At 41.7% G+C, this 72,089-nt stretch overlaps 1 protein-coding gene, 1 long non-coding RNA gene, 2 other non-coding genes and 1 pseudogene across 4 annotated transcripts in view; 2 read left to right on the forward strand and 3 right to left on the reverse strand.

Annotated features, from left to right (window-relative positions):
• Nucleotides 1-6,385: 6,385 nt before the first annotated feature.
• On the reverse strand, nt 6,386-6,547 carry LOC116279365 (U1 spliceosomal RNA). Its single transcript, XR_004188723.2, has one exon. It is a non-coding gene; the product is annotated as a U1 spliceosomal RNA (small nuclear RNA).
• Nucleotides 6,548-11,132: 4,585 nt separating this feature from the next.
• LOC140691827 (nuclear RNA export factor 3-like) lies at nt 11,133-30,877 on the forward strand. Its single transcript, XM_072955974.1, is given in 22 exon segments — nt 11,133-11,290; nt 11,387-11,528; nt 13,766-13,922; nt 14,143-14,296; nt 14,906-14,989; nt 15,095-15,199; nt 15,311-15,391; nt 15,498-15,567; nt 15,710-15,798; nt 15,916-16,023; nt 16,191-16,300; nt 17,997-18,033; nt 18,396-18,464; nt 18,550-18,605; nt 18,746-18,853; nt 18,975-19,033; nt 19,143-19,258; nt 19,352-19,394; nt 19,968-20,040; nt 20,580-20,637; nt 20,640-20,764; nt 30,646-30,877. Coding segments are annotated over 21 exon segments (1,728 nt in total). The 5' UTR covers nt 11,133-11,290; nt 11,387-11,524; the 3' UTR covers nt 30,668-30,877.
• A 17,427-nt stretch (nt 30,878-48,304) lies between these two features.
• LOC140692074 (U1 spliceosomal RNA) lies at nt 48,305-48,466 on the reverse strand. The gene has a single exon (XR_012067655.1). It is a non-coding gene; the product is annotated as a U1 spliceosomal RNA (small nuclear RNA).
• Nucleotides 48,467-53,048: 4,582 nt separating this feature from the next.
• LOC140692042 (nuclear RNA export factor 3-like) lies at nt 53,049-70,047 on the forward strand (annotated as a pseudogene).
• The window catches only part of LOC140692044 (uncharacterized), a 6,904-nt gene continuing 2,216 nt past the window's right edge, over nt 67,402-72,089 (reverse strand). Inside the window, exons 3-4 of the long non-coding RNA XR_012067622.1 lie at nt 68,728-68,866; nt 67,402-67,612 (exon numbers count right to left, since the gene is read on the reverse strand). This is a non-coding gene — a long non-coding RNA (uncharacterized lncRNA). The remainder of the gene's footprint in view (nt 67,613-68,727; nt 68,867-72,089) is intronic.

Raw genomic sequence — 72,089 nt, forward strand, 5'->3', positions numbered from 1 at the left:
CTTCTAGTGATCAGTCTGTTCAAGTGATCTATTTCTTCTTGCTTCAGTTTTGGTGGACTGTATGTTTATAGAAACTTGTCTATTTCTTCTAAGTTGTCCAATGTGTTGCATATAGTTGTTCATAGTAATCTCTTTTGTTTTTTTGAATATCTGTGGTGTTTGGTTGCAATTTCTCCTTTTTCTTTTCTTATTTTGTTTTATTTGTGTTCTCTCTCTTTTCTTCTTGGTGAGCCTGGCTAGAGGTTTGTCAATTTTGTTTACTCTTTCAAAAAACCAGCTGTTGGTTTGATTGTTTTTTCCTACTGTTTTTTAAATATCTATTTTATTTATCTCCTCCCTGATCTTTATTATTTCTTTCCTTCTGAAGACTTTAGGTTTTGTTTGTTCTTCTTTTTCTAATTCTTTTAGGTGTTAGGCTGGATTGTTTTTTTTTTTTTTTTGAGGTTGTTCTTGTTTTTTTGAGGAAGGCCTGTATTGCTGTGAACTTCCCTTTTAAGACTGCTTTTGCTGCATCCAGTAGATTTTGTGTGGTTGTGTTTTCATTGTTGTTTGTCTTAAGGTATTTTTTAATTTCTTCTTTGACTTCATCATTGACCCATTGGTTTTTTAGTAGCATGTTGTTTAGTCTCCAGCAGTTACTTTTTTTCTCGAGTTTTATTTTTCATATAGTTGTTTTCTAGTTTCATTCCATTGTGGTCAGAAAAGATGCTTGAAATAATTTCTATACTCTTTCATTTGTTGAGGCTTCTTTTGTGTCTGAGAATCTGGACACAAAAGTCTATCTTAGAGAATGTTCCATGCACATTTGAAAAGAATATACATTTTGTTTTGGGGGATCTAATGTCCTACAAATATCAACAAAGTCCTATTGTTCTATTGCATCATTTAGTATCTCTGTTGCCTTATTGATGTTCTGTCTGGAAGATCTGTCCAGTGATGTTAGTTGGGTGTTAAAGTCTCTTACTATTATTGTGTTCCCATCGATTTCTCCCTTTATGTCTGTTAGTATTTTTTTTATATATTTATGTGCTCCTATATTGGGTGCATATATGCTAATGAGTGTAATATTGTCTTCTTGTATTACTCCTTTGATCATTATGTAGTGTCCTTCTTTATTTTTTATAGCCTTTGTTTTAAAGTCTATTTTGTCTGATATGAATATTGCTACTCCTGCTTTCTTGTCATTTCCATTTGCATGAAATATTTTTTCCATCCTCTTACTTACAATCTATGTGTGTCCTAAAGTGGGTCTCTAATAGGCAGCATATTGTAGGCTCTTGTTTTATTACCCAATCTGTCACTCTGTCTTTTGATTGGAGCATTTAGTCCATTGACATTTATGGTAATTATTGATAGATGTGTGTTTATTGCCATGTCAAACTTTGTTTTCCAGTTGATTTGGTATTTCTTCTTTGTTCCTTTAGTTTTCTTTTTGTGATTTGATTTTTTCTTTTTGTATTAGCTTGGTTTCTTTTTTTGTGTGTATGTGACTCTATTGTATGCTTTTGATTTGTGGTTACCTTGTTTTTCAAGTATGTTAACTCATTACTCTATCTGTTTGCTTTAGACTGGTAGTCATATAGACTCAAACACACCCTAAGAAAAACAAAAAGAAAAAAAATCTTCATTTTCTTCCTCCCCACTCCCACATTTTATGATTCTGATTTCCTCTTTTATATCTTCATGTTTATTCTCTTGCTGTTCATTATAGTTATCACAGTTCCAATTGTGGTTTTCTATTTTCTATGGATTCCTCCTTCTTTTCTATTTAGAGAAGACCTTTGAATATTTCTTTTACAACAGGTTTAGTACTGCTGAATTCTTCTAGCTTTTGTTGACTGTGATTCTTTATTTCTCCTTCTATTCTAAAATATAATCTTGCTGGGTAGAGTATCCTAGGTTGCAGATTTCTCTCATTCAGGGCTTTGAATATATCTTGCCACTCCCCTCTGGCCAGCAGTGTTTGTGTAGAGAAATCAGCTGAAAGCCTTATGGAGATTCCCTTGTAACTAACTCTTTGTTTTTCTCTTGCTGCCTTTAGAATCTTTTCTTCATCTTTAACTTTGGCCAATATGTCTTGGTATAGATCTATTTGGGTTCATCTTGTTTGGGATCTTCTATGCTTCCTGTACTTGGATATCAGCCATTGAGTCTTCTGATTTTAATTGGCTCCTCTTTATAGTTTCTATTTCCTTTTATAGTATTCTGCATTTCTATTGATAGTCTCTCTTATTTCCTTTAGTGTTGTTATCACCTCCTTTTTGAAGTCAGGATCTAGTAGACTGTCAGGGTCTATTTTATTGTTCATTCTTTCAGGGGACTTCTCTTGTTCTTTTAATTGAGAGTGGTTCCTCTGCTTCCTCATTTTATTTATATTTCTCTGATTCTATAAATTTAGGAGTAACAGTTATCTACTGTGGCCTTGAAGGGCTGTTTTTCAAGAAAAATTTTAAAATGGGAGCTTTCCTGCATAGTCTGTGTTCATCTAATAATTTTGTCATGAAGGCTGTTTTTAGTATAGATGGTTGGCACGTTTTTCTTCCATGTGTGTTGGCTATTATCCCCTTGATTGGATGTGTGGTTGGTGTTGTGACCAGAGCTTGCCCTGGTTGTAGAGTAGGGCTTCCTCTTTGCTCTGTGGTTGTCACAGCCCTGACAGGTTCTGGATCTGTTTCCCCGTTATTGGAATAGAGGCTTCCAGACCCATTTCTGAACTGCAGTGTGCAGTAGGTGGGATTGGAGTGCTTCCACTGGAAGAGGTGCCACTGAGTGTTCCTCCACAGGAGATATCCACCAGTGAGTGCCCTCTGTGGTGTTGTTTGTCACTTGTTATGCAGGCTTACAAAGTGCACTTTGTTGATGCTGCCCTTATCCATGCCTCAACTGTGAGAATATTGGTGACCTGCTCTGGTGTCCCCCAGATTCTGTGCCTGCAGAGCCATCAGAGCAGATCTGCTGATGTCAAACACTAGGACCTGTTGCAGTGAGGATGCAGTCACACACCTGGATTTATCATGCACCACAAAGTCAGCCAAGTTCCCAGCCCTGTGTCCATGTACAGTATGCAGGCTTGCTGTTAACACTAAACCTGCCCCTTCACATGCCAGAACACTACTTATTTGTCTCAGATGCAGAGGTCCACAAAGGCACCAGTGGAACAAACCTGTCACTTCTGCCTGGGGCTAGGATCAAGTCTCAGTCCCACTTGCCAAGCTGCAGAACCCATCAATATGGATTCAGGTTTCAGCCCTACCTCTGCCCAGGAGCTGTGCACCAGCGATTGTGCCCCTCCAGAGCAAGCCAAGAAGATGGCTGCATCTGAATCCCACCTCTCTTCTAGCGAGAATGTGTGCCAACAATAGTGCCAAGCAATGCCCTCTGGGCTAGTGGAGACAGCTGCTATGGCCAGACTGCATTGCACCTCTCCTCCCACATGCACCAACAGTGGTGCTCTCTATGGAGAGACCTAGCCTGATCTTCACTCTCCCAGCTTCAGCCTGTACCACACTCCAGCCACCTGAGGCTGCCTCTAGGCAATCAGTCCCAGTACTCTCCATCCTCTCCTTGGGTTCGTCCACTGAAACCTGAGCTCCAGCAGCCAGTCCCAGCCTGACACTGCTGGCTTGTGTCTTGGACTAGGGATCACAGGGACTCTCTGTGCTGGTTTCTTTTAGTTCTGTCTGCCAAGTGGATTCTGCTTTCTCCTCTGAGCATCTGAAGCTCCCTTTCTGTCCCGGCTAACTTTCTCCACTGGAAAGGGGGCTTCCCAGGGTAAGGGTGCTTCTCCTTCTTTGCCACTCCCTCCCCAGGGACAGGTCCTGCACTGATCTTTAAAAAAAAAAATTATTTCTTTCTTTCTTTCTTTCTTTCTTTCTTTCTTTCTTTCTTTCTTTCTTTCTTTCTTTCTTTCTTTATAATTGAAGTACAGTCAGTTACAATGTGTCAATTTCTGGTGTACAGCACAATATTCCAGTCATGCATATATTTGTTTACATATTTTTTCCATTAGAGTTTATTACAAGGTATTGAACATAGTTCCCTGTGCTACACAGAAGAAACTTTATAGAATCTATTTTTATATACAGTGGCTAACATTTGTAAGTCTTAAACTCCAGAATTTATCCCTTCCCACCCCTTTCCCCAGCAGCCATAAGACTGTTTACTAAGTCTGCGAGTCTGTTTCTGTTTTGTAGATAAGTCCATTGTGTCCTTTTTTTTTAGATTCCACATATGACTGATACCATGTGATATTTTTCTTTTTCTTTCTGGCTTACTTCACTTAGAATGACATTCTCCAGGTCTATCCATATTGTTGCAAATGGCATTATTTTATTCTTTTTTATGGCAGAGTAGTATTCCATTGTGTAGATATACCACAACTTCTTCATCCAGTCATCTGTTGATGAATATTTAGGTTGCTTCCATGTCTTGGCTATTCTACCCATTTTTGTGAGAATTCTTATATTTTCAAAGTAAGAGATACTCTGCCAAAGTTCAGTAGGTATTCTGTATGAATTGTTCTGTATGTAGATGTAGTTTTTGGTGTATTCACGGGAGAGAGTGAGTTAGTCATTCTTCAAGTTCATTATCTTTGCAGTCTTAGAACAACCTTATTGTTGATATGAGAAAAGTTTTAGTGGTCTGGATAGAAGATGAAACTAGCCACAACATTCCCTTCAGCCAAAAGGTTAATCCAGAGCATGGCTCTAATTCTCTTCAATTCTGTGAAGGCTAAGAGAGGTGAGGATGCTGCAGAAGAAAAGTTTTAAGCTAGAATAGGTTGGTACGTGGGGTTGAAGGAAAGAAGCTGTCTCCATAACATCAAAGTGCAAGGTGAAGCAGAAAGTGGTTATGTAGAAGCTGTCACAAGCTATGCAGAAAATCTAGCTAAGATCATTAGCAAAGGTGGCTACACTAAATAACAGATTTTTCAACGTAAACATAACAGCCTTATATTGGAAGAAGATGCTATCTAGGACTTTCATAGTCAGAGAGGAGAAGTCAACGCTTGGCTTCAAAGCTTCAAAGAACAGGCTGACTGACTCTTGTTCAGGGCTAATGCTGCTTGTAGCTTTAAGTTGAAGCCAATACTGATTTACCATTCTGAAAATCCTAGTGTCTTTAAGAATTATGCTAAATCTACTCTATGCATACTCCATAAATGGAGCAACAAAGACTAAATGACAGCACATCTGTTTACAACATGGCTTACTGAATGTTTTATGCCCACTGTTGAGACATATTGCTCAGGAAAAAAAATCCCTTTCAAAGTACTACTGCTCATTGATAATGCACCCGGTCACCCAAGAGCTCTGATAGAAATGTATAGCAAGATTAATGTTTTCATTATATAGAATAGCTAAACAGGATTATACTGTATAGCACAGGGAAATATACACAAGATCTTGTGGTAGCTCATAGTGAAAAAGAATGTGAAAATGAATATATGTATGTCCATGTATAACTGAAAAATTGTGCTCTACACTGGAAATTGACACAACATTGTAAACTGACTATAACTCAGTAAAAAAATGTTAAAAAATGTTTTCATGCCTGCTAACATTACATCCATTCTGCAGCCCATAGATCAAGGAGTAATTTCAACATTCAAGTGTTGTTATTTAAGAAATACATTTTATAAGGCTTTAACTGTCATAGGTAGTGATTCCTCTGATGGATCTGGGCAAAGAAATTAAAAACCTTCTGGGAAGGATTTACCATTCTAGATGCCATTAAGAACATTCTTGATTCATTGGAAGAGGTTAAAATGTCAACACTAACAGGAGTTTGAAAGAAGTTGATTCCAACTTTCATGGGTGACTTTGAGAGGTTCAGGACTTCAGTGGAGGAAGTAACTGCAAGAGAACTAGAATTAGAGGTGGAGCCTGAAGATGTGACTGAATTCCTGCAATCTCATGATAAAACTAATGGATGAGGAATTGCTTCTTATGGATGAGCAAAGAAAGTTGTTTCTTGAGACAGAATCTCTTCCTGGGGAAGATGCTATGAAGATTGTTGAAATGACAATCAAGGATTTAGAATATTACACAAACTTACTTGATAAAATAGTGGCAGGTTTTGACAAGATAGACCTCAATTTTGAATGAACTTCTACTGTGGGTAAAATGTTATCAAACAACATCACATGCTATGAAGGAATCATTTGTGAAAGGAAGAGTTGGTCGATGCAACAAATGTCATTGTTATCTTATTTTAAGAAATTGTCACAGCCAGCCCAACCTTCAGCAACCACCACACTAATCAGTCAGCAGCCATAAAAATTGACACAAGAACCAGCAAAAAGATTATGGTTCACTGAAGTTTCAGAAAATTGTTAGCAATTTTTAGCAATAAAGTATTTTTAATCAAGGTTTGTACATTTTTTTATGGGAAAGCTCAAACACAGTCCCCCACTACCACAAATTATGCAGTTGTTTCTCACACTTGGGGAAATCGCAGGGGTCAGCACATCCAGAGTGCAATGGATGAGCCTTGCCCTGCGAAAACCACCTTCATGATCATGCTATCTCCCCTGCCAGGTAAGTATGGGGTTTGTACATTTTTAAGACATAATGCTATTACACACTTAATAGACTATGGCATAGTGTAAACATAACTTTTATTTGCACTGAGAAACCAAAAAATTCATGTGACTCACGTTATTATAATATTTGCTATATTGCACTGGTCTGCAACGAAACTTACAATATTTCCAAGGTATACCTGTACCCATAATTAAGGCAAAGCTGAGTGAATCAGGAGGAAAAGTAACAGTTTCAGGTTCAGAAGACATGGGTTCCAGTCTGGAATTAGCCAAGGAGTAGGAGCATGACATGGGGCAGCGTGTGACCTTAAGGTCCCAAGCCTCAAGTTCACCATTCAGGAAGTGAGGATTCTCTTCCCCATAGGGTCCTTGTCAGGACTTATTGAAATCACAAGGCAGGGAAGTACACACAAATGCTTTAGTCCCAGCCAGGCCTGAAATTTGAGGCTCAGTTTCCTCATCTGTAAAGAATGAATCACAATGTGGAGCGGAGTTATAGCAAAAGGATTAAATGTTATATGATTAAAAGACAACCCAGTGTCATATTATGCACATGATTAATGAGAATATTAAAATGATGATATCTTATCAGGGATTAGTGGAACATTTTGCTTCCTTCGGTATTTTACTTTTTTTTTTTTTTTTACTGTTTTCCAAATGAAATATATCTAAGAGTATCCACAAAGCAAATTATTTAGAAATGTCCAAACCTGCAATTCTACCTCTGGAAGGTTCATTTGGTCTTTGCCATGCAGAACTATGTCTGCTAAAAATCAGAGTGTTACTGTACTACTCTCCTAGGTTCTTTTAGAGGAGGGAGCATCAATCTGCAGCCTCTACAGCTTCTCTGAAGTACACACTCCATCTGCTGTCTGTGGAAAAACTCTGCAGTTTCATTGCTGAACTGACTCGTGTCCCCAGTGCCCTGCTCAAAGGTGGAAGAGAGAATTTTAGATGAATATTCAGATAAGATATTTGAAAACTTCAGTGTCTTCAGTCCATTGTGCGATGCTACAGCCTATGAAAAATTTTGAGCTCACAGTCTTTGGCCCCCTTTCCCATGAAAAGTGTATCTGGAGATGGTAAAGGTGGTGGAGTCACTAGATGCCCAGTGGTAGTCAAACCAGTAGCGTATGCCTGAGATTTCTCACATGAAGTGAAGTTTCAGCTGAGATCTGAGGCTAAGTCAGCAGAAGAGGAGAGGGTGGACACTAGCCAGATGTAACAGGAAGGAAATACCCTGTACCTGGGTCATCCTTTTAGAGAATCCAGAGTGGAAATCCCTTACCCAGCAGTTTGTCCTGCTGGGAAAAGCTTTGTGAAAGTTATTGGGACAATTGTAGAATGGACCTGAACCCCTTCTGCCCTTGTTACTCTCACCTCAGGCCTATAATATCCTCCAGCCCTCTAAAAGGAGTCTAATATTATTACTATGATTTCTGTCTGTGAAACCATAGACAAGAAGAAAATCCCTAGCTAAAGCAATTTGGGCTTGATTTTATTTTACATGTTCTTTCATCGCTCATAGTGCAAAGAAACTTTTAATAGATTTTTCTTTCCTTTTCCCAACTAACATTTCTCATAGGAGGAAATTCAGAAATTGGAGGTCTGGGACATCTGGTGAGCAAAGCTCGAATGGGAGCCTGGATGTTGCTCAGCAGGAAGTGTTTGAAGGAGGAAGTGAGCAAGATGCCCATCAGATGGAAATTTCTGAAAATTTTTGTGGCAAATGAAGCATTAAGGGTGAGATAGAGCCCAAGTACATTCAATCTAGTGGCAAGAACTTTTCCTTAGTGCCCTGCTTCTATTATGACAGTAAAATTGTATGTGTGTGATTAAGAGACAAGAGTAATGTGAAAAAAATATAGATTTAGATATATAGAGTTAAGCCACATACACAGATACCATTTTTGTAATGAAATTCCCAACTAGGTATATACTATAATGTAAAAATTGACATAATTTATTTTTCTGATTTCAAATTAATATATTTCTTTCTAAAATGAAAGAAGTGCAAGAATGTGCATATGTTATAGAAAATATTTTTCTGTGTAATTTTTTGTTACATAGCAAGATGTGCATCCTTGATAATGAGTTTATATTCCCCAGTTATATTTTTCTGTGCACAGTACTATGTAAGTAGGTTTATATGAACATATGTATTCTTCCAGATTTTGCTCACAGTATGTATATACTATATTCCATTTGTTATATATGTATATTTATGTATATATGCAAGTATAAATATATGTACACTCATACATACATGCATGTATAATTGTTTTTGTATTTGTTTAATCTTTATATGTTTGTGATTCATAGTTCTTATTTAAATGATTTCAACAGACTTAAAACAATGCTCTTTACTAATCAGATTTATTTGTATAATATTAAACATTTGCTTATAAAATATGTTCCAAATGTTTTCCCAATAATTCACATTCCTTTACATGTGACATTTATGTTTGAGATAGACAAAGGTTTTTTTCTAACTTCCCTTCAATTTCTCTTATTATGTTTGTAATAGAGTTAAAAGCTTTTCTTGGGTCACATATCTAGTTTTGGTTCCCCCAGTGTCAATGCCATGCTAACAGGGTACTCAAACAACCCTCTCCCCAATGTCTTGGTCTTAACGTTTATGGTGGAGATGAAATCCACTGTCTTAAGCCTGGAGGCCTAGATATAAGGCCGTAGGGATTGAACTGTCCTGGGGGCGGTTAATGTGGGTCTCAGTTGAAGCAGAGGAAATTAACCTCCATGGAGGGACAGAAATGATCACTTACAGAATTAATTTAGGCCAGAGGCACTTTATATGGTATTTCTTGTAAGCAAACACATATTCAAATATTTTCCACATTACTCACAAATGTAGAATTTGGTCTAAAGCCCTTTTCTATTGTGCCCTGAAGCCATCAAGGCTTTGAATCTTGAATTCCAGGTGGACTAGTATTTGATGCAATCTTATATATTACTCATTTTTTGTCATAACTGTATTATTTTTAAATTAAAAATCCATGAAAACTAAAGCAATTTCTGTACTGTGCAAAGAAAAAAATTAAAAGGTTGAAAATCTGGGGGACAATATTTCAAACAATGTTGCAGATTTTGTGCTCATGTACAAGAACAAGAGATATTTTTGTTAATCAGTAGAGAAAGGGGCAAAAGATAACCACAAATAGTTCACCTAAAAAGCAAAATGCTTCTTCAATAAAGATCTGAAAGATGCCAAACCATAAACTGAAGAAGTCATAATAAGTAAAAAAAAAAATCAGTCTACAGAAAATTACTTATATAATTGGAAATTTTAAAAAGAATATATCTAGAACTGCATACCTACAAAAATTCCTTAAGGTATTATACACATTACCTAAAGAGAAACACATCTGGAAAATGTGCACCTGTCCTTTTACATTGGATTTCTTGGATACATGTGAGTCACGGTGAGGTGATCATATAACTGCAAGGTGCAGAATAATTTCACTTTGTAAGTGTACATTTTAATGTTTAATATTTTGTGATTAGGATAATTTGTTGAGAAGTACACTTGAAAATGTCTAATACCCCACTGACAAAAAAGTTCACGTATATTTACCGTGTTATCAAAATGTTCACATGATATTCTTTATAAAAAGTCAAAAATGTCAACTTTTGACTTGACAGTATATCTATGTATTTATGTGCATTTCTGTCTTACATTTCCCTTACCTCTGATGTTCACGCCCTCATTTGCAGATATTTCTTCACCTCTTTCAGACATCGGACTTCCTCTCTCTGAGCATAAAGATCTAGGAAGGGAAGGTGAGCAAAGAGTGGAAGATTCCAGAAAGTAGTGGAAAATTCCAGAACGTTCTGGCTCATGAACTGGAGCTCAGTTTCCTCCCTCCTCCTTTCCTTGGAAAGCCCTCTAATCTAAGACTTTCAGAGCTACAGTTCTGCCTCTAACCACTAGGGGATATCTGCCAACATTGACCACATTTTATTGTTTAAAAGAAAGGCTATGATTTGTAGTTTCTACTGTCACCACAGTGAACCACCAAACTCTGTTCGCTATTTCCTTTATATTGGAATGAATTGGAGTTAATTCCAGCCATTTGAATCTTTTCAGAACATTTGGTTATTTTGCACAAACTTAAGAAAATCCCCCATATTGCATGAAGAATTTAGTAAAGCTATGCTTGGAGAATTCACCCTCATTCCATGAAGCTCAATTCCAGTCTCTGTTCCTCTAGGTAGCATCTGAATGACCCTAAACAAGCTCTAACACCTCATTAATTCTCATCAGCCTTGAAAACTGGTGATTCTTTTTTTTAAACACTTTTTGAGCTATAGTCACTTTACAATGTTGTGTCAAATTCCAGTGTAGAGCACAATTTTTCAGTTATACATGAACATACATATATTCATTGTAACATTTTGTTTTCGCTGTGAGCTCCCACGAAAACTGGTGATTCTGATAGCCAAACCCCTCATGAGAAATACATGAAAGAATAGATGTAATGTAGCAAATTCAGAGTCTATCCTACAGCTGGCACTCAAAGTTCTCTGGGTTTGTGGAATGAAGGAACACGATGTAATGTAGCTGATGCAGAGTTGGTATAAAGAGATCCCTCTGTTTGTAGTCACAAGTTCCAAGATCTCCTAAGCCTCCTGGCTCTAATTTGCCTTCTCTGCAAGCGTAGTTCATTTGGAAAGAGTTCTGTGAGTGTTGGGCTGATAGCAAACTCAGGGGGTACTAATTACAGGAAGGTAAGTCTCCCCTGGTCCCCAGGGGCTCTCTTTTCTATTCCCTTGGGAAAGGGAATTCTTCTAAGGACTGTATCTTGCTTGTGTGGTTCTGACAAGGTGGTTAGGGGCCTGCTCTCACCATCCTCGGAAGCCCTCCTTGATATTCTCGAAACCTCCAGCTCCAGACCCCAAGGATTCTCTTCACAAGCAACCTGTGAGGACAGTGGTGACAGGTCACTGCCTTCAGGCCACGCCATGGGTGAGTTGGTCAGCATGATGTCTTGTCCTGATCCCCACAGGGCACGAGGGGTTCTGGGTTCCCTCCCCGACCCAAACCCGCAAGACACCCACCTACCCACCTCCCTTTAGAGAAGGGGTGGAGAGGGCCCAGACTGACTACTTTTCACTCCCTTGAGGAAATGGGCCAAGTGGGCTCTGACACATTTATGCTGGTTCTGCAAACCCACCCCCCAACCCTGCCCATTCCTGCCATGGAAGTGGTCACGGGTGAGGTGAATTTTTGTCCCTGGTTAAGAACAGGCCTGAGTTATGTGATCTTCTCTGGCCTAGTGTGTGGAGAGTGGGGAGGGTCACCTAGGTGAGGGGTGGAGTTGGTGTAAACTAACAGTTTTGGGATTTGTACTAGAGGTGGGGGAGGAGCAGGAAACCCACCGTTACATTGACTCTTACAGTAACTAGTCAGGATAAATTGTATTAGTCCACAGAGGCTTCCTAAGGCTTGGTTTATTGCCCGGCATACAATCTATTCTCGAATGTTTGATGAATAGTTGTTATTGTGCATTGTTCTATGTCAAATACACTTGTTAATTTATTTAAGTCACATTTAAAAATGTCCCTCTGAGTTTCTGTCTGCCATTTTATGTGTCACTCAGTGAGCTGTCTTAAAATTTCCCACTGTGACTGTGGATTTGTCCATTCTCGATTTATTTCTGTCAGTTTTTGCTTTGCCTATTTTGGCTCTGTTTTAAGATATGCATAAAAATTTACAATTTTGTATTAATATCTTCCTATTGCATTGATCTTTTATCATAAGGAAACCTCTCTTTCTCATAATTTTTTTTTCTTTTAAGTGTACCTTTTCTTTCACTAATATGGTTATAGCAGCTTTCTGTAGGTTAGTGTGGAAAAGATAGACATTTTGTGATTTTTTTAATTTTCAAATTTTCTAGATGATTTAATTTTGCATGTGTCTCTTATTTTAAGCAGCATTTGATGGAAGGTTTCTTGTCCATCTGATAATATCTTTCTATTTGGAATACTTAGTCTGAAACTTTCAAAGTAAAAATAGGTGTAATTTGATTTACATATACTATATTACTGTATGTTAATTTTTACCTCTCCTAATTCCTTTTCCTTTCCTTTCTTTTGAAATGATTAGTATTTTGTAACTATTAAATTCTTACTTCATGTGGATAGATATTTAAACATTCTTTGCAATTCTGGTAGTGTTTACCCTTCAGATTTCAATGTACCTTTGTTTTTTCTCCATCTACTGTAAATTAGTTATTTAAAACTACTCAAACTTTTAAGGGACCTTGAAACACTTTGATTCCATATACTCTCTCCAAATTTATTGTCATGCATTTTAATTCTATACATATATATTTAAACTCCCAGAAGAAATTGCTTTCACTGTGTTATATAGTCAATACACATTTAAATTTGCCTATGTATTCATAAATATCATTAGTCTTTCTTTCCTGTATCTGTGTGCCTACACCTGGGATCCTGTTTCTTCTGCTCAAAGAAGAACCTGTAATAATTTTTCAGTTTGAGTCCTCTGGTCACAAATATTCCTAGTGTTTGTTACATGATGATGAAATGAATGTCTTCTCTTTAGGAATGTTTTTCCTTGAAGCATATTTCTTCTCCTACTGATATCGTTATGCTGACTTGCTATCTTGTTACTTTCAGAAATTTCTCAAAAGGTCTCTTCTAATACTTCTTCTCTACTGTTCCCTGTCCTTTCTGGGACTCACATTAACCACGTGTTAAGTATGTTCACTACATCTCCTTTGATTCTCTTTCCCTCACCTTTGGTATTCTCCAGTTATGTCTCTTCAGGCTTCATTCTGGATCTTTTTGTCAGACTTACCTTTCATTTCTCTAATTCTTCCGTTAGGCAGGTGAATCACCTCTGACCCTTGAGCCGTCACAGCACAGACTTCAGAGTAGATTCTACTGCCCCCTCCAAGCAGAGGAGAGATTTGAGAGTTAAAAATGAACAACCACTTGTCCCAGGTCACCCAGGTCTGAACAGGGCAGAGCAGGGACTAACATCACAGATTAAACTCTAGATCCAAACCCTTTCTTCTGTGCTTGTTCTCTTCTTGACCATGAATGCTCCCCACCTCTCATCTCCCGAGAAGTGGAACTTCTATTTAATTATAAAAATCAGTGATATTTCTTCATTAAGCATGATATTCCCGAAGGACTCTTATATTGGGACCATCGATATGTTGTTCTCAATTTCAGAGCCCACTGACCAAGGGAACCCTTTACAAAGAAGAGTAAGATGCTGGGATACACACCGAAGGAGATGCAACGAGTGGCTTGAACCAGTCACTTCCCAGCAGCGGCAGGATAAAGATTCAGTAACAAGTGATGCTCACATGAGCACTCAAGGAAGATAGTAAGTGACCAGTCAGAATGGCTGATGTGGACCAACCAAGGAAAAATAAAACCCTGTAGTTAAATATGTCATTCTTCTCTCCAACCTGGAAGAGTGAGGAATGACAGGATCAGGTTCATGATCAAGTAAACTTTATTGTAGCTCTGGTATCATTGGGGAAAATGTTTACAAGACTTTCTGAGCATATATGGACCCCTTTCTTGTCTCCACTTCCCCACAGTGCTCCCTATGCCATTCCACCCTCTCATCAGAGAGGCAATTTTCAGGAAGGAGACCAAGCTCATGTTAACATGGAGACAGAGCAGAAGCCTCCAGAGAGAAGAATGGAGAGAAGCAGGCGGGCTGAGACCATGGGAAGCTGGTTCAAGATCACAGTGAGTGTCCTGACTAAATGGACCTAATACGTAGAAGAAGGTGAACAGAGGGAGTTGTGTTGGAATCGGGTAGAGATGGTATGAACTTTTCTGGGGCAGAGGAGTTGGTTATGTGTCTTGTTATTATTAGAAGTTAACATCCTAGACCATCTAAGAGAAGATTCAGAGAAGCAATATGAAGGGAACAGACTGACTGCAGGGAGCATGGGAGAGGTTGTCTAAAAGCAAAGGAGGAAACTACTGTCAAGATGGAGCAACTTCATACCACAAAGCTCAGTTTGGCTCAGGCTGAGTGTGGGAGGAGGCTGCGTCTCTGGGGTCCTTGTCAGAGGGGCAGGCCAGGTCTGCCTTAGGTAGGGTCTCTTGGAACTTTACAAAAAGAAGTACGTGTTAAGCATATTAAGTTGATTATTTCAAGAAAAGTGTTTGAGGGGAAGAAACGATATTTAGAAAATCCACATGTGGTACAATAACAAATATCGACCTAGCGTAAAAAATTATTTAAAGCTTGAAAAAAAAAAGTCTGAAAGGAAGACCTGGTTGGGTCTTATCTTAAACTTATATTCTATTGTATCAATTTCCTCTCCCATTTTTCTCTTTGCCCCCCAGATTCCATTTGGCATAAAATATGAGGAGAAGTGGCTGCTGAATTTGATTCAGAAGTACTGCAGTGTCCCCTTCACTCCAGTTGAAGTAAGAGAGGACGTCGAGGCCAATGAGAGGAAACGGGGTAGATGGATGGTCCAGATGAGAAATGACTCTGGTCTCATATTGTCTTTCTCTTGTCACTCCCCGTAGTTTCATTATAAGCAAATGCAGGCCCAGTTCTTTGTTGAGAATGCCAACGTTGCCTTTGCTCTGAAGAATGTCAGTGGCAAGATTTGCACTGAGAACAATGAAAGGGTATGTGTCAAGGGCACCTGGGAGCAAGAGGGCAGGGCAGGGGCATGGTCTTGCTTGATCCCAAGGCTCAGATTTCTGGTGCTTACCCAGCCCCTCTTATGCTCCCTGCAGATATCTGTCTTTGTTGACCCCTGTGATGCACCGTATTCTATGCAGAAGGAGCTGCAGTCAGAAAAGGTGGAGCAGATAAAGGTAATGCAGACTCAACACAAGTTCTGCCCCACAGCCAGATCCACCTATTGCTCCCCGATCAACACCTCAGACTCAGAGCCACTGAACCCCGTCTTTAACTCTGCAGCTGACCATGAACAAACTGTTTGATGCCTCCCAGGCATTTCTTAACAGCCAGAGACTCTGCTTTGGATCTGGTATGGCTATAGCAGTAATCCCAGGGCAGGTGAGGGCAGAGGGGTCTGCCTGAGAAAGACCTTCGGGATCGTAACTCTGGGAGGGGTTGGTGCAGGCAGGACCCTCTCAGCTTTCTGTTTCCCTCCTGTTGGCTTCCTGGAGGCTTGATGACCTGTAATGTTGAAATGCCACGGAATCCGAGATATCGCATGCCTGCCCCTCTGCAGATCCGTGGAGAGAACATGCCCAAGGTGAGGACTTAGGCCCAATGTTGGGACTGATGGTGAGGGTGGGACAGATTAGGCAGAAGAGGCAGATTGGCCTCAAACATCCCCTGTTGGGGTCCTCACTCTCTTTCTCCATCATAGATTTTGTCCTTGGATTTGAGCAACAAGAGACTCTGCCAGCTGGGTGGCCTGTCTGATGCTACACAGAATGCTTCTGACATCAAGAATTTGAACGTCTCCAGTAGTGAGGTGAGGTGTGGTACCCAGATCCCTCTTTGAAGAGGAGATGGGAGGGCTCATGGGAAGGTGACAGAGGAAGGGAAGTGAATTTGTTGGAAAAGGAAGGGACGACTGGGGGTGCAGTACCATCCTGGCTCTCTTTCTCTGGTTCATGTGGTTCCTCCACATAATAATAGGTAAAGTCTTCAGGGGAGTTGGACAAGGGCCAGAGATTGGAACCAGAACTTATTTGCACAGACAGAAACACCCTGTGCACCACCTTTCCTGATAAGTCAACCAACATAAGGTCAGTTGTACCGTCTGTCATTTCTTGGGAGCCTGAGCTATCCCTGACAGTGCCTGTTTGCAAGAGGCAGCAGTCCTGATCCTGTGGGAGGGCCACAGGTTCTATGCTCTCCTCTCTGTGTCCTTCATCTGTGCTTAGAGATCTCTTTCCCTTCTTCTGATCTGCTCACTTGTTCTGATCTGAGGTATGTTTCCCACTTCTCTGTACCCAGCGTTCTCTAATATGCCACCCAAGAATGTCGTAGGGGAAGCAGGACCCCCTCTCCTCACCAGGACCATGAGTCAGCAGCCTTGAGCCAGATGCTGGTGCCCTGGACTGAGAAGAGTTCTCCAGCCTAGATCCACATGCTGAGACAGGCCTTCCTCTTTCATGCTTAGAGAGGGCTTTCCTCCCCTGTTCTGAGAGAGGCTCTTCTTCCCTTGAACCAAATGGGTCTCCCTACTTGTCCAAGGCTGACTTGATCGTTTTCCTGCCCCATATTGAGTGTAAGGACATGGTGGCTCCTGTCATGACATCCATTACTTTGGACTAATGCCAGGAGCTGGGCCCTTCTTGGGGGAAAAGGCAGGATTCCTGAGTTAAGGGGCCAGAAGTTGGCCGCAGACAGTGAGCAGAGGGCTTCCCGAGGGGAAGTGAAAGGCAGAGGGCAGAGGTGGTGGAGGAGACAGAAGGACAGGCCTCTCAGGGACACTTGCCCTTCCATCCCAACACACGTCACATCATCCTGCATGGTCCTTCAGAGGAGCCCTGAGTAGCCTGACATGGATATGAATCCTCAGATAAAGAACTAATAAGATAGGTGCAGGGACCGCCATGAGAGAAGACGGTGCTCGTGAGAGGGGGGCATAGACCCTCACTCAGCCCCATACTGAGCTGGGAGCTGACCCTTTACTCTTCTGGGGAAGGTCTGCCCCTGTGGCTGCTGTTTCCAACGCCCAGCTCAGACTGAGCTCACACAGGTGACAGAGACTCAACCAGCATCCAGCAGGCCCCAGGCCCAACGTGTGCATGGTTACCATCCTTACCTCGGGTCCCTGGGACATTTGGGGGCAGGTGAAGGAAAGGGCTGCAGCAGGGGAGCCGGTTCCCCTTTCTTCTCTCTTCTTCCCTGATCCCCCACCCCAAACCATGGGAGAGGTTCTTTCCCTTCCCTTCACTTTGCTTTCTCTCCCTTGTCTCTGTGCCCCTATGTCTCTGTCTTCTCTTCTTCATCCTTCACTTCTTTTTTGTCTTAATCCCCCTCCATTTCCCTCCCTGCCTCACTAACCTCCTTGGCCCAGCATCCTGGGCCATCCCTGGTGGGTGTCCTTGTGTTGGCAGGATGCAGGACCCCCAGGAAGGATGAAGAGCCCCTAGCTCCAACCTCATTCCCTCTTCCCTCCAAAGCCTACAGTGGGGACCTGCAGGAAGGGAGGGAAGGGAAGGAAGCCTGCTTCCTTGTTGCTTCTTGTGGCACCTGGAGAAGGGAGTCAGGGCAGTCTAGGTGGGAGGTACCCAGGAGGGAAGGAGTGGAAGGAGAGGGATGGAGGGAGGCAGGCAGGTAGGGAACACTCTTCTGGTGCATCCATCAGTCCATGTGGAAGGTGCCCAGGGCCGGGGAGTGTAGGTGGACACACTGGACTGTGTCTGGTGTAAGTGTACTTGCTCCCACGAGAAGAGACCGCTTTGTAGTTTCACTGACTTTTCATCTTGGCAGCTCCATCCTGGAATTGTTCCCCAAGTTATTACGCTTGGTAAGTGTATTCCTCAATCACTGACTCCTCTAACTGACACTGACACCGCCCACAAACTACTCTGAACCCTTTAGGTCTTGCCTGAGTTCGATTTTTGAATGTGGCCCTTAAACGTTCTGGGGGCAGAGGGAGGGTACAGCCTCTGTGGGAAGCTCACAACAGCTCTGGGTCTTCTTCGACCACGTCTGCCACAGCCTTCAGGGACCTCGTGGTGATGACCCGAAGTGTAGTCCTGCCCTCAGATTTTCCAGGGCCCTTCCACAGTTGACCTCTGACCCTCACCCTCCTGGGCCCGTCCTTTTCCTTGACCATCCAGAAGTGCCTCTTGGTCTGCACCACTGACTTCCTCTTCCCTCCCGCAGGATGACCAGGAGACACCCCCACCAGCTAAGTTAGGTGTGGACACCCGTAAGAGCTTACCAGCCTGCAAGGTGAGCACGGAGAATCAAGCAGGGCTTTGGGAGGTGCGTGAGGAGAGGGTATCAGCCCTGGTGCTGAGGACTGTTTTGATTCCAGGGAAGCTTCTTTGGATCTGATCAGCTGAAGAGTCTGATCCTGCAATTCCTGCAGCAGTGAGTACTGCTGGCAACCTGAGGAAGGGGAGGGCTGGGACAGCTGAGGCCACCCAAGCTCAGCTCTGCTCACGGGAGTTTCCAAGTCTCATTTGAGGTCCGGACCACAGAGACAGACTGTGCTCATGGCTCCCCGACAGGTATTACTTGATCCACGACTCTGGAGACCGACAGGATCTCCTGGGTGCTTATCACGACGAGGCCTGCTTCTCCCTGACCATTCCCTTCAACCCCGAGGACCCAGCCCCGTGAGTATCACAGCTCACACTCTGCTCCTGGGCCGTGTGGCTCCCCAGCAGACGCAGGGCAGCTCCTGCAAACTCCCACACTGGGGCCGCCCACCTCCCCCTGCTTCTCTTTTTCTCCCAGGAGCAGCTTGTGGGAGTACGTCAAGGACAGTAGGAATATGAAGAAGCTCAAGGACCCCTGTGAGTGTGTGATGAGGAGGCGGGGCGGGAAAGGGGGCGGGAAGGGGTCAGTCCTAGGGCCCAGGGCGTGGCAGCCCCTGACCTTCCCTCGCTTCTCCTCCCCCCACAGACCTGCGGGTCCAGCTGCTGAAACACACAAAACGTGACATTGTGCGCTCCCTCTGCCTGTTGCCCAAAACTCAGCATGACCTCAGCTCCTTCGTGGTGGACATGTGGCTCCACACGGTGAGCATCTGCTTCCATCTTGGGCAGGACCAGTTGCTGCAGGTGGGTAGGAGGTTTAGGTGGTGACTGAGCGCCTGGGCTCTTCCTTTTCAGGACACAATGCTCTGCTTCTCTGTCCACGGGGTGTTCAAGGAAGGTGAGTGTGTGTAGACCCCCCGTCCCCAGATGCCCCACTGCTCCGTCCCCCTGGCCGGGCTCCCTCTCAGCACCCTCCCAGCCACCCCGATCCCTCCCCTTCTCTTCCCGGCCCCTCTGTGTTCTCCAGCCCTCGCTCTTCCCACAAAGGACCCAGGTCTGACCTGCGTTCATGCCTGTCTGCCCCGCACACCCTGGGCGTTAGGGACACAGGCTGTGGAGTTTGATGGCTCTCATCCCAGAGCCTTCCTATGAGATCCGGGGACCATTACTTAACCTCTCAGTTTCCTCATTTGCAGAATGAGGTATTAGCATCCATGTCTTGGGCAGCAGTGACAAATGCATCAATGAACTGGTGAAGTGGTTGTCACGGGCCCGCGCACAGTAGAGGTCCTGCCACCGGCAGCAGGTTGCTCCTATAGCTGCCCTCCACATTCCCGACACCCTGGCGCCCAGTGAGCACCTGTCCCCTCAGCATGAGTTTCCAGTCAGACTCTGTCTGCAGACCCCTGTGTGAGCGTGTAAAGCAGGTGGGGCTCTCGGGGTTACTGAAGTTTGTTGTTTGTCGTTGAAGTGGAAGGAAGGTCTCAGGGTTCTGTTCGTGCCTTCACCCGGACCTTCATCGCTATCCCTGCCAGCCATTCCAGGTGAGTGCTGTGTGGTGGGTGGGAACCCCTGTCCCAGCCTGGGCTCAGGGGTGTGGGAATGTGATGGTGCCCACCTTAGGTTTTCTCAATACTGTGGAAAGCCAGCAGGTAGATCCAAGGAGCAGTCTAGCCTAGTGGTTAAGAAGGGCATGGGCTCTGGAACTGGAATGTGGCTTCTCTCCCTGGTCCCAACACTCATTGGCTGTGTGGCCTTGGTCAAGTCACGTGGCCTCTGTGCGACTCGGTGTCTTCCTATGACAGTAGATTTCAGATTGTCCACTCCTTGGGCTGTTGTAAAGGGTAAACGTGAAACTGTCCCTGAGTTGCAGGTAAACGTCCTAATGTCATGAAGACGGTGGATAATCTCCCCAAAGGTGGGCTTGTGGGAGGGGCATAGGTACCAGCCAAGGAACCTGGGGGACACACACAGGAGGAGGGTGGAAGGAATCTGGTTGCTGAGTGGCAGTGGGAGCAGGATGGTTGTTGGGGGTGTGGGGTGGTCCATCTGTCCAGCTGTTGAGGGCCCATTTTTCCTCCAGTCTGTGCATCGTGAACGACGAGCTGTTTGTGAGGGATGCCTCCCCCAGTGAGCCTCAGAATCTTCATTCTCTATCCCAATTCCTGCTACCTCTGCCAGCTTCACACTCATCTTCTCCCCAGAGCAGCGGGAAATGGTGTGCACGTTCTCCACCTACTGTGGGATGAACCTCCAGTGGTCTCAGAAGTGAGTGCTGGGTTTGCATGGGGATAGGAGGGAGCTGGGAAGAGCAAAGGAATGATTAATGGGAAGTTGAATACAATTCATTTTCCTCGTTTATTTCAGTCATTTTACTCTGATCATTTCGATCTCTGTACATATTAAGCCACCTAGTTGTTTTGAGCTGGCAGGTGTTACTTTTATGAATTTCATGGACCCTGACCCTTTATTAACAGACAGCTGGGTGTTCCTGATACACTGTGTATGAGGTTCATTCCACTCTATATATCACAGTAAACGTGGAGGGGGGAATCATCATCAATCACCCAAAGATAACCCTTGAATGTTTTCATCTTTATTATATTCTGGAACTTTGCTTATGCAGGTGTTTACATATTTATGCATGTATTTATATTTGTATATTTATCTACAGAAAACTAGCTCTCATAATGAGAGAGAGACAGTGAGAGACAGAGAGAGAGAGAGAGGGAGAGAGAGAAAGAAAGAGAGAGAGAAGGAAACAGACAGAGGCAAAGAGAAAGAGGCTTGTGGCTGAATGGGGAAGAGGGGTCCAATTAGGGACTTTTAACTCTTCAGTGCCTTTAAAGTTGAGCAAGTGTACAAGCTAATGTGAAGGGGCCATCTCATCTCATTTTTAACTCCCTGAATTTGCCTATACATTCCTTTCTCTTTTTACCTTCTTATTTCTACTAGAGAGTTAATGAGACACCTCTAATGGAATTATATACATTTAAAATCAAATATATATTTGGTTATTAGTGATTAAGAAAATGGACAATTAAGTGTCCAAAAATGCTAGTAATTCTTGGATTTTTGCCTCTCACGGAGGCAGCAGATGGCTGAAGTCCTGCTGTGACATGGCTGGATGATGCATGATCTGAGGACCCGTGCACTGGTGACTGTGGGTCGGATCCAGAATTTCCCTATAAATATATTAACATACCAAACAGTCCAGGAGCAGCAGTTAGGCAAACACCACGCTTTGCTGCCCTGGTGCCATCTCTCACTGAGCTCACCAGGTGAGTCAAAGGCAAGCCTGTCTTCCCAGCATGGGGAACTGGATTAGGATCTGCTCAGAGGCACATTGTTGGGCAGCTCTTATGAGCTTCTGAGCCTCCCAAGAACCTAGAGATCCTTCTGACTCCAAAACTTTGAACTCAAGGCATATCAGAGAGATATTTGTTTCCTTCATAAAGATATCTGTCCTCTCATTAGGAGAAACAGTGAGGAGTGACTTTTCACATTGCCTGTCTTAGTCCTGAGGCTCAGGCAGCTTCTATTTCTGTGTCCCAACATTTAGAAGGCAATGAAATCCCACCACATGCCATATACTTTGGCCAGGCTTTCTCAGTCACCCCTCAGGACTCTCTGTGATGAAGGTTTTGTGAGTCCCATGTCACAGATGCCCAAGTCAATCTGACAGAGCCTCAGTCACCTCTCTGGATGAGTGGCAGGATGGGATGAGGTTCTATCCCTCGCCCTCTCTGGAGGACACAGAGCAGCCTTCCTTTTAGAAGATGGGCTTCCAGGGCTGGAAAAGTGGTCATTTGCTCTCCTCTGATATCGAGGCCTCTCAGGTACGCACTCAGAAAGCCCCTCTTGATGATTAAGATCATAGTGCACGTACATGGGCACGTCCATTCATTCCCTTGGAAAAGCATTCACTGTGTTCAGTTTCATGGGGAGATGAAATAGAATCACAACGGAGCTGACAACGTGTGTGTGTGTGTGTGTGAGACAGACTTTGTATAGGAAATTTATAAAGTCATTACTTATAGAAGTACAATATGTCAGGTAAAAATGTGGAGATGACATACCTCGGAGAGGCAGGCATTTTTTCCTTTACCTCAGAGTCCCCCTTCTCCTGTGTGCAGGAGAACTTTTGGGGATTGGGGAAGATACAGTGTCATTGTAGGAGGAAAGCCCTTCAGGGTCATGTCTGGAAGGTTCCACAGAGGGACCTTTTCCGATACCCAGAGCAAAGATCAGGGAGGTGAGCCTAAATGAAGGGGCAACTCTGGCTGCCTTCAGCGAAAAGGAAGCTGATAAGGGCATAGTCGTTCAGCCCTGGACTTCCTGAGCCGTCCCAGGTCCTTGCTGTCTGCAGCCGAGTGCTCTTGGTAAGAACCTTCCCTGGATCATGACAGGATCAGCACAGGGCCTGGCACCCAGAGAGAGCCCAGTGCTTGTCTGCTTACTTCACCTCTATTCTCTTCCTGTATTTCTTCACCCTCAGGTGGGTTCATCCCTAACTTTGTGCTAATCACCACTCCTACCATTCACATTTTGACTGAGTGGTAGGATTAATAATAATAATACTAATAAAGCCAAAACCCCCACAATAACAGTAATAAAAGATACCAACAATTATAGCACACACATGGATAAGTTACTTGCTCAAGATCGGTCAACCAGCAAGTAATAGTTCTAGCATCAAATCCTGGTCTTCTGACCCAAAAGGCCCTGCTCCTAACCTCTGCTTCTATATTGACTGTACTTCTGTGTTAAGACAGACAGAGGCCAGCACAAGGGAAGGGACTCAGCCCAGGTCCTTTGCTCAGTTGATGGGTCTGGAACTGGATACAGGTTTGATGACTCCCATGTTCTGTCTAGCTGACCTGTTCCTATTCTTTGCTCTTCTGTACTAATTCTTCTCCCTGGGTCTCAATAAAAAATTACTTCTGGTCAAACTAGAATGAAAAAAAGGAGACAGGAAAGCATGTGGTAAAAAGAAATGACGAGATGGAATCAAAGTTCACTTCCTGCTGCTGCATTTCCAGATGCCGTTTCAAATTTTCTATTTTATAGACCAAAAGAGGCAAGGTGGGCTGGGAGTAATATATCCCAAAGTCCTAGATATTCCGCATGCCAGATATTCTTTGAGGTTTTTTCCTTTTCTTCTTACAACAAATCTAGAAGTAGGTACCCTTAGTCTCATTTACAGAGGCCAATCTCAGACTCACAGAGTAAGTAAATTTTCCAGGGTCAAATGTCTACCCTTTGCCCTCTACACAGGCCAATCAGCAGCTCCCATTTGGATGACACACTTCTAGGGTTTAAAGACTGATAGTGGAAAACTTGCCTGATGTGGAATGTGGGCTGTGTCATGCTCCCCACTGGGCATGAAGATGATGTTGGGGATGAAACCCTGCCCCATGGGCCAAGAGGCCTGGGTGTGGGGGCCACACAGATGGACTGACTCCTGAGATGCTGAACTAGAACCAGGAAGCAGCTCAAGCTGTTGCCCTTTGGAAAGAGAACCTGAATGGTGGGATATTGACATGTACACAACTACTATATGAAAAGGCTTTTACGTTTTATCTCCTTTAATCCTAAACTTTATTCAAGACCAGTATGTATTTATCAATGACCAGAAACAGATTTTTTTGCATTTTTTAAATTGAAGTATAGTTGATTTACAATACTGTGTTAATTTCAGGTGTACAGAAAAGTGATTCAGATATATATATATATATATATATAACTGAGTCCCTTCCCCTGTGCTGGCCTCTGTCCTAACACAGAAGTACAGTCATATAGAAGCAGAGGTTAGGGAGAGGGCCTTTTGGGTCAGAATGTGTATATATATATATATATATATATATATATATATATATATATATATATACACATACATATATACATATACATATATACATATATATATATATATATATATATACACATTTGTATTATTTTCCGCTATAGGTTATTACAAGATATTGAATATAATTCCCTGTGCTATATAGTAAATCCTTGTTGTTTATCTATTTTATGTGAAACAGATCAAGACAATTTATTTGACAGTTTTCTGTGTGTGTGTGTTTGTGTATGTTTCTTTGTCTCAAACTTTTTCACATCAGTTATTCATAAGCTAACTCACACCAGTCATTCCTAAACGAACTCATGCAGCTTTCTACTGAGTTCACTTAGGGGCTGGATTTCCAGTCCCAGGACTTGAAGATTCTGCACGAATTCAGAAGGATTACTGCCAGTGTGTGAAGTCTAGACATCTTGGCCCATAGCTGGAATCCATTCAGCTACCTTGCTCCCCACCAACACCACAGCCCTTTCTATCCTCCACGCTTTGCCAAGGCCCCAGTTCACTTTCACACCTGCAGTTCTGACAATGGTCACCAGGTGGCAACGCTCTCCATTTTCTACAGATTTTTCTTTCTGCCCGCACCGCTACCCACCCCCCCCGCCCCAAAAAGACATCATTTTTATGAACAGAAGCAAAAAGTTTCCTCAAAGGTCTTAACTTTCCTTGAAAAATTCAGATGTGTATAAAAAGACTAAAAGGACATCTGTGTGGTTTCCATCCAGCTTCTCCTTAACTTATTCATGTGTCTTGTGTATGTACTGTGTGCCAGGCACTGTCAGTCCAATTCCTTATCTGCATCCCAACCTCCCCTCTCTTCACCTCCAGACCTGCATAACTGGAAGTGCCCACAGGAAGCAAGATGGATGTTAGTGCCCACTCCATGGGGTATGAACTCAGACTCTATTCCAAGCAAGGTCAGTCCAAGCCTGACGCTGGATCATGGCATCCAGCATCAAAACAGGAGATGATGCAGCTGAGTGGGAGAGGTTGTAGCTTGGGAAACTGTGGCACCTTTAACTCACACCCCCACCCTCTTACACAGGACTAACAGCCTATTACCTTCTCCTGACAGACCTCACTCACAGAGAGCAAAGGACCAGGCAAACAGTGTTGGTTTCAGTCTTGCTTCTTCTCATGGGCTTGAGCTAGAGGTTTTGCTTTCTCTTTGGTCCTTTGCTCTATCGGAGTGGTGCATTTCGGATTTGGTTCTGTATCTGTTTTATCTCTAAGAGGGTGGTTCTATCCATTCAGTCACCTGACAGGTCCATTTGAGGTGACATGGGGTTTTTGCTTCCTGTAAGAACTTCTCTACTTGTTAGGGGAGCCTGGGTCAATAACCAGAGGAGGCAGAAAAGAGGTATTGAGCTATCAAGACAAACACAAGACCAAGACTCTGGTCCAAACATCTGATTCTCTTCACTTAGTGAAATGGTTTTCAGATTTCTTACATGCTACTCACCTCTTCTCTGGTTTCCTTTTACACCTGACACTCTAATATAATTCCTTTCTCTCCTGTCCACAAATGTGCACCCACGGTAAATTCCTCTATTAATTAGTAGTAGAGAAATTTTTCTAAATATGACTTCAAATCCAGAAACAATCTGATTTCATTAAAAACTGCATGGCAAAAAAAACCCATAAGCAAGGTAAAATTAAAAATTACAAATTGGGAAGCATACAACTTATGTCACAGACAAAGGTTATATACCTTGTAGTAGAAAGATTATGAAAAAGGAAAAACAAATTAGAACATTCTGAAGGAGAAAGGACACTAGATACAAAGATACATTTCACTGAAAAATGTTCCTTAAACATATAAAAAACCCTGCTAAACCTAACATTTGATAAGAGATGCAAAGAAAAAAAACCTGAGATGCCTCTTACCATTTACATAATCTGTGAGGAAACAGACAGTCACCTTGCTGGTGGTAATGTAACATGGTACAACTCCTAGCCAGGGGATTTGATATTGTTTTATAAAATAACCGGGATACTTACTGTTGGAACCAACAATATCTCTTCCAAGAATCTATCCCAAAGAGACAATGTGGAGACAAAAAGTCATAAACAGAAAGCCATTCCTGCCAGAACAATTCATATAGCAGAAGACAAGAGACAAAGACACATCCACCAATAGGGGGCTTGTTGAATAAGCTATGGTCCATCTGCATCTGAGAGGAAAATGTAGCTATGAAAAGCAATGAAGACTCCCTCTCTGTACTGCTATGGTGTCATCTCCAGGGTATATTGTTCAGTGAAAAAAGGCAGGTGCAGAAAAGTGTGTAGCGCTACTGCTGTCCGATATGGTAGCCACTGGCCTCAAGTATCTATATTAAATGACATGAAATTTAAAAATCAGTTACTCAGTCACAGTTGCCGCATTTTAGGTGCTAGATGTTCAGTTCCTGAAAAAGCATTCAGGCAGCTAATGACTCCTGTGATGGACAGTACAGATACAGAACATTTCCATCTCCACAGAAATTTCTGTTGGAAAGCATTGGTGTAGAATATGACAACTTTTACCTATGAAAAGGAGAGCAAACTAAAATACATGTTATATTTTTAAAAAGTGGTTAAAACAAGATGATAAAAATGCTTATCTATAAAGGAATAGAGGAGAAGCCCAGGATGCAAGCCAATGATGTACATTCTCTTAAAAATATAGATTTATTGGCTCCATGCACTGAGAAGGTCAAGAAACAATGAGCAACCCAATAGTAACTGGCAACTACAGTCCCTAGATTGAATTCTCTAAACACATTTCCCACTAAGAGTAACCAGACTTCCTTGGAGAAATGCCTGATTTCTGGTCTTGTTAAGGATTGTACCAGTTGAGTCTGGACTGAACTTTCATACCAGAAAGTATGTTAAAAAGACTCATAACCTGAGGGGCTCCCAGTGGCCAAAGATAGAACAATTTGAACAACAAAAACTTTAGTGACTACAGTGCACTAAAACATGTCAACAACAGAAACATCTGTGAGCTGATGATGACACAAAAAAGCCAACAAAATCAACTCATTGTCCACCTTTGAGAATCCTAGGGAACAATTCATTTTAGAAAGTGGAAATATTGCAAAAAAATTGTATATTCACCCTACCTTTCCTGTGCATGTTATACCTATGCATAACCTAAGAGTTGATGAGGTGAAGATTCTTTTATAAAATAATTTCAGCTAATACATGCAGAAGAAATTGAAGAATTAGTATATCATACTTTTGCAATCTTCAATGAAATGTCGCTCTAGGCAGTGATCAATAGAGGCTGCAAAACATGATGGGAGAAGTAGATGGGAAATTTTATGATGGCTGCGTTATAATATTTCTGAGTTTGCCTTTCTTCAGTTATAAAATGGGGCCAGTTTTATCCATATTAGACAATTACTGGCAGGAACAAAGTATTTCAAGTCAATCCAGCATATGATACATGTAGTACTCAATAGATATGAGTCATCTTCTTATTCTATACCTGACCTTTCTTTAAAAGAGATTCTCAAATAGCATGGTTATAAGACAATAATGTGGAAATATTAAATGGAAGGGAAGTGTATAAGTTTTCATTATATATTCACTTCAGTGTCATTTCTTTGTGCTGGAGTCATTTCTCAGATAATTTATGGAAAAAGGAAAACAATGACTGGACCACTTCCATTGGGTATGCAAAAGAAAACTATTAGTCTGTTTCCCATTATTTCATATACTTTCCTATCCCACTTTTTATCTTCTGTGTTAATTTCTTAAGACTAACGTGTGTGTAATGTAACCCAGCAAGAATAGGCTTTGCAAAAGACCACTGCAATAAATCTCTGGTGGCCAGGCACATCACAGGTACTTAGGAGAGTCATTTCCCCTGTGCTGGACAGTTTTTGGATAAAACCTCTCAGATGTACAAGCTAATGAGATCCCATCCGGGAAAGCACTTTTGAGACCTTAGGTGGGATGGAGGGACAAATTATTTCTAAGTAATTACTTTCCAATCTGCACTACAGATATTTTCATACTCTGTGTTGAATGAATTCAGTAGGCATAAGTCCTTGCATTACTTTGCACTTGAACAGCCATTTGTGGATGGTCTTAAGGTGGTTGGAACTTAAACATGATATATTAGGACAGGGCCTCTGACCCAGAAAACCACGGGGACTTAACCTTTTGTGAATGAATGCATTTTTCTATCTCATGTATTTTCCACAACATTTCTTGGGGGGTAGAGGATACATCTCCACATCATTTTGTAGCTAGAGAAACAATAAGGTACAGAGGTTAAGTCACCTGGCTGGGGTTCATCCTCCTCTTAAGTGGAAAAGCAGAGACTGACACCCTATATGTCCAAGTGCAAACTGCATGATGCTCAGCTGCACATCACACTGTAATCAAGTAAGTCTTGCTTTTCCGCTGACCTACGGTGTCACTACTGAAATCTGTATCTTCGCTTCTGATACCAAGCTGTTAGTCCTGCCTGTATTTCTGCAAGTCAGTGAACATCGTCGTCAATTTCCTATTCTGTTAAAAAAAAAGAGAGGGAGAGAACATGTTTAGGTCATTTGTTTTTGAAAGTCAATTCCCAGACAACATAAGGAATATGCTCTGTCTAATAGAGGGACAGGTGTTATGCTGTTGATGACAAATTGAAGGAGCAGTCTCCAAATGCATGGAGATCAAAGGCGCCTGGATTCTTTGATGCATACTGATAAATCAACCTGTAAAAATGTTCTACTAATGGAAATCCTCTCCAGCAAAATCAGGCTTTGTAGGATTCCCCATATGCACACGCACACTGGGAATTCTCAATAGTTTTATTGTTACACTTGAAAAACATGAAATTAGAAATTATTTTATTGTTATCATACTTAGTTGGATAATAAGGTTATTTTAAAATATTCTTAGTATGCAAAAATGTCCTGCTAATCATTGTCATTAGTTATTAATGCAAAAAGGTCTAGTGACATTTGCATCCTAACAGTGTGTGATGACCACATGAGCCGGCACGTTCTCCAAGGGCTGCTACCTACATGTGGTCTCCAGGTGTTTTGTGTGTGTATATGTGTGTGTGTGTGTGTGTGTGTGTGTGTGTGTGGACTTGGGGGGCTCCTAATGACATTGTATATACCTGAAGGATTACCAGTATCTCTCTGATACATATGGTGAGGAGTAGGATCTGCTCGTTCTTGAGTCTTTCCAAATGGCACAAGAGCTGGACCACACACTTCCAAGCAGACCGTGAGATGGAAGACAAGCCTGTCTGTGAACTCACCTGCTCAGATCAGGGGTGGATCCCTCCAGGATGTAAGGTGTGTTGGTCTGCCTAAATCCACTTCTAACCACTGATGTTGGGAGCTCCCATCTTGCAGCCATCAGCTGCAGAGTTCTGAGAAGCTGCATCCTCTCACCCACTCAACACCATGAGTTTCAGTCATCTGCATGAGGAGCTCTACACTTGGAGATAAAAATCCTCAAATTCCCAGCTCATGTGTGACACATCTTGTATCCATCCAGTCATATATTCATACATCTAACAGGCATTAAGAAGAAAGTCTACACTATCCCTTTGGTAAGTTTCAGGCTTCTCCAGAATGGAAACAAGGAAGAAAAGTATGGGAAGGCTCGTGTGGTAAGTTCAGATGTTAAATCTAAGAAGCGATGGCTCCTTCCCATTAAGATTTCAACCTGCTCAAGTCTCTTATAATTGATGATTTTAGAATATCATTTAATGCCATGGACTTCGGTCCACATCTCTTGTTACTGTCCTCTTTATATATGTATATATATATTTTTTCTTGCGCTTTACAACCAAATACTTGCAATGAATTCTTGGAACTCAATTCACATCCCCTGACCTTCCCTCCAACTCAGTCTTCATCCCTTCTCTAATGAGGAAGTCCCCCGACTCCTCCACTAAAATTTAGCTTGCCAAAGTCAACAGCTACCTTTTTGGCACATTGTACACCATGAGGGTTGAAATGCAGGTCAAATGGAGACAAAGTTTTCCCTTCCCAAGACAAAATTAATTTGCTTGTCCCCAGACAAGGATTACCTTGCCAACTGATGCTATCAGTTACCTGAAATCTAGAACTGTAAAATACTTACCATGGCAATCAAGTCAGATAATGGGGAAGTGTGTGCTACAGACAGTGGGCTTTCAAATGAAATATAAAATTTCTCAATGTATCTTACACTTTTGCATCATTGAAAGGGATTTTACAAATAGGTCTACAGCAGGATAACAATTTTTAGGGTCGCTTCACTAGACTCTGTCTTACCTGTTTCTCTTTTTTTTTCCCTCAAGGTCTTTCCAAGTATGGAGTTGAATCACCTGGAGTTGTAATGTTGTCTTACCCCTTGAGGTGTCTTATGATCCAGTGATTCCAGTCCTAGTTACATACTCGAGAAATAAAAAAATTTGTCTACGCAAAAATTTGTACAAAATGTTCATAACACCATTATTCATAACAGCCAAAAAGTGGAAACAAGACAAATGTCTATCAATTGATAAATGCATAAATAAAATTTGGCATATCCGTACAACAAAATATTATTCCGCTATGAAATGAATGAAGCACTGATACATGTACAGCATATGTGATCTTTGAAACCATTATACTAAGTGAATAGAGTCAAACATAAAAGACCAAATATATGATTCAATTTATAGGAAATGTTCAAGATAGGCAAATCCATAGACACAGAAAGGAAGTCATTGTTTGCCTGGAGCTAAGCATGGGTGCAAGGATTTACTGCTTTCAAGCATTATGGAAATTTTGGGAACCATGGAAATGTCTAAAAATCAATTATGGTGATGGTAGCATGCACTTACTAAGAATCATCATACTGTACTCTTAAAATGTATGAATTTAAAATGTATGAATGTAAATTTTACCCATAGAAAGATGTTGAAAATATGATGTTGACCTGGTCTTCCATTGACCACAGTTAACAAGCAAACTACATTCAGGATGTAGTTAAGGATGGTGATAGGAGTTGGTTATAAGGATTGCCGTCCTGCTAAATCACTACCTTCATTTCTGGGCCTGGATTTAGGAAGGGAGAACAAATGAGAAGCAACACCTTGAAGGGGTTGAAGGACACAAAGGAAATGTGGTTGTCAGCACTCACACACACACCATAGATAATTCATACATCTACCAGATTCTGTTATGAATTCTAGGACTCCCACAAGACACTTTGCTGGGCTCAAAGAGGACACATTCAGCTCACCAGTGCAAACAGCCATGCGAACTGTATCCTGAACTGTGCCCTTCAGTACATAAATGCCAGCCACACAGCATTGACAATGGGGAATATAAGAAACGCCGAATTCCAAATAATAGGGGGTTTTGAGAATTGATTCTGTCATATCCATAGGATGGAATTCTAGCCTGGCAGCAAAAATGAGAATGAAAGCAATGAGGAGAGAGGATTTATTGTCTATCAGATTAGCAACAATTCACATTATTTCTAAAGTGTGTAGAAACAAGAATTTTTCATACAGCACTGTTGGAAACATAAAATAGTAATAGTTTCCCCAATGTTGTGTTCATATAAAATATAATTTTCATGGTTTTGAAAGAACACGTTCAGGAACTTACAAAAAAATGCCTACTAAGGAATCTGCATATATGTGAACAAGAATGGTAAGTACATTATTATTTGTAATGGAAAACATGGTAAAGGAACTATATTCACCTCACTAGCACTGGAAAAGTGAATTCTGGAACATCCATGTGATGCATTGATACAATGATGGTCGATATAAACAAATAAATGAAATCATCAATTTAAAATGCTATATTAACGCATTTACATGGAAATATGGTCACAATAAGTGGCAAAGCAGGTTGCAGTGGTCATAAATGACACGGATCCATTTTTGCTTTTAAAGGTGTATATTTATCTAGAGGTCTTAAAATAAAAATGATCTTTTTGTGGAAACAAATATAAAAATAGTCCTTTTGTTGAACTCACATAGAGCTTTCTGTTCAACATAGAAAGAGGCTGGACTTTCTGTCTGGATACCTCAGTATCCCTGTAACGCCGGCAGTGTTCCCTTTCCACGCAGACTTCCGGAAAGCTCTGGGTTTTAGCCACAGCCCCTCCCGACCTTCAGGCTGTGATGTTCAAGCTGCAGTTCAGACTACTGTCACGAGGTGGCACCAACGTGCCGCCATCGTCAAATTTCTCTAAGAAGGCCGTTATTAAGAACTAAAAAATACCATCACTTTTCACAAAATCCAGCCTGTGAACCTATGTACAGAATGGTTCTAATTCTGTATGAAAAACGTATTAGGTGTCAAAGAAGACTGTAAAAACATATACTCCTGATCCTGCATGCGATGACGATGAAACATCAGGTGGCAGCAGCGCCTTGGCGGTGGTTTGCTGTTGAAGGGCTATGCAGGACTGGTGGGAGGTGACAGAGAGAATGAGGTGCCAGAGCGGGGTCTGGGCAGCTGTGTCCAGTGTCATGGACAGGGTATGACAGACAGAGGATAGGAGAAGGTCTGGACAGACTCAACAGGGGTGGGAAGATGGAGGGTGAACATCCTGCTCTCTGAGAAGGACCCCTCTGCAGTGTGGACACTTCAACCTACGCTGATGAGGGAAGAGATACATCAATGAACTCGATGTTCAGCAGATGGAACTGATTTACTAACACATTCACATTTTGCGAACATAATTAGTGTCTTAGTAAACAAAACATTCCAAAACTTTTCTAATTTTTGGCATAATGTACTCATTTTCTTTGACAAAGAAAAATGGAGACGGAAGCCACCTGCTGGCCAGAGCCAGGATTGCAGCTCTGAGGCTCAAACCAGGGAGCTTGGCAGAGTGAGGAGGAAGTTTGGAATCTGGGCTTTAGCCAGAATTTTCCGGAATTTTTCACTTACTGGCAGCAATTTCTCTGTATCCACCATTTTCTGGCACATCTAAATCTGAGATAGGAATAAAGCCCCAGTCTTATCTGAAGATATAGGTATACTTGTGACATGGAGTTTACAAGCTATAGGAAACAGAAAGAGACACACACACACACACAGAGTCAATTCAATTTTTAAAATCTACTTTGTTCTCCTATAAAACTGAATATAATGAATGCTTATAAAGAGAAGAATGCATGTACTCATCATCAAGAGGGACTTTTGAGTGAGTGCCCATGGGACCACAATATCAAGGGAGTGTAAGAGGCTCATTTCTTAAGCCTTGGGAGCCCATTTTTGAAAAGGGAGGCTGCTCTGTGCTCTCTAGGGAGGGCGAGGAATGTTACTTCATTCAGGTCCTGCCACTTATCTGGAGAGGTAGTGTCGGTTCTGTGAGCCTGTGCTTTCTTGTTTATGAAACGGGATTCAAGACACTTTCGTCAAACAGCCATCCCGAGGGGAAAATGAGAACACCTGCTGAAAGTATAAGGCATGTGGTGGGACTTTAGGGGCTCTTTAAAAGTTAATACTCAGCAGTAGGGGCTGGCTGAGCCTCAGGGCTAAGGCAGGCATTGTGGAAAGTCATTTCTCACTGTTTTTCCTAAAGAGAAGATAGAGATATTTATGAAGGAATCAAATGCTTCTCTGATATGCCTTGAGTTCAAAGTCTTAAGAACAGAAAGATGTCTAGTTTCTGGGGTGATTAGAAGCTCATAAGAGCTGCCCAACATCGTGCCTCTGAGCAGATCCTAATCCAGTTCCCCACGCTGGGAAGACATGTTTGTCTTTGCCTCACCTGGTGAGCTCAGTGAGAGATGGCACCAGGGCAGCAAGGTGTGGTGTTTGCCTAACTGCTGCTCCTGGACTGTTTGGTATGTTAATATATTAAGAGGAAAGTTCTGGATCCGACCCACAGTCACCAGTGCACGGGTCCTCAGATTATGCATCATCCAGCCATGTCACAGCAGGACTTCAGCCATCTGTGAGAGACAAAAATCCAAGAATTAATAGCATTTTTGGACACTTAATTGTCCAGCTTTTAATTCACTAATAACTATATATATATATATATATATATATATATTTGTTTGGCTTAAAACCCATACTGTCCATTGAAAGTGTTTCATTAACTCTATTGTGAAATAAGAAGGTAAGAAGAAAGGGAGGAAAATGAACATATAGGAAAATGCAAGGGTTAAATCTGAGATAAGATAGCTCCTTCATATTAACTTTTAAACTTGTTCAAACTTCATGGCATTAAGGATTTAAAGAAAATCCCTCTTAGGGCGCCTAATGCCCCTGCAGACACAGGTCTCCTTCTCTCTGTGTCTCTGTGTGTGTGTGTCTCTCTCCCTCTTCTCCTTCAGAATAAAGGCTCCAGAAAGAGTTTTCTGCATTCCCTGTTAGCATTCCTCCTTCCCACAGACCCCTTATCTCACTGCATTGTCGATTCTGCGCACACGGTTTCAATGAACATACTCTCACCAAGGTCACAAGCCACCTTTCTGTCACGAGGTCCAGATGTTTTGTACAAGTATTAACATATTATTACTTTTAGTGACCACCTGCAATAAGCATGCTTGCACAGACCGCTCCTGTCACTTAACAACAAATCTTTGGAATTTTTCCAGCCTCTGCAGAATGAGGCATTGGGTACAAATCCAAGCTGTCCTGCTCCCTAAATGTGCAGTCCTGGGCCAAATCCTTATCCTCCCTGTTCCTCAGTTTTATAAGATGGAAATTAGTAACAGTACCTACCTCATAGTGGCACTGTGAGCACTGAAAGTGACAATACATTTTTAAAAACACACTTGGTAAGAAGAAATTTTATCTACATTTATTTCACTTTATATATCTTTATTGGCATTTCTATCCCTATTGGCATGAAAAATATAAGATATAGTGTGACAATTATTCACAATGACATTTGGGGTATGTTGTTAAAGAGTGTATTAGCTACCAAAGACCACATAACAAATCTCCACAAACTCTGTGGTTTAAATGTCAAAAAATGTATTCTCTCATAATTCTGGAGATCTGAAGGCCGAAATCAAGGTGTTGAGTAGGATCATGCTTCCTCCAAAAACTCTAGGGGAGAATCCATTCTTGACTCTTCTAGTGTCTGGTGGCTCCTGGCTTTCCTTGGTTTGTGGCAGCTTAACTCCAGTCTCTTCCTCTATCTTCACATGGCCTTCTTCCTTGTGTGTGAAATCATTCTTTCCTTCCTCTTATGAGGACATTAGTCATTGGATTTAGAGCCCACCTTAAATCTGGGATGATTTTATATGAAGATCCTTAGTTACATGTTCACAGATCTTATTCCCAAACAAGGTCTCATCACAGATTCAGGGGTTGAGGTTTGGACATGTCTTTTTCAGGGCATAAGTTAACCCACTATAGTGACACAAAAATTAAAAAAAAAACTAAAATGAGATCTTATTTTTTGTAGATAAGCATACAAATACATAAATATAAAAATGCATAAATATATAAATGCCTGCATAATAAAGAATATATTGCATTCTTGAAGAATAAAATGCAGATGAAAACTTTCAGTGGCTGTCTTTGGGTTGTATGTTTTGGAGTAATGTTTTTTCCCCTTTTTATTATATTATCTGTTTTTACATAAAATAAATACTCTTAAATAATTACTCTTAAAATAATTACTCATAAAATAATTACTCTTGCAAGTATTAAAAAATGGCAGGAAAGCAAGTGCATTCTTAGTGCACCCCCAGGAAAGCCTTTAGAATGGTAATATCTTTAATGGACAGGAAGAGAGGTGAGATGTTGAGGAAGCCCCTTCTCAATATTAACAAGATAATTTCCCTCCAATTCTAACCAAAATGATTATCATCAATGTTTTAAATTTCCTCCTAGTAAAATGGAGCGCCTCAGGGAAAAATGTACCTTAGTTTGGTTTGTTTGCTGTGCCCTGATGAACAGTAAGGTTGAGGGTCTTACCGGATGAGAAACACTAGCGTACACTGGTTAGACATGGGGCTCAGCAGCCGCCTGGAATCTGTTCATCTCTTAGTCTTGTGACTTGCCTGCCCTGCCCTCACTGTGCCCCAGTTCCCTGATGCTTAAAGTCAGGCAACCATAGCTCCTCCTTATTGGATGTGGTGAGGATTAAATAAGCAAGTATAGGTTTAGCACTTACAACATTGTAGGGACAGAGGAAGTCAGCAATAAATATTTACCCTTCTTGTCATTATAATGCCCAAATTGACCATAAGCATTTCCACATCCATTTGATTACTACATGGGCCTATATTGACTTTCATAATATGATATTTGTCCAAAAAAAGCAGTTTTATAAAACTGTAAGTAGGATAATTATCTCACTATTACTCTTAAAAATAAACAGTCATATTTATATAGCAAAACGTCTGAAATATAAGTATATACTCAATGGTTAAGAACCCTTTTCCATGAGTAATAAGCTTTTATGGATTTTTAGTGATTTTTTCCTAACTGCATTTTTCATTTTTTTCTACAATGAAAGTGTCTTGCATTTGGAAATGAAAACCACAGTAATGAATAAATATGTATCCCTAGTCCTCTCCATAAGAAAGTGGCTCAGGGTCAGAACGGGGAACATCTCTTAGCCAAGGGACTTAGGTAATAGGGTGGTTCTGGAAGTAATTTATGAATCTACCATATGACCATCCTAATTGGGCAGGAAAATTACAGATGCCTAGGAGAAGGGCATCTGTCTAAACAAATCTTACATTCAGCAGTTAGGAAGTGTCTCCACTTCCTAGCATTTTAGCTAAAGTCTTGAATTGAAAGTAGTTTTACAACATACTTTACTCCCTACCCTCCAAATAAAGTCTCTTGAAATGAAGGCAGATTAATGGATTTAACCATGCAGTTAGCCAAGCAGTGTACTTCACAGGGTAGAAAAAGGTGAGGATCTGCATGACATCTCCTAGCACTCATCCCCACAGCATCTAGAGGGAAGAATGCTTAAACATCAGGATTCAGGGTAAAAGTTTAGTCACAGGATCATTCAGACAATCTCTAGGAGCAATCAACACGTGAGAATGAAATATCCTTTCAAGTATCTTCCTTACCCAACTAAAAATAATGAAAGGAAAGGAAAATGTACACATGCTCAACACTTATAATACAAAATCAGATCAAATTCCCTAAAGCCATCAAGGGACTTGGGTGTTAGTCTGGACACAGGAGAACTAACTCCCTGCAATCACTGTCTTTTTTGACCAGGTTTTGGTTGTGTCAGATTTTAGCCCTGCAGAAATTATAAGTGCACAAAATCAATATGAAAAATGTGGTGAAGAGGAATGTTAAATTTTGGATAAACTGGTCAGAGCAGTGTGGTGTGATACATCTCACTGAACTGATGAAAGAAGTTGAGACAACACAGGAGGGGAAAACCTAAGTGATCTCTGGGATGATGCCGAGATGAAACAAATGAGAGCGTGGAGAGAGTGAACATGCGGACAGAGTGTTCTGGTTAAGAATGTGACTCCAGAAGGGAGGGAGAACCTCACTGACTGATGGGAGCCCCTGGGGCCTGGAGTCAGAGAGAAACTAAAGAGGGCTTGGGGGACCCGTTAGTCATAAGTCCTTCCCCTTGAGGGAGATTGAGGGAACCGAGCATCAACTCAGCTTCACGACTGTCAGTGCTCCTGGTTCTGAACCTGCCCCCGTGGACCAGAGACAGACGAGCAGGGCACTTTCCTTCTTCCCATCATTTGTGCCATTTCAGTGTATCCAGGGGATACTATGCAGCATCCCACAGAAGCAAGTGTGTTCCTTCCCCAATCAGCCCTACACCTGGATGGCCTCATGCCCCTGGAGTGTCCCACCTCTGAGCCCTGAATGCTCCCCTGGGAGTCCCCACTTTTCACTCCAGTCAGGATGGACTCCCCGTGCCCTCCCTCCCATCCAGCCCCATGAATCCTGCCCACTGTCCCGCCCAGCTCCTCTTTTGGGAGTCTCTGATCATGTCCTCCTCTTTGTAAATTAAGGGGGATCTACAGAGGTGACCACAACTTCCACAAGGACCTGGACTGCGTGAAACCATTTCTCAAGATTGTTTTGCTTACTCAGAATCTTTTGTTGTTCCATACAAAGTTTAGAATTATTTGTTTTAGTGAGCAAATTTTCCATGAAAAATGTTACTGGAATTTTGATAGGGATTGCATTGAATCTGTAGATTGCTTTGGGTATTACAGTTATTTTAACAATATTAATTATTCCAGTCCTTGAAGAGGGAATATCTTTACATTTATTTGTGTCTTCTTCATTTCTTTCATCAGTGTCTTATTGTTTGCACTGTACAGGACTTTTACCTCCTTTGTTAAATGTGTTCTTAGGTATTTTACTCTTCTTTATGCAATTGTAATGATATCGAGGGCTAGGGGCTGTTTCCATGTAAGGAAGTGACGCAACAGGCAGATCCTAGATGTGGCAGCCGGTTAAGGCTAAGGATCAAGTTAGACTAAGTGAGATGTGGCTGTTTATACTCCTACAGGGCACTATCACATACACCTGGGATTTCTACTGGGGACCATTGTTGTATTTGATGTTTTCAACCATTTTCTTCTCATAGTCAGTTAAGAGCTCAATATACTGTATGATGCGTACATTGTTCTTTCACCAGTACAAAGTCAATTTCCCTTCCACTGGGACTATTCACCTCTGCACTTTAAAATAACACCCTGTACTCATGCCTTTTGCCAAATCATTTCTTTTCCTAGCTCCTGAAAATGGATTTTCTCGATGGGAGGGCAAAGATTGCTTTGCATCCAACTGTATTTGTTTTGAGGAAGTAATGGACAATACTTAATCTGGGTTTTGGTGCATCATCAAATTAGTGAGATTCAAGGGTTTTGTTCAAAGTATCTATGAGTATGAATGATGGCATCTTAATTTTGACCTCAGTTCGTATAGCTTGTGTTACCCATTGGCAAACGTCTAATAATGCATATTTTAATTGCAATACTTTAAAATTAAACTCTTTAATTTAGAGAAAACAAATCCTTTTTGAGAAACACATATTATTCCTAGATTTTGTCAATGATATTCTTAAAATTGTTAATTTATTTTTATTGACAAATGATATAGTTTTCCTTCTCTGATAAAAAATGGTATCTGAGTAATATGGCTTAAAACAATAGAAATAAAAACAAAGAGTGTCTCAGATCATCACTGTAAGTTGAAACCAGCTTTCACATAGTTTTCAAATGTCAGTAAGGGTAACCCAAATAGTTTAACTGTGTTTGCCAGTGTTTTGTAGTTTGCCTGTTATTTGCATTTTTCCCTCCAACCATGAATCTATTTTCCACATTATTTAAAATGAATGCAAATTCCTATTATGGACATACTTGAAGCTTCACTTTATTTTGCTTCACAGATATTGTGTTCTTTACAAACTGAATGTTTATAGCAATCCCCTGTGTCAACAAATCTATTGGTACCATTTTTCCAACCTCATTTGCTCACTTTGTGTCTCTATGTCACATTTTGGCAATTCTCACAATATTTCAAATTTTTAATTATTATTTTATTTATTATGGTGATATGTGATAGATAATCTTTTATGTTACTATTGTAATTGTTTTGGGGCACCATGAATCTTGCCCACATAAGATGGTGGACTTAATCCAGAAATATTGTCTATGTTCATGCTACTTCACTGACAGGCCATTCCCCAATCTCTCTCCCTCTGCTCGGACTTCTCTATTCCCTGAGACATAACAATATTGAAATTAGGCCAATTAACAACCATACAATGGCCGCTAAGTGTTCAAGTGAAAGAAAGAGTAGCACATCTCTCACTTTAAATCAAAAGCTAGAAATGATTAAATTTAGTGAGGAAGGCACGTTAAAAGGCAAGATAGACCAAAATCTAAGCCTCTTGCACCACACAGTTACTGAAGCTGTGAATTTAAAAGAAGAGTTCTTGAAGGAAATGAAAAGTGCTACTCCAGTGAACATAGAAAGGATAAGAAAACAAAACAGTTATCGTTTTTTTTTTTCAATGGGGGGCGGTTCATGTGTCTTTCTTTAAATTTTTATTGAAATATAGTCAATTTACAATGTTGTGTCAATTTCTGGTTTACAGTGTAATGTTTTAGTCATACATATACATACATATATTCGTTTTCATATTTTCCATTATACGTTACTACAAGATATTGAATTCCCTGTGCTATACAGGAGAAATTTGTTGTTTCTCTATTTTATATACAATAGTGAGTATCTGGAGATCTTGAGCTCCCAATTTATCCCTCTACCCCTTTCCCCACTTAGTAACCTAGTAACCATAAATTTGTTTTCTATGTCTGTGAGCCTCTCTCTGCTTTGTAAATAAGTTCATTTGTGTCATTTTTTTTAAAGAGTCTACATATAAGACAGATCTTATGGCAATTTTCTTTCTCTTTCTGGCTTACTTCACTTAGAATGAAGATCTCCAGGTGCATCCACGTTGCTGCGGGTGGCATTCTTTCTTTCTTTTTTATGGCTGAGTAGTATTTGTTCTAGTTCTATTAAAATGTCCTGGGTAGTTTGATAGGGATCGCATTAAATCTTTCAATTGTTTTGGGTACTATGGCCATTTTAACAATATTAATTCTTCCAATCCAAGAGTCTGGGTTATCTTTCCATTTCTTTAAGTCATCTTTAATTTCCTTAATCAGTGTTTTGTAGTTCTTCACGTATAAATCTTTCACCTACTTGGTCAGATTTTTCCTAAGTATTTAATTTTTTGGATGTGATTTTAAAAGGGATTGTTTCTTTACTGTCTTCTTCTGATAGTTCATTGTTAATGTAAAGAAATGCAACTGATTTCTGTATGTTAACCTTATATCCTGCTACCTTGCCAAATTCTTTTATCAGCTCTAGTACTTTTTGTGTGAAGCTTTTAGGGTTTTCTATATACAGTATCATGTCATTCGCATACAGTGACAATTTTACCTCTTCTCTTCTAATTTGGATCCCTTTTGTTTCTTTTACTTCCCTGATTGTGATGGCTAGGCTTCCAATAATATGCTGAATCAAAGTGGTGACAGTAGGCACCCTTGTCTTGTTCCAGATTATAGTGGGAAGGCTTTTAACTTTTCACCATTGAGTATGATGCTGGCTGTGGGTTTGTCATAAATAGCTTTTATTTTGTTGAGATATGTTCCCTCTATACTCACTTTGGTAATAGTTCTTAACCATAAATGGGTGTTGAATTTTGTCAAATGCTTTCTCTGCATCTATTGAGATGATCCTATGATGTTTGGCCTTTCTTTCATTGATGTGGTGTATCACATTGATTGATTTGCATATGTTGAGCCATCTTTGTGTCCCTGGGATGGATCCAACTTGATCATAGTGTACAATCTTTTTCAGGTGTTGTTAGAGTCTGTTTGCTAATATTTAGTTGAGGATTTTTGCATCTATGTTCATCAATGATATTGGCCTGTAATTTTCCTTTTTGGTAGTCTCTTTGGCTTTGGTATCAGGGTGATGGTGGCTTCATAGAATGAGTTTGGGAATAATACCTCCTCTTCAGTCTTTTGGAAGAGTTTGAGAAGGATTGGTATGAGCTCTTCCTTATGCGTTTGATTGAATTCCCCAGTGAAGCCATCTGGTCCTGGACTTTCATTTGCAGAGAGGTCTTTTATTGCTGATTCTATTTCACTTCTAGTGATCAGTCTGTTCAAGTGATCTATTTCTTCTTGCTTCAGTTTTGGTGGACTGTATGTTTATAGAAACTTGTCTATTTCTTCTAAGTTGTCCAATGTGTTGCATATAGTTGTTCATAGTAATCTCTTATGTTTTTTTGAATATCTGTGGTGTTTGGTTGCAATTTCTCCTTTTTCTTTTCTTATTTTGTTTTATTTGTGTTCTCTCTCTTTTCTTCTTGGTGAGCCTGGCCAGAGGTTTGTCAATTTTGTTTACTCTTTCAAAAAACCAGCTGTTGGTTTGATTGTTTTTTCCTACTGTTTTTTAAATATCTATTTTATTTATCTCCTCCCTGATCTTTATTATTTCTTTCCTTCTGAAGACTTTAGGTTTTGTTTGTTCTTCTTTTTCTAATTCTTTTAGGTGTTAGGCTGGATTGTTTTTTTTTTTTTTTTTGAGGTTGTTCTTGTTTTTTTGAGGAAGGCCTGTATTGCTGTGAACTTCCCTTTTAAGACTGCTTTTGCTGCATCCAGTAGATTTTGTGTGGTTGTGTTTTCATTGTTGTTTGTCTTAAGGTATTTTTTAATTTCTTCTTTGACTTCATCATTGACCCATTGGTTTTTTAGTAGCATGTTGTTTAGTCTCCAGCAGTTACTTTTTTTCTCGAGTTTTATTTTTCATATAGTTGTTTTCTAGTTTCATTCCATTGTGGTCAGAAAAGATGCTTGAAATAATTTCTATACTCTTTCATTTGTTGAGGCTTCTTTTGTGTCTGAGAATCTGGACACAAAAGTCTATCTTAGAGAATGTTCCATGCACATTTGAAAAGAATATACATTTTGTTTTGGGGGATCTAATGTCCTACAAATATCAACAAAGTCCTATTGTTCTATTGCATCATTTAGTATCTCTGTTGCCTTATTGATGTTCTGTCTGGAAGATCTGTCCAGTGATGTTAGTTGGGTGTTAAAGTCTCTTACTATTATTGTGTTCCCATCGATTTCTCCCTTTATGTCTGTTAGTATTTTTTTTATATATTTATGTGCTCCTATATTGGGTGCATATATGCTAATGAGTGTAATATTGTCTTCTTGTATTACTCCTTTGATCATTATGTAGTGTCCTTCTTTATTTTTTATAGCCTTTGTTTTAAAGTCTATTTTGTCTGATATGAATATTGCTACTCCTGCTTTCTTGTCATTTCCATTTGCATGAAATATTTTTTCCATCCTCTTACTTACAATCTATGTGTGTCCTAAAGTGGGTCTCTAATAGGCAGCATATTGTAGGCTCTTGTTTTATTACCCAATCTGTCACTCTGTCTTTTGATTGGAGCATTTAGTCCATTGACATTTATGGTAATTATTGATAGATGTGTGTTTATTGCCATGTCAAACTTTGTTTTCCAGTTGATTTGGTATTTCTTCTTTGTTCCTTTAGTTTTCTTTTTGTGATTTGATTTTTTCTTTTTGTATTAGCTTGGTTTCTTTTTTTGTGTGTATGTGACTCTATTGTATGCTTTTGATTTGTGGTTACCTTGTTTTTCAAGTATGTTAACTCATTACTCTATCTGTTTGCTTTAGACTGGTAGTCATATAGACTCAAACACACCCTAAGAAAAACAAAAAGAAAAAAAATCTACATTTTCTTCCTCCCCACTCCCACATTTTATGATTCTGATTTCCTCTTTTATATCTTCATGTTTATTCTCTTGCTGTTCATTATAGTTATCACAGTTCCAATTGTGGTTTTCTATTTTCTATGGATTCCTCCTTCTTTTCTATTTAGAGAAGACCTTTGAATATTTCTTTTACAACAGGTTTAGTACTGCTGAATTCTTCTAGCTTTTGTTGACTGTGATTCTTTATTTCTCCTTCTATTCTAAAATATAATCTTGCTGGGTAGAGTATCCTAGGTTGCAGATTTCTCTCATTCAGGGCTTTGAATATATCTTGCCACTCCCCTCTGGCCAGCAGTGTTTGTGTAGAGAAATCAGCTGAAAGCCTTATGGAGATTCCCTTGTAACTAACTCTTTGTTTTTCTCTTGCTGCCTTTAGAATCTTTTCTTCATCTTTAACTTTGGCCAATATGTCTTGGTATAGATCTATTTGGGTTCATCTTGTTTGGGATCTTCTATGCTTCCTGTACTTGGATATCAGCCATTGAGTCTTCTGATTTTAATTGGCTCCTCTTTATAGTTTCTATTTCCTTTTATAGTATTCTGCATTTCTATTGATAGTCTCTCTTATTTCCTTTAGTGTTGTTATCACCTCCTTTTTGAAGTCAGGATCTAGTAGACTGTCAGGGTCTATTTTATTGTTCATTCTTTCAGGGGACTTCTCTTGTTCTTTTAATTGAGAGTGGTTCCTCTGCTTCCTCATTTTATTTATATTTCTCTGATTCTATAAATTTAGGAGTAACAGTTATCTACTGTGGCCTTGAAGGGCTGTTTTTCAAGAAAAATTTTAAAATGGGAGCTTTCCTGCATAGTCTGTGTTCATCTAATAATTTTGTCATGAAGGCTGTTTTTAGTATAGATGGTTGGCACGTTTTTCTTCCATGTGTGTTGGCTATTATCCCCTTGATTGGATGTGTGGTTGGTGTTGTGACCAGAGCTTGCCCTGGTTGTAGAGTAGGGCTTCCTCTTTGCTCTGTGGTTGTCACAGCCCTGACAGGTTCTGGATCTGTTTCCCCGTTATTGGAATAGAGGCTTCCAGACCCATTTCTGAACTGCAGTGTGCAGTAGGTGGGATTGGAGTGCTTCCACTGGAAGAGGTGCCACTGAGTGTTCCTCCACAGGAGATATCCACCAGTGAGTGCCCTCTGTGGTGTTGTTTGTCACTTGTTATGCAGGCTTACAAAGTGCACTTTGTTGATGCTGCCCTTATCCATGCCTCAACTGTGAGAATATTGGTGACCTGCTCTGGTGTCCCCCAGATTCTGTGCCTGCAGAGCCATCAGAGCAGATCTGCTGATGTCAAACACTAGGACCTGTTGCAGTGAGGATGCAGTCACACACCTGGATTTATCATGCACCACAAAGTCAGCCAAGTTCCCAGCCCTGTGTCCATGTACAGTATGCAGGCTTGCTGTTAACACTAAACCTGCCCCTTCACATGCCAGAACACTACTTATTTGTCTCAGATGCAGAGGTCCACAAAGGCACCAGTGGAACAAACCTGTCACTTCTGCCTGGGGCTAGGATCAAGTCTCAGTCCCACTTGCCAAGCTGCAGAACCCATCAATATGGATTCAGGTTTCAGCCCTACCTCTGCCCAGGAGCTGTGCACCAGCGATTGTGCCCCTCCAGAGCAAGCCAAGAAGATGGCTGCATCTGAATCCCACCTCTCTTCTAGCGAGAATGTGTGCCAACAATAGTGCCAAGCAATGCCCTCTGGGCTAGTGGAGACAGCTGCTATGGCCAGACTGCATTGCACCTCTCCTCCCACATGCACCAACAGTGGTGCTCTCTATGGAGAGACCTAGCCTGATCTTCACTCTCCCAGCTTCAGCCTGTACCACACTCCAGCCACCTGAGGCTGCCTCTAGGCAATCAGTCCCAGTACTCTCCATCCTCTCCTTGGGTTCGTCCACTGAAACCTGAGCTCCAGCAGCCAGTCCCAGCCTGACACTGCTGGCTTGTGTCTTGGACTAGGGATCACAGGGACTCTCTGTGCTGGTTTCTTTTAGTTCTGTCTGCCAAGTGGATTCTGCTTTCTCCTCTGAGCATCTGAAGCTCCCTTTCTGTCCCGGCTAACTTTCTCCACTGGAAAGGGGGCTTCCCAGGGTAAGGGTGCTTCTCCTTCTTTGCCACTCCCTCCCCAGGGACAGGTCCTGCACTGATCTTTAAAAAAAAAATTATTTCTTTCTTTCTTTCTTTCTTTCTTTCTTTCTTTCTTTCTTTCTTTCTTTATAATTGAAGTACAGTCAGTTACAATGTGTCAATTTCTGGTGTACAGCACAATATTCCAGTCATGCATATATTTGTTTACATATTTTTTCCATTAGAGTTTATTACAAGGTATTGAACATAGTTCCCTGTGCTACACAGAAGAAACTTTATAGAATCTATTTTTATATACAGTGGCTAACATTTGTAAGTCTTAAACTCCAGAATTTATCCCTTCCCACCCCTTTCCCCAGCAGCCATAAGACTGTTTACTAAGTCTGCGAGTCTGTTTCTGTTTTGTAGATAAGTCCATTGTGTCCTTTTTTTTTAGATTCCACATATGACTGATACCATGTGATATTTTTCTTTTTCTTTCTGGCTTACTTCACTTAGAATGACATTCTCCAGGTCTATCCATATTGTTGCAAATGGCATTATTTTATTCTTTTTTATGGCAGAGTAGTATTCCATTGTGTAGATATACCACAACTTCTTCATCCAGTCATCTGTTGATGAATATTTAGGTTGCTTCCATGTCTTGGCTATTCTACCCATTTTTGTGAGAATTCTTATATTTTCAAAGTAAGAGATACTCTGCCAAAGTTCAGTAGGTATTCTGTATGAATTGTTCTGTATGTAGATGTAGTTTTTGGTGTATTCACGGGAGAGAGTGAGTTAGTCATTCTTCAATTTCATTATCTTTGCAGTCTTAGAACAACCTTATTGTTGATATGAGAAAAGTTTTAGTGGTCTGGATAGAAGATGAAACTAGCCACAACATTCCCTTCAGCCAAAAGGTTAATCCAGAGCATGGCTCTAATTCTCTTCAATTCTGTGAAGGCTAAGAGAGGTGAGGATGCTGCAGAAGAAAAGTTTTAAGCTAGAATAGGTTGGTACGTGGGGTTGAAGGAAAGAAGCTGTCTCCATAACATCAAAGTGCAAGGTGAAGCAGAAAGTGGTTATGTAGAAGCTGTCACAAGCTATGCAGAAAATCTAGCTAAGATCATTAGCAAAGGTGGCTACACTAAATAACAGATTTTTCAACGTAAACATAACAGCCTTATATTGGAAGAAGATGCTATCTAGGACTTTCATAGTCAGAGAGGAGAAGTCAACGCTTGGCTTCAAAGCTTCAAAGAACAGGCTGACTGACTCTTGTTCAGGGCTAATGCTGCTTGTAGCTTTAAGTTGAAGCCAATACTGATTTACCATTCTGAAAATCCTAGTGTCTTTAAGAATTATGCTAAATCTACTCTATGCATACTCCATAAATGGAGCAACAAAGACTAAATGACAGCACATCTGTTTACAACATGGCTTACTGAATGTTTTATGCCCACTGTTGAGACATATTGCTCAGGAAAAAAAATCCCTTTCAAAGTACTACTGCTCATTGATAATGCACCCGGTCACCCAAGAGCTCTGATAGAAATGTATAGCAAGATTAATGTTTTCATTATATAGAATAGCTAAACAGGATTATACTGTATAGCACAGGGAAATATACACAAGATCTTGTGGTAGCTCATAGTGAAAAAGAATGTGAAAATGAATATATGTATGTCCATGTATAACTGAAAAATTGTGCTCTACACTGGAAATTGACACAACATTGTAAACTGACTATAACTCAGTAAAAAAATGTTAAAAAATGTTTTCATGCCTGCTAACATTACATCCATTCTGCAGCCCATAGATCAAGGAGTAATTTCAACATTCAAGTGTTGTTATTTAAGAAATACATTTTATAAGGCTTTAACTGTCATAGGTAGTGATTCCTCTGATGGATCTGGGCAAAGAAATTAAAAACCTTCTGGGAAGGATTTACCATTCTAGATGCCATTAAGAACATTCTTGATTCATTGGAAGAGGTTAAAATGTCAACACTAACAGGAGTTTGAAAGAAGTTGATTCCAACTTTCATGGGTGACTTTGAGAGGTTCAGGACTTCAGTGGAGGAAGTAACTGCAAGAGAACTAGAATTAGAGGTGGAGCCTGAAGATGTGACTGAATTCCTGCAATCTCATGATAAAACTAATGGATGAGGAATTGCTTCTTATGGATGAGCAAAGAAAGTTGTTTCTTGAGACAGAATCTCTTCCTGGGGAAGATGCTATGAAGATTGTTGAAATGACAATCAAGGATTTAGAATATTACACAAACTTACTTGATAAAATAGTGGCAGGTTTTGACAAGATAGACCTCAATTTTGAATGAACTTCTACTGTGGGTAAAATGTTATCAAACAACATCACATGCTATGAAGGAATCATTTGTGAAAGGAAGAGTTGGTCGATGCAACAAATGTCATTGTTATCTTATTTTAAGAAATTGTCACAGCCAGCCCAACCTTCAGCAACCACCACACTAATCAGTCAGCAGCCATAAAAATTGACACAAGAACCAGCAAAAAGATTATGGTTCACTGAAGTTTCAGAAAATTGTTAGCAATTTTTAGCAATAAAGTATTTTTAATCAAGGTTTGTACATTTTTTTATGGGAAAGCTCAAACACAGTCCCCCACTACCACAAATTATGCAGTTGTTTCTCACACTTGGGGAAATCGCAGGGGTCAGCACATCCAGAGTGCAATGGATGAGCCTTGCCCTGCGAAAACCACCTTCATGATCATGCTATCTCCCCTGCCAGGTAAGTATGGGGTTTGTACATTTTTAAGACATAATGCTATTACACACTTAATAGACTATGGCATAGTGTAAACATAACTTTTATTTGCACTGAGAAACCAAAAAATTCATGTGACTCACGTTATTATAATATTTGCTATATTGCACTGGTCTGCAACGAAACTTACAATATTTCCAAGGTATACCTGTACCCATAATTAAGGCAAAGCTGAGTGAATCAGGAGGAAAAGTAACAGTTTCAGGTTCAGAAGACATGGGTTCCAGTCTGGAATTAGCCAAGGAGTAGGAGCATGACATGGGGCAGCGTGTGACCTTAAGGTCCCAAGCCTCAAGTTCACCATTCAGGAAGTGAGGATTCTCTTCCCCATAGGGTCCTTGTCAGGACTTATTGAAATCACAAGGCAGGGAAGTACACACAAATGCTTTAGTCCCAGCCAGGCCTGAAATTTGAGGCTCAGTTTCCTCATCTGTAAAGAATGAATCACAATGTGGAGCGGAGTTATAGCAAAAGGATTAAATGTTATATGATTAAAAGACAACCCAGTGTCATATTATGCACATGATTAATGAGAATATTAAAATGATGATATCTTATCAGGGATTAGTGGAACATTTTGCTTCCTTCGGTATTTTACTTTTTTTTTTTTTTTACTGTTTTCCAAATGAAATATATCTAAGAGTATCCACAAAGCAAATTATTTAGAAATGTCCAAACCTGCAATTCTACCTCTGGAAGGTTCATTTGGTCTTTGCCATGCAGAACTATGTCTGCTAAAAATCAGAGTGTTACTGTACTACTCTCCTAGGTTCTTTTAGAGGAGGGAGCATCAATCTGCAGCCTCTACAGCTTCTCTGAAGTACACACTCCATCTGCTGTCTGTGGAAAAACTCTGCAGTTTCATTGCTGAACTGACTCGTGTCCCCAGTGCCCTGCTCAAAGGTGGAAGAGAGAATTTTAGATGAATATTCAGATAAGATATTTGAAAACTTCAGTGTCTTCAGTCCATTGTGCGATGCTACAGCCTATGAAAAATTTTGAGCTCACAGTCTTTGGCCCCCTTTCCCATGAAAAGTGTATCTGGAGATGGTAAAGGTGGTGGAGTCACTAGATGCCCAGTGGTAGTCAAACCAGTAGCGTATGCCTGAGATTTCTCACATGAAGTGAAGTTTCAGCTGAGATCTGAGGCTAAGTCAGCAGAAGAGGAGAGGGTGGACACTAGCCAGATGTAACAGGAAGGAAATACCCTGTACCTGGGTCATCCTTTTAGAGAATCCAGAGTGGAAATCCCTTACCCAGCAGTTTGTCCTGCTGGGAAAAGCTTTGTGAAAGTTATTGGGACAATTGTAGAATGGACCTGAACCCCTTCTGCCCTTGTTACTCTCACCTCAGGCCTATAATATCCTCCAGCCCTCTAAAAGGAGTCTAATATTATTACTATGATTTCTGTCTGTGAAACCATAGACAAGAAGAAAATCCCTAGCTAAAGCAATTTGGGCTTGATTTTATTTTACATGTTCTTTCATCGCTCATAGTGCAAAGAAACTTTTAATAGATTTTTCTTTCCTTTTCCCAACTAACATTTCTCATAGGAGGAAATTCAGAAATTGGAGGTCTGGGACATCTGGTGAGCAAAGCTCGAATGGGAGCCTGGATGTTGCTCAGCAGGAAGTGTTTGAAGGAGGAAGTGAGCAAGATGCCCATCAGATGGAAATTTCTGAAAATTTTTGTGGCAAATGAAGCATTAAGGGTGAGATAGAGCCCAAGTACATTCAATCTAGTGGCAAGAACTTTTCCTTAGTGCCCTGCTTCTATTATGACAGTAAAATTGTATGTGTGTGATTAAGAGACAAGAGTAATGTGAAAAAAATATAGATTTAGATATATAGAGTTAAGCCACATACACAGATACCATTTTTGTAATGAAATTCCCAACTAGGTATATACTATAATGTAAAAATTGACATAATTTATTTTTCTGATTTCAAATTAATATATTTCTTTCTAAAATGAAAGAAGTGCAAGAATGTGCATATGTTATAGAAAATATTTTTCTGTGTAATTTTTTGTTACATAGCAAGATGTGCATCCTTGATAATGAGTTTATATTCCCCAGTTATATTTTTCTGTGCACAGTACTATGTAAGTAGGTTTATATGAACATATGTATTCTTCCAGATTTTGCTCACAGTATGTATATACTATATTCCATTTGTTATATATGTATATTTATGTATATATGCAAGTATAAATATATGTACACTCATACATACATGCATGTATAATTGTTTTTGTATTTGTTTAATCTTTATATGTTTGTGATTCATAGTTCTTATTTAAATGATTTCAACAGACTTAAAACAATGCTCTTTACTAATCAGATTTATTTGTATAATATTAAACATTTGCTTATAAAATATGTTCCAAATGTTTTCCCAATAATTCACATTCCTTTACATGTGACATTTATGTTTGAGATAGACAAAGGTTTTTTTCTAACTTCCCTTCAATTTCTCTTATTATGTTTGTAATAGAGTTAAAAGCTTTTCTTGGGTCACATATCTAGTTTTGGTTCCCCCAGTGTCAATGCCATGCTAACAGGGTACTCAAACAACCCTCTCCCCAATGTCTTGGTCTTAACGTTTATGGTGGAGATGAAATCCACTGTCTTAAGCCTGGAGGCCTAGATATAAGGCCGTAGGGATTGAACTGTCCTGGGGGCGGTTAATGTGGGTCTCAGTTGAAGCAGAGGAAATTAACCTCCATGGAGGGACAGAAATGATCACTTACAGAATTAATTTAGGCCAGAGGCACTTTATATGGTATTTCTTGTAAGCAAACACATATTCAAATATTTTCCACATTACTCACAAATGTAGAATTTGGTCTAAAGCCCTTTTCTATTGTGCCCTGAAGCCATCAAGGCTTTGAATCTTGAATTCCAGGTGGACTAGTATTTGATGCAATCTTATATATTACTCATTTTTTGTCATAACTGTATTATTTTTAAATTAAAAATCCATGAAAACTAAAGCAATTTCTGTACTGTGCAAAGAAAAAAATTAAAAGGTTGAAAATCTGGGGGACAATATTTCAAACAATGTTGCAGATTTTGTGCTCATGTACAAGAACAAGAGATATTTTTGTTAATCAGTAGAGAAAGGGGCAAAAGATAACCACAAATAGTTCACCTAAAAAGCAAAATGCTTCTTCAATAAAGATCTGAAAGATGCCAAACCATAAACTGAAGAAGTCATAATAAGTAAAAAAAAAAATCAGTCTACAGAAAATTACTTATATAATTGGAAATTTTAAAAAGAATATATCTAGAACTGCATACCTACAAAAATTCCTTAAGGTATTATACACATTACCTAAAGAGAAACACATCTGGAAAATGTGCACCTGTCCTTTTACATTGGATTTCTTGGATACATGTGAGTCACGGTGAGGTGATCATATAACTGCAAGGTGCAGAATAATTTCACTTTGTAAGTGTACATTTTAATGTTTAATATTTTGTGATTAGGATAATTTGTTGAGAAGTACACTTGAAAATGTCTAATACCCCACTGACAAAAAAGTTCACGTATATTTACCGTGTTATCAAAATGTTCACATGATATTCTTTATAAAAAGTCAAAAATGTCAACTTTTGACTTGACAGTATATCTATGTATTTATGTGCATTTCTGTCTTACATTTCCCTTACCTCTGATGTTCACGCCCTCATTTGCAGATATTTCTTCACCTCTTTCAGACATCGGACTTCCTCTCTCTGAGCATAAAGATCTAGGAAGGGAAGGTGAGCAAAGAGTGGAAGATTCCAGAAAGTAGTGGAAAATTCCAGAACGTTCTGGCTCATGAACTGGAGCTCAGTTTCCTCCCTCCTCCTTTCCTTGGAAAGCCCTCTAATCTAAGACTTTCAGAGCTACAGTTCTGCCTCTAACCACTAGGGGATATCTGCCAACATTGACCACATTTTATTGTTTAAAAGAAAGGCTATGATTTGTAGTTTCTACTGTCACCACAGTGAACCACCAAACTCTGTTCGCTATTTCCTTTATATTGGAATGAATTGGAGTTAATTCCAGCCATTTGAATCTTTTCAGAACATTTGGTTATTTTGCACAAACTTAAGAAAATCCCCCATATTGCATGAAGAATTTAGTAAAGCTATGCTTGGAGAATTCACCCTCATTCCATGAAGCTCAATTCCAGTCTCTGTTCCTCTAGGTAGCATCTGAATGACCCTAAACAAGCTCTAACACCTCATTAATTCTCATCAGCCTTGAAAACTGGTGATTCTTTTTTTTAAACACTTTTTGAGCTATAGTCACTTTACAATGTTGTGTCAAATTCCAGTGTAGAGCACAATTTTTCAGTTATACATGAACATACATATATTCATTGTAACATTTTGTTTTCGCTGTGAGCTCCCACGAAAACTGGTGATTCTGATAGCCAAACCCCTCATGAGAAATACATGAAAGAATAGATGTAATGTAGCAAATTCAGAGTCTATCCTACAGCTGGCACTCAAAGTTCTCTGGGTTTGTGGAATGAAGGAACACGATGTAATGTAGCTGATGCAGAGTTGGTATAAAGAGATCCCTCTGTTTGTAGTCACAAGTTCCAAGATCTCCTAAGCCTCCTGGCTCTAATTTGCCTTCTCTGCAAGCGTAGTTCATTTGGAAAGAGTTCTGTGAGTGTTGGGCTGATAGCAAACTCAGGGGGTACTAATTACAGGAAGGTAAGTCTCCCCTGGTCCCCAGGGGCTCTCTTTTCTATTCCCTTGGGAAAGGGAATTCTTCTAAGGACTGTATCTTGCTTGTGTGGTTCTGACAAGGTGGTTAGGGGCCTGCTCTCACCATCCTCGGAAGCCCTCCTTGATATTCTCGAAACCTCCAGCTCCAGACCCCAAGGATTCTCTTCACAAGCAACCTGTGAGGACAGTGGTGACAGGTCACTGCCTTCAGGCCACGCCATGGGTGAGTTGGTCAGCATGATGTCTTGTCCTGATCCCCACAGGGCACGAGGGGTTCTGGGTTCCCTCCCCGACCCAAACCCGCAAGACACCCACCTACCCACCTCCCTTTAGAGAAGGGGTGGAGAGGGCCCAGACTGACTACTTTTCACTCCCTTGAGGAAATGGGCCAAGTGGGCTCTGACACATTTATGCTGGTTCTGCAAACCCACCCCCCAACCCTGCCCATTCCTGCCATGGAAGTGGTCACGGGTGAGGTGAATTTTTGTCCCTGGTTAAGAACAGGCCTGAGTTATGTGATCTTCTCTGGCCTAGTGTGTGGAGAGTGGGGAGGGTCACCTAGGTGAGGGGTGGAGTTGGTGTAAACTAACAGTTTTGGGATTTGTACTAGAGGTGGGGGAGGAGCAGGAAACCCACCGTTACATTGACTCTTACAGTAACTAGTCAGGATAAATTGTATTAGTCCACAGAGGCTTCCTAAGGCTTGGTTTATTGCCCGGCATACAATCTATTCTCGAATGTTTGATGAATAGTTGTTATTGTGCATTGTTCTATGTCAAATACACTTGTTAATTTATTTAAGTCACATTTAAAAATGTCCCTCTGAGTTTCTGTCTGCCATTTTATGTGTCACTCAGTGAGCTGTCTTAAAATTTCCCACTGTGACTGTGGATTTGTCCATTCTCGATTTATTTCTGTCAGTTTTTGCTTTGCCTATTTTGGCTCTGTTTTAAGATATGCATAAAAATTTACAATTTTGTATTAATATCTTCCTATTGCATTGATCTTTTATCATAAGGAAACCTCTCTTTCTCATAATTTTTTTTTCTTTTAAGTGTACCTTTTCTTTCACTAATATGGTTATAGCAGCTTTCTGTAGGTTAGTGTGGAAAAGATAGACATTTTGTGATTTTTTTAATTTTCAAATTTTCTAGATGATTTAATTTTGCATGTGTCTCTTATTTTAAGCAGCATTTGATGGAAGGTTTCTTGTCCATCTGATAATATCTTTCTATTTGGAATACTTAGTCTGAAACTTTCAAAGTAAAAATAGGTGTAATTTGATTTACATATACTATATTACTGTATGTTAATTTTTACCTCTCCTAATTCCTTTTCCTTTCCTTTCTTTTGAAATGATTAGTATTTTGTAACTATTAAATTCTTACTTCATGTGGATAGATATTTAAACATTCTTTGCAATTCTGGTAGTGTTTACCCTTCAGATTTCAATGTACCTTTGTTTTTTCTCCATCTACTGTAAATTAGTTATTTAAAACTACTCAAACTTTTAAGGGACCTTGAAACACTTTGATTCCATATACTCTCTCCAAATTTATTGTCATGCATTTTAATTCTATACATATATATTTAAACTCCCAGAAGAAATTGCTTTCACTGTGTTATATAGTCAATACACATTTAAATTTGCCTATGTATTCATAAATATCATTAGTCTTTCTTTCCTGTATCTGTGTGCCTACACCTGGGATCCTGTTTCTTCTGCTCAAAGAAGAACCTGTAATAATTTTTCAGTTTGAGTCCTCTGGTCACAAATATTCCTAGTGTTTGTTACATGATGATGAAATGAATGTCTTCTCTTTAGGAATGTTTTTCCTTGAAGCATATTTCTTCTCCTACTGATATCGTTATGCTGACTTGCTATCTTGTTACTTTCAGAAATTTCTCAAAAGGTCTCTTCTAATACTTCTTCTCTACTGTTCCCTGTCCTTTCTGGGACTCACATTAACCACGTGTTAAGTATGTTCACTACATCTCCTTTGATTCTCTTTCCCTCACCTTTGGTATTCTCCAGTTATGTCTCTTCAGGCTTCATTCTGGATCTTTTTGTCAGACTTACCTTTCATTTCTCTAATTCTTCCGTTAGGCAGGTGAATCACCTCTGACCCTTGAGCCGTCACAGCACAGACTTCAGAGTAGATTCTACTGCCCCCTCCAAGCAGAGGAGAGATTTGAGAGTTAAAAATGAACAACCACTTGTCCCAGGTCACCCAGGTCTGAACAGGGCAGAGCAGGGACTAACATCACAGATTAAACTCTAGATCCAAACCCTTTCTTCTGTGCTTGTTCTCTTCTTGACCATGAATGCTCCCCACCTCTCATCTCCCGAGAAGTGGAACTTCTATTTAATTATAAAAATCAGTGATATTTCTTCATTAAGCATGATATTCCCGAAGGACTCTTATATTGGGACCATCGATATGTTGTTCTCAATTTCAGAGCCCACTGACCAAGGGAACCCTTTACAAAGAAGAGTAAGATGCTGGGATACACACCGAAGGAGATGCAACGAGTGGCTTGAACCAGTCACTTCCCAGCAGCGGCAGGATAAAGATTCAGTAACAAGTGATGCTCACATGAGCACTCAAGGAAGATAGTAAGTGACCAGTCAGAATGGCTGATGTGGACCAACCAAGGAAAAATAAAACCCTGTAGTTAAATATGTCATTCTTCTCTCCAACCTGGAAGAGTGAGGAATGACAGGATCAGGTTCATGATCAAGTAAACTTTATTGTAGCTCTGGTATCATTGGGGAAAATGTTTACAAGACTTTCTGAGCATATATGGACCCCTTTCTTGTCTCCACTTCCCCACAGTGCTCCCTATGCCATTCCACCCTCTCATCAGAGAGGCAATTTTCAGGAAGGAGACCAAGCTCATGTTAACATGGAGACAGAGCAGAAGCCTCCAGAGAGAAGAATGGAGAGAAGCAGGCGGGCTGAGACCATGGGAAGCTGGTTCAAGATCACAGTGAGTGTCCTGACTAAATGGACCTAATACGTAGAAGAAGGTGAACAGAGGGAGTTGTGTTGGAATCGGGTAGAGATGGTATGAACTTTTCTGGGGCAGAGGAGTTGGTTATGTGTCTTGTTATTATTAGAAGTTAACATCCTAGACCATCTAAGAGAAGATTCAGAGAAGCAATATGAAGGGAACAGACTGACTGCAGGGAGCATGGGAGAGGTTGTCTAAAAGCAAAGGAGGAAACTACTGTCAAGATGGAGCAACTTCATACCACAAAGCTCAGTTTGGCTCAGGCTGAGTGTGGGAGGAGGCTGCGTCTCTGGGGTCCTTGTCAGAGGGGCAGGCCAGGTCTGCCTTAGGTAGGGTCTCTTGGAACTTTACAAAAAGAAGTACGTGTTAAGCATATTAAGTTGATTATTTCAAGAAAAGTGTTTGAGGGGAAGAAACGATATTTAGAAAATCCACATGTGGTACAATAACAAATATCGACCTAGCGTAAAAAATTATTTAAAGCTTGAAAAAAAAAAGTCTGAAAGGAAGACCTGGTTGGGTCTTATCTTAAACTTATATTCTATTGTATCAATTTCCTCTCCCATTTTTCTCTTTGCCCCCCAGATTCCATTTGGCATAAAATATGAGGAGAAGTGGCTGCTGAATTTGATTCAGAAGTACTGCAGTGTCCCCTTCACTCCAGTTGAAGTAAGAGAGGACGTCGAGGCCAATGAGAGGAAACGGGGTAGATGGATGGTCCAGATGAGAAATGACTCTGGTCTCATATTGTCTTTCTCTTGTCACTCCCCGTAGTTTCATTATAAGCAAATGCAGGCCCAGTTCTTTGTTGAGAATGCCAACGTTGCCTTTGCTCTGAAGAATGTCAGTGGCAAGATTTGCACTGAGAACAATGAAAGGGTATGTGTCAAGGGCACCTGGGAGCAAGAGGGCAGGGCAGGGGCATGGTCTTGCTTGATCCCAAGGCTCAGATTTCTGGTGCTTACCCAGCCCCTCTTATGCTCCCTGCAGATATCTGTCTTTGTTGACCCCTGTGATGCACCGTATTCTATGCAGAAGGAGCTGCAGTCAGAAAAGGTGGAGCAGATAAAGGTAATGCAGACTCAACACAAGTTCTGCCCCACAGCCAGATCCACCTATTGCTCCCCGATCAACACCTCAGACTCAGAGCCACTGAACCCCGTCTTTAACTCTGCAGCTGACCATGAACAAACTGTTTGATGCCTCCCAGGCATTTCTTAACAGCCAGAGACTCTGCTTTGGATCTGGTATGGCTATAGCAGTAATCCCAGGGCAGGTGAGGGCAGAGGGGTCTGCCTGGGAAAGACCTTCGGGATCGTAACTCTGGGAGGGGTTGGTGCAGGCAGGACCCTCTCAGCTTTCTGTTTCCCTCCTGTTGGCTTCCTGGAGGCTTGATGACCTGTAATGTTGAAATGCCACGGAATCCGAGATATCGCATGCCTGCCCCTCTGCAGATCCGTGGAGAGAACATGCCCAAGGTGAGGACTTAGGCCCAATGTTGGGACTGATGGTGAGGGTGGGACAGATTAGGCAGAAGAGGCAGATTGGCCTCAAACATCCCCTGTTGGGGTCCTCACTCTCTTTCTCCATCATAGATTTTGTCCTTGGATTTGAGCAACAAGAGACTCTGCCAGCTGGGTGGCCTGTCTGATGCTACACAGAATGCTTCTGACATCAAGAATTTGAACGTCTCCAGTAGTGAGGTGAGGTGTGGTACCCAGATCCCTCTTTGAAGAGGAGATGGGAGGGCTCATGGGAAGGTGACAGAGGAAGGGAAGTGAATTTGTTGGAAAAGGAAGGGACGACTGGGGGTGCAGTACCATCCTGGCTCTCTTTCTCTGGTTCATGTGGTTCCTCCACATAATAATAGGTAAAGTCTTCAGGGGAGTTGGACAAGGGCCAGAGATTGGAACCAGAACTTATTTGCACAGACAGAAACACCCTGTGCACCACCTTTCCTGATAAGTCAACCAACATAAGGTCAGTTGTACCGTCTGTCATTTCTTGGGAGCCTGAGCTATCCCTGACAGTGCCTGTTTGCAAGAGGCAGCAGTCCTGATCCTGTGGGAGGGCCACAGGTTCTATGCTCTCCTCTCTGTGTCCTTCATCTGTGCTTAGAGATCTCTTTCCCTTCTTCTGATCTGCTCACTTGTTCTGATCTGAGGTATGTTTCCCACTTCTCTGTACCCAGCGTTCTCTAATATGCCACCCAAGAATGTCGTAGGGGAAGCAGGACCCCCTCTCCTCACCAGGACCATGAGTCAGCAGCCTTGAGCCAGATGCTGGTGCCCTGGACTGAGAAGAGTTCTCCAGCCTAGATCCACATGCTGAGACAGGCCTTCCTCTTTCATGCTTAGAGAGGGCTTTCCTCCCCTGTTCTGAGAGAGGCTCTTCTTCCCTTGAACCAAATGGGTCTCCCTACTTGTCCAAGGCTGACTTGATCGTTTTCCTGCCCCATATTGAGTGTAAGGACATGGTGGCTCCTGTCATGACATCCATTACTTTGGACTAATGCCAGGAGCTGGGCCCTTCTTGGGGGAAAAGGCAGGATTCCTGAGTTAAGGGGCCAGAAGTTGGCCGCAGACAGTGAGCAGAGGGCTTCCCGAGGGGAAGTGAAAGGCAGAGGGCAGAGGTGGTGGAGGAGACAGAAGGACAGGCCTCTCAGGGACACTTGCCCTTCCATCCCAACACACGTCACATCATCCTGCATGGTCCTTCAGGGGAGCCCTGAGTAGCCTGACATGGATATGAATCCTCAGATAAAGAACTAATAAGATAGGTGCAGGGACCGCCATGAGAGAAGACGGTGCTCGTGAGAGGGGGGCATAGACCCTCACTCAGCCCCATACTGAGCTGGGAGCTGACCCTTTACTCTTCTGGGGAAGGTCTGCCCCTGTGGCTGCTGTTTCCAACGCCCAGCTCAGACTGAGCTCACACAGGTGACAGAGACTCAACCAGCATCCAGCAGGCCCCAGGCCCAACGTGTGCATGGTTACCATCCTTACCTCGGGTCCCTGGGACATTCGGGGGCAGGTGAAGGAAAGGGCTGCAGCAGGGGAGCCGGTTCCCCTTTCTTCTCTCTTCTTCCCTGATCCCCCACCCCAAACCATGGGAGAGGTTCTTTCCCTTCCCTTCACTTTGCTTTCTCTCCCTTGTCTCTGTGCCCCTATGTCTCTGTCTTCTCTTCTTCATCCTTCACTTCTTTTTTGTCTTAATCCCCCTCCATTTCCCTCCCTGCCTCACTAACCTCCTTGGCCCAGCATCCTGGGCCATCCCTGGTGGGTGTCCTTGTGTTGGCAGGATGCAGGACCCCCAGGAGGATGAAGAGCCCCTAGCTCCAACCTCATTCCCTCTTCCCTCCAAAGCCTACAGTGGGGACCTGCAGGAAGGGAGGGAAGGGAAGGAAGCCTGCTTCCTTGTTGCTTCTTGTGGCACCTGGAGAAGGGAGTCAGGGCAGTCTAGGTGGGAGGTACCCAGGAGGGAAGGAGTGGAAGGAGAGGGATGGAGGGAGGCAGGCAGGTAGGGAACACTCTTCTGGTGCATCCATCAGTCCATGTGGAAGGTGCCCAGGGCCGGGGAGTGTAGGTGGACACACTGGACTGTGTCTGGTGTAAGTGTACTTGCTCCCACGAGAAGAGACCGCTTTGTAGTTTCACTGACTTTTCATCTTGGCAGCTCCATCCTGGAATTGTTCCCCAAGTTATTACGCTTGGTAAGTGTATTCCTCAATCACTGACTCCTCTAACTGACACTGACACCGCCCACAAACTACTCTGAACCCTTTAGGTCTTGCCTGAGTTCGATTTTTGAATCTGGCCCTTAAACGTTCTGGGGGCAGAGGGAGGGTACAGCCTCTGTGGGAAGCTCACAACAGCTCTGGGTCTTCTTCGACCACGTCTGCCACAGCCTTCAGGGACCTCGTGGTGATGACCCGAAGTGTAGTCCTGCCCTCAGATTTTCCAGGGCCCTTCCACAGTTGACCTCTGACCCTCACCCTCCTGGGCCCGTCCTTTTCCTTGACCATCCAGAAGTGCCTCTTGGTCTGCACCACTGACTTCCTCTTCCCTCCCGCAGGATGACCAGGAGACACCCCCACCAGCTAAGTTAGGTGTGGACACCCGTAAGAGCTTACCAGCCTGCAAGGTGAGCACGGAGAATCAAGCAGGGCTTTGGGAGGTGCGTGAGGAGAGGGTATCAGCCCTGGTGCTGAGGACTGTTTTGATTCCAGGGAAGCTTCTTTGGATCTGATCAGCTGAAGAGTCTGATCCTGCAATTCCTGCAGCAGTGAGTACTGCTGGCAACCTGAGGAAGGGGAGGGCTGGGACGCCACCCAAGCTCAGCTCTGCTCACGGGAGTTTCCAAGTCTCATTTGAGGTCCGGACCACAGAGACAGACTGTGCTCATGGCTCCCCGACAGGTATTACTTGATCCACGACTCTGGAGACCGACAGGATCTCCTGGGTGCTTATCACGACGAGGCCTGCTTCTCCCTGACCATTCCCTTCAACCCCGAGGACCCAGCCCCGTGAGTATCACAGCTCACACTCTGCTCCTGGGCCGTGTGGCTCCCCAGCAGACGCAGGGCAGCTCCTGCAAACCCCCACACTGGGGCCGCCCACCTCCCCCTGCTTCTCTTTTTCTCCCAGGAGCAGCTTGTGGGAGTACGTCAAGGACAGTAGGAATATGAAGAAGCTCAAGGACCCCTGTGAGTGTGTGATGAGGAGGCGGGGCGGGAAAGTGGGCGGGAAGGGGTCAGTCCTAGGGCCCAGGGCGTGGCAGCCCCTGACCTTCCCTCGCTTCTCCTCCCCCCACAGACCTGCGGGTCCAGCTGCTGAAACACACAAAACGTGACATTGTGCGCTCCCTCTGCCTGTTGCCCAAAACTCAGCATGACCTCAGCTCCTTCGTGGTGGACATGTGGCTCCACACGGTGAGCATCTGCTTCCATCTTGGGCAGGACCAGTTGCTGCAGGTGGGTAGGAGGTTTAGGTGGTGACTGAGCGCCTGGGCTCTTCCTTTTCAGGACACAATGCTCTGCTTCTCTGTCCACGGGGTGTTCAAGGAAGGTGAGTGTGTGTAGACCCCCCGTCCCCAGATGCCCCACTGCTCCGTCCCCCTGGCCGGGCTCCCTCTCAGCACCCTCCCAGCCACCCCGATCCCTCCCCTTCTCTTCCTGGCCCCTCTGTGTTCTCCAGCCCTCGCTCTTCCCACAAAGGACCCAGGTCTGACCTGCGTTCATGCCTGTCTGCCCTGCACACCCTGGGCGTTAGGGACACAGGCTGTGGAGTTTGATGGCTCTCATCCCAGAGCCTTCCTATGAGATCCGGGGACCATTACTTAACCTCTCAGTTTCCTCATTTGCAGAATGAGGTATTAGCATCCATGTCTTGGGCAGCAGTGACAAATGCATCAATGAACTGGTGAAGTGGTTGTCACGGGCCCGCGCACAGTAGAGGTCCTGCCACCGGCAGCAGGTTGCTCCTATAGCTGCCCTCCACATTCCCGACACCCTGGCGCCCAGTGAGCACCTGTCCCCTCAGCATGAGTTTCCAGTCAGACTCTGTCTGCAGACCCCTGTGTGAGCGTGTAAAGCAGGTGGGGCTCTCGGGGGTACTGATGTTTGCTTTTTGTCGTTGAAGTGGAAGGAAGGTCTCAGGGTTCTGTTCGTGCCTTCACCCAGACCTTCATCGCTATCCCTGCCAGCCATTCCAGGTGAGTGCTGTGTGGTGGGTGGGAACCCCCGTCCCAGCCTGGGCTCAGGGGTGTGGGAATGTGATGGTGCCCACCTTAGGTTTTCTCAATACTGTGGAAAGCCAGCAGGTAGATCCAAGGAGCAGTCTAGCCTAGTGGTTAAGAAGGGCATGGGCTCTGGAACTGGAATGTGGCTTCTCTCCCTGGTCCCAACACTCATTGGCTGTGTGGCCTTGGTCAAGTCACGTGGCCTCTGTGCGACTCGGTGTCTTCCTATGACAGTAGATTTCAGATTGTCCACTCCTTGGGCTGTTGTAAAGGGTAAACGTGAAACTGTCCCTGAGTTGCAGGTAAACGTCCTAATGTCATGAAGACGGTGGATAATCTCCCCAAAGGTGGGCTTGTGGGAGGGGCATAGGTACCAGCCAAGGAACCTGGGGGACACACACAGGAGGAGGGTGGAAGGAATCTGGTTGCTGAGTGGCAGTGGGAGCAGGATGGTTGTTGGGGGTGTGGGGTGGTCCATCTGTCCAGCTGTTGAGGGCCCATTTTTCCTCCAGTCTGTGCATCGTGAACGACGAGCTGTTTGTGAGGGATGCCTCCCCCAGTGAGCCTCAGAATCTTCATTCTCTATCCCAATTCCTGCTACCTCTGCCAGCTTCACACTCATCTTCTCCCCAGAGCAGCGGGAAATGGTGTGCACGTTCTCCACCTACTGTGGGATGAACCTCCAGTGGTCTCAGAAGTGAGTGCTGGGTTTGCATGGGGATAGGAGGGAGCTGGGAAGAGCAAAGGAATGATTAATGGGAAGTTGAATACAATTCATTTTCCTCGTTTATTTCAGTCATTTTACTCTGATCATTTCGATCTCTGTACATATTAAGCCACCTAGTTGTTTTGAGCTGGCAGGTGTTACTTTTATGAATTTCATGGACCCTGACCCTTTATTAACAGACAGCTGGGTGTTCCTGATACACTGTGTATGAGGTTCATTCCACTCTATATATCACAGTAAACGTGGAGGGGGGAATCATCATCAATCACCCAAAGATAACCCTTGAATGTTTTCATCTTTATTATATTCTGGAACTTTGCTTATGCAGGTGTTTACATATTTATGCATGTATTTATATTTGTATATTTATCTACAGAAAACTAGCTCTCATAATGAGAGAGAGACAGTGAGAGACAGAGAGAGAGAGAGAGGGAGAGAGAGAAAGAAAGAGAGAGAGAAGGAAACAGACAGAGGCAAAGAGAAAGAGGCTTGTGGCTGAATGGGGAAGAGGGGTCCAATTAGGGACTTTTAACTCTTCAGTGCCTTTAAAGTTGAGCAAGTGTACAAGCTAATGTGAAGGGGCCATCTCATCTCATTTTTAACTCCCTGAATTTGCCTATACATTCCTTTCTCTTTTTACCTTCTTATTTCTACTAGAGAGTTAATGAGACACCTCTAATGGAATTATATACATTTAAAATCAAATATATATTTGGTTATTAGTGATTAAGAAAATGGACAATTAAGTGTCCAAAAATGCTAGTAATTCTTGGATTTTTGCCTCTCACGGAGGCAGCAGATGGCTGAAGTCCTGCTGTGACATGGCTGGATGATGCATGATCTGAGGACCCGTGCACTGGTGACTGTGGGTCGGATCCAGAATTTCCCTATAAATATATTAACATACCAAACAGTCCAGGAGCAGCAGTTAGGCAAACACCACGCTTTGCTGCCCTGGTGCCATCTCTCACTGAGCTCACCAGGTGAGTCAAAGGCAAGCCTGTCTTCCCAGCATGGGGAACTGGATTAGGATCTGCTCAGAGGCACATTGTTGGGCAGCTCTTATGAGCTTCTGAGCCTCCCAAGAACCTAGAGATCCTTCTGACTCCAAAACTTTGAACTCAAGGCATATCAGAGAGATATTTGTTTCCTTCATAAAGATATCTGTCCTCTCATTAGGAGAAACAGTGAGGAGTGACTTTTCACATTGCCTGTCTTAGTCCTGAGGCTCAGGCAGCTTCTATTTCTGTGTCCCAACATTTAGAAGGCAATGAAATCCCACCACATGCCATATACTTTGGCCAGGCTTTCTCAGTCACCCCTCAGGACTCTCTGTGATGAAGGTTTTGTGAGTCCCATGTCACAGATGCCCAAGTCAATCTGACAGAGCCTCAGTCACCTCTCTGGATGAGTGGCAGGATGGGATGAGGTTCTATCCCTCGCCCTCTCTGGAGGACACAGAGCAGCCTTCCTTTTAGAAGATGGGCTTCCAGGGCTGGAAAAGTGGTCATTTGCTCTCCTCTGATATCGAGGCCTCTCAGGTACGCACTCAGAAAGCCCCTCTTGATGATTAAGATCATAGTGCACGTACATGGGCACGTCCATTCATTCCCTTGGAAAAGCATTCACTGTGTTCAGTTTCATGGGGAGATGAAATAGAATCACAACGGAGCTGACAACGTGTGTGTGTGTGTGTGTGAGACAGACTTTGTATAGGAAATTTATAAAGTCATTACTTATAGAAGTACAATATGTCAGGTAAAAATGTGGAGATGACATACCTCGGAGAGGCAGGCATTTTTTCCTTTACCTCAGAGTCCCCCTTCTCCTGTGTGCAGGAGAACTTTTGGGGATTGGGGAAGATACAGTGTCATTGTAGGAGGAAAGCCCTTCAGGGTCATGTCTGGAAGGTTCCACAGAGGGACCTTTTCCGATACCCAGAGCAAAGATCAGGGAGGTGAGCCTAAATGAAGGGGCAACTCTGGCTGCCTTCAGCGAAAAGGAAGCTGATAAGGGCATAGTCGTTCAGCCCTGGACTTCCTGAGCCGTCCCAGGTCCTTGCTGTCTGCAGCCGAGTGCTCTTGGTAAGAACCTTCCCTGGATCATGACAGGATCAGCACAGGGCCTGGCACCCAGAGAGAGCCCAGTGCTTGTCTGCTTACTTCACCTCTATTCTCTTCCTGTATTTCTTCACCCTCAGGTGGGTTCATCCCTAACTTTGTGCTAATCACCACTCCTACCATTCACATTTTGACTGAGTGGTAGGATTAATAATAATAATACTAATAAAGCCAAAACCCCCACAATAACAGTAATAAAAGATACCAACAATTATAGCACACACATGGATAAGTTACTTGCTCAAGATCGGTCAACCAGCAAGTAATAGTTCTAGCATCAAATCCTGGTCTTCTGACCCAAAAGGCCCTGCTCCTAACCTCTGCTTCTATATTGACTGTACTTCTGTGTTAAGACAGACAGAGGCCAGCACAAGGGAAGGGACTCAGCCCAGGTCCTTTGCTCAGTTGATGGGTCTGGAACTGGATACAGGTTTGATGACTCCCATGTTCTGTCTAGCTGACCTGTTCCTATTCTTTGCTCTTCTGTACTAATTCTTCTCCCTGGGTCTCAATAAAAAATTACTTCTGGTCAAACTAGAATGAAAAAAAGGAGACAGGAAAGCATGTGGTAAAAAGAAATGACGAGATGGAATCAAAGTTCACTTCCTGCTGCTGCATTTCCAGATGCCGTTTCAAATTTTCTATTTTATAGACCAAAAGAGGCAAGGTGGGCTGGGAGTAATATATCCCAAAGTCCTAGATATTCCGCATGCCAGATATTCTTTGAGGATTTTTCCTTTTCTTCTTACAACAAATCTAGAAGTAGGTACCCTTAGTCTCATTTACAGAGGCCAATCTCAGACTCACAGAGTAAGTAAATTTTCCAGGGTCAAATGTCTACCCTTTGCCCTCTACACAGGCCAATCAGCAGCTCCCATTTGGATGACACACTTCTAGGGTTTAAAGACTGATAGTGGAAAACTTGCCTGATGTGGAATGTGGGCTGTGTCATGCTCCCCACTGGGCATGAAGATGATGTTGGGGATGAAACCCTGCCCCATGGGCCAAGAGGCCTGGGTGTGGGGGCCACACAGATGGACTGACTCCTGAGATGCTGAACTAGAACCAGGAAGCAGCTCAAGCTGTTGCCCTTTGGAAAGAGAACCTGAATGGTGGGATATTGACATGTACACAACTACTATATGAAAAGGCTTTTACGTTTTATCTCCTTTAATCCTAAACTTTATTCAAGACCAGTATGTATTTATCAATGACCAGAAACAGATTTTTTTGCATTTTTTAAATTGAAGTATAGTTGATTTACAATACTGTGTTAATTTCAGGTGTACAGAAAAGTGATTCAGATATATATATATATATATATATATATATATATATATATAACTGAGTCCCTTCCCCTGTGCTGGCCTCTGTCCTAACACAGAAGTACAGTCATATAGAAGCAGAGGTTAGGGAGAGGGCCTTTTGGGTCAGAATGTGTATATATATATATATATATATATATATATATATATATATATATATATATATACATACATATATACATATACATATATACATATATATATATATATATATATATATACACATTTGTATTATTTTCCGTTATAGGTTATTACAAGATATTGAATATAATTCCCTGTGCTATATAGTAAATCCTTGTTGTTTATCTATTTTATGTGAAACAGATCAAGACAATTTATTTGACAGTTTTCTGTGTGTGTGTGTTTGTGTATGTTTCTTTGTCTCAAACTTTTTCACATCAGTTATTCATAAGCTAACTCACACCAGTCATTCCTAAACGAACTCATGCAGCTTTCTACTGAGTTCACTTAGGGGCTGGATTTCCAGTCCCAGGACTTGAAGATTCTGCACGAATTCAGAAGGATTACTGCCAGTGTGTGAAGTCTAGACATCTTGGCCCATAGCTGGAATCCATTCAGCTACCTTGCTCCCCACCAACACCACAGCCCTTTCTATCCTCCACGCTTTGCCAAGGCCCCAGTTCACTTTCACACCTGCAGTTCTGACAATGGTCACCAGGTGGCAACGCTCTCCATTTTCTACAGATTTTTCTTTCTGCCCGCACCGCTACCCACCCCCCCGCCCCAAAAAGACATCATTTTTATGAACAGAAGCAAAAAGTTTCCTCAAAGGTCTTAACTTTCCTTGAAAAATTCAGATGTGTATAAAAAGACTAAAAGGACATCTGTGTGGTTTCCATCCAGCTTCTCCTTAACTTATTCATGTGTCTTGTGTATGTACTGTGTGCCAGGCACTGTCAGTCCAATTCCTTATCTGCATCCCAACCTCCCCTCTCTTCACCTCCAGACCTGCATAACTGGAAGTGCCCACAGGAAGCAAGATGGATGTTAGTGCCCACTCCATGGGGTATGAACTCAGACTCTATTCCAAGCAAGGTCAGTCCAAGCCTGACGCTGGATCATGGCATCCAGCATCAAAACAGGAGATGATGCAGCTGAGTGGGAGAGGTTGTAGCTTGGGAAACTGTGGCACCTTTAACTCACACCCCCACCCTCTTACACAGGACTAACAGCCTATTACCTTCTCCTGACAGACCTCACTCACAGAGAGCAAAGGACCAGGCAAACAGTGTTGGTTTCAGTCTTGCTTCTTCTCATGGGCTTGAGCTAGAGGTTTTGCTTTCTCTTTGGTCCTTTGCTCTATCGGAGTGGTGCATTTCGGATTTGGTTCTGTATCTGTTTTATCTCTAAGAGGGTGGTTCTATCCATTCAGTCACCTGACAGGTCCATTTGAGGTGACATGGAGTATGATTCCCGAAATTTTTCTTCTAATCTCCCAATAACTGTTGGGGAAGAAGAAGAAAATCAACACCCCATTTCATTTTAAGGTACTTAGCATCTGTGATGGTTAATTTTATCTGTCGACTTGGCTGGGCCACAGTACCCAGATATTTGCTCAAACATTATTGTGGATGTTTCTGTCAGAGTGTTTTTGCATGAAAATAACATTTAAATTGGTGACTCTGAGTAAATCAGATTGCCCTCCATAATGTGAGTGGGCCTCATCCAGTCAGTTGAAGGATTGAATAGAACAAAAGATTCACCCTGAGCAAGGCTGAACTCGGCAGCAGATGGTTTTCAGACCTGAACTGCTACATTGGCTCTTCTCTGGGTCTCCGGCCTGCTGGGCCAGCCTGCAGATTTTGAACTTTCCAGCCTCCAAAACTGTGTGAGTCAATTCCTTCAAATCAGTCTTTATATATACATAAAGTGACTTCATTCATTTAAGAAAAGGCTAGTGCTTTGTTAGGCAGACAGGCAACTGGGTGCAAGACAGGACATGTGCCTGGCCCCAGTGGCAGACCTAACCCACTAACTCTAGGTGACTTTGGGTAAGTCACCACACTCCATCTGACCTCACCTGCCAAAGGGGATCAGACCAGCCCTATTTGGCACAACCAAGAAGACACAGATATTTACAGCTGAGTGGCAAGAGAAGCTGATAAGGAAATCAGACATCAAAGGACTCAAAATTTTAAGAAGCAGTTGTTGAAAATTCACAGAAGAGCTTTTTATACTTTGTGGAGTACCAGAAACAAGTGGAGATATTACTCAAAATGTAGATACCTCCCATTCCACATCCCTGTTTTTGAATCAGCAGACCTAGGGTGGGCCTGGGAATCTGGAATTTTAACAAGTACCCCCTGCAGATCTTAATGAGGTCATCTGAGGGCCACAGTTGGAGAAATATTGATCTAAACAGCTGACATTTGCTTAGCATTAGTTTCATGCTTGCCATGCAGACTTCTATGATATCTGGGATGTGTTTGTTAATGTAATTGCTTGAAAGTGCACTGGTCCTTCCCTCCCAACCTATGAGCACAGATTGCTTTCCTATATGACACTGCACTTAAACTCCACAATACTCCTGGGTGGTGAGGAAAGGGTAGTGACTTACCTGAAGTGTCTCAATGATGGGGCCCGAGCTCTTCACTCCTGCTCCAGGAACCTGTCTAGCAGACTCAAATCACACTTGGTTCTTCCCTATCAGCTCCTGTTTCTGGGGCTCAGAGTCTACACCCTTCTCAGATGTTCCACTAAAAGGGAGAGACAGGTGATCAGACAGCACGTGGGATAAAGAGAAAAGTGAGAGGATGGGAAAGCACATGAGACAGAGGGGAAGGGGTGAGGATGTTCTGCTCGTCCCCACTCAGTTCACTCGAAGCTGTGCAGTGATGCTCTGCCCCTCCCCAAGCTCCACCACACCACCCCCTCCACACACAGCAGTGACACTGAAGCTGTCACATCATGGACATGTGGGCTTATCCCTGCTTGTGTCACATGTCCAAGTGTTCTCCCTGGAGGTCATGCTGTTATGGTAATGTCAGAAGCATCACATTGACAGAATAAAGGAGGCAATGCTGCATTGGAAAACTAACATTGCAGAGGGCCTACTAGATTCCACACACTGTAGGTTGTTATTTTTAGACTTTATTTAAATCCTCAAAGTAATGCTCTGAGGTGGGCATCATCACTTCCTTTCTACACACGGAGAACTAGTCAGCTCAGACAGCAAAGTACATGCTCAAAGAAGTCTAGAGAGGTATCAAATGGACACAAAAGCTAACTTGAAAGGGCTAATGCTAGCCAATTCTGGGGCAACTTGAACATCAAAATAAATAAGTATAGTAACAGATAGTGTTAGAGAAGGCAGATAGCTAGATATGAGCAGAGAAAGGGGGACACAGACCAAATGGCAGGAATTGGGCAGAAAGGAGGGGCACAAGCCAAATGCAGGAAACCACACATCATGTAAGCACCAGGGGGCCCTGGGCAGAGAAAGAAAAGCAGGAACCTTTGGGCTGATAAGGGGTCATACCTTTTGGGGTGATGAGTGGCCTGGAGACTAACAAAGAAAGGTGAGAAGCGGCAGGAATTTCCAGTGTCCAAATGTAACCTTTTGCTCATTATGCCCTCATTTCAATAAAATTTGCCTTGCAGATTAGAAGTACCCATCATACACGACCGCCATGACACTTCCTATCCAGACTAAATAAGGCCAAAAATCCCTCCTCCCTTTGGGAAGGTGGAGTTGGGATGATAATCAGGGAATACAAACCCAGAGCTTTCCCTCCTCAGTGAATATTCCACCCATTCATTTTTACACCCTATGTAACTAACTTGCCAAAGAAACACAGGGCAGCCGCCCACCTGAGCCTGCCCACTCTCCCCTTCAGAGTGTACTATCCATCCTTTAATAAATCCTCACTTTACTTTTTTTTACTCACTATGTCTTGTCTCTGAATTCTTTCTGGGACGGGACAAGAACCTGGAATACTGGTTGCATCTACCAGCAACAATAGTAATGCTCTGGGACAAATAGGAATCTACAAGTCATGTTAACATAAATAGATACTTGAATAAATACATAACTACATAAATCTTAGAGGGGAAGGGAAAGGTCTACTGCATAATCAAATGCCAACTAATAAATCTAGAAGGAATGACAGAATTAGAAAAGCTACACTTGACCACTATCAGAGTAACAACTAATTCAGGAAGAATACTGGAGAGATGCTCAGTCAGCATCAAATCAAAGAGCAGTCACTGAGTCACTATGGCAACCACGCTTGCCAAGGAAGTTTGTGAACAAACAATCACCACCTTGTTTTGGCTTCTAATATGCATTAGGATCTGTATGGGACAGACATGATGTGCAGTAATTAACCTCCAGTATTTCTCAAAATAAATACTCTTAGCAGCTTTACTGATATACACATACACACATATATACATGCAAATATACATACATCCCTCCTACATGTCTGCTCTGTCCCATGCTCTCTGCTACCACTCAGATTCTCAGGAATTCACTGAAGTGGATTTGCAGAGGGGTAATGAAGGAAAAATCCACAATTCAACAGATTCAATTCTAATCACATCTATTAAGTTGAAAGGACCATAACTATTTTCTTTTAGTGATTGATTTTTCTGTAGATGACCAGTAGAATTGTCTCTGGGACATTTTCCAAAATCCCTGGATTGGAAGACTCAGTATTGTTAAGATAAAAATTGTTAAGATGGAAATTCCCTACACTTACCTGTAGATGCAATACAATACCAACTAAAATCCTGGTGGTATGTATGTGCATATGTATGTATGTATGTATTTTGAAATTGATGGCTGAATATAAAACTTATGTGCAGATGCAAAAAGACCTAGATTATGAAAAACAACTAAAAAGAATAAAGTTGGAGGATGAACACTTCCTGATTTCAAAACTCAGTATAAACCTTCAATAATCAAGACAGTCTGGTATTAGCATCAAGGTAGGCAAATAGATCAAAGGAACAGAATAAAGAGTCTAGAAATAGATCCACACATATATGGACAACTAATTTTTATAAAAGATTCAAAAGCAATGCAGTGGAGAAAGGACAGTGCTGGGACAAGTGGATATTCATACGCACAAGTAGAAACTATGATCCATATAATTGTACCATATGCAAAAGTCTACTCAGGATGAATCATGGGCCTAAATATAAAATCTAAAGCTATGAAAACACAGGAGAAACATAGGAGGAAATCTTCCTGATCTTGGCTTCAGTGAAGATTTATTAGATGTCACACCAAAACCACAGTCCATAAGTGAACACATTGATAAATTAGACTGCATCAAAATTAAAAACTTCTCTACAAACCACACTGTTGAGAGAATGAAAAGATAAGCCACTGAAAGAGAAAAAATTGCAAATCATGTATCTGATAAAGGATCTGTATCCAAAATATAGAAAATCTCTCAAAAGTCAATAACAGACACTCCAATAAATGAATGGGCAAAAGATTTGAACCAACACTTCACCTAAGAAATTATATAAATGGCAAATAGGTACAAGAAAAGATGATCAACATCATTAGTCAACATGGAAATGTAAGTCAAAATTATAATGAGATATTACTACACCCCTGTGAGAATGGCCAAAATTAAAAATACCGATCATATCAAACACTGACAATATTGTGGAGGATGGACAATATTGTGGAGGATACACTGCTTGTGGGAATGAAAAATGGTACAACCACTTCAGAGTAAGTTTGGCAATTTCTTACAATGTTAATCTTACATCTACCATATGACCCAACCATTGAACCCCTAAGTATTACCCCTACAGAAAGAAAGCATGTGTCCATGTAAAGTCTTAAACACAAATGTTCATATCAGTTTTATTTAAAAGAGCTTCATGTTGGAAACAATTCACATGTCCATCACCAGGTGAATAAAACCAATTGTCATATATCTACATAACAGGAAACTACTT

Source organism: Vicugna pacos, chromosome X (genome assembly GCF_048564905.1).
Source record: "Vicugna pacos chromosome X, VicPac4, whole genome shotgun sequence".
Lineage (NCBI taxonomy): Eukaryota > Metazoa > Chordata > Mammalia > Artiodactyla > Camelidae > Vicugna > Vicugna pacos.